Here is a 53,278-nt window from a genome sequence, read left to right as displayed (position 1 = left end):
GGACTCTCCAGCCTGCACAACTGACACGGTGGGAATCATGCTAATACGTAGATAACCTACTAACTGAGCCACTGTGACAGACTATAATGATATGACAATCTGATTAAAACACAGATCCTATTCCATTTCGTTTTTTTTATAGTTCAAAATTTCATTTGTCTGTACTACACTAGGATCTGGAAGAGTAGTTATATAACTGGCATTCTTGATTGAGTGAGGGATTAGCCAATAAAACCATCTGTTACGGCGACTTCTTGGCTTGCCATGCACTGAACTGTGGGTAAACCATTAGAAACGTCAACATTAATTGATTAATCAATGTCTGACGTGATGGGGTCAAAAGCCACTCGAACGAGCCCGGATGCAACCTTCCAGTACAACTGGTCCGATCTTCATGTAGTGTAGGCCATTGAAAGTATAAAAAAAACCCGAAATGAAATGAAATATAGATCTGTATTTTAAACAGAATGATGATATGATTGTTGTGAATTAATGATAAACATACTGTTAGTCCTGGTTGTTCTTTCTTGTCGGCCAACTGTATTCATGCCTTGATATCGTATAGAACCATCAACCAGTAAAACATACTCGACCAATTTACCATTTAGTTTAAATGAATTGGTCCAATCAATCTGAGCTTCTGTTGAAACCTTGGCCAGTATTGGCATGTTTACATATTCTGGTGCTAATTAATAAAATAAAAACATTAATTAAAGTCTCTGATTGTCATTTGAGGGATTGAGGAATCTGTTGCAAACTATAATATTGTGATGTTTGAATATCTACAAGGAATATCACTCTAAAAATGTTTCAACTTTGTTCAATATTTATAAAGATATGAAGATATTTATAAATATATGTGGTTTAACGTCCACATGACACAACCCGGTCATTTTGGGACTAACATATGGTTCAGTTTTATTTTAATAATTCGCTTGCGCATAGGGTCTTTAGCAGTAGGAGGAAACCAGAGGTTGAACAGGTGACCCTACTCCTTGTCAAGTACAACCAGGGAATTGAAACCATGCCAGTTGACTCAATGATAGACCTTATAATACAACGCGCAAGCACTAACCATTTTAAATTTGGCACACAAATCGTGTGCCAGAATGCTTTCGATCGCCATTTGTAATGAAGCAACTCGATGAATTGGGGCTAAAAATACAATAAAAGGAGAATACTACCGGTGTAGATTGGAATAACCAGATGTCAAAGACTGTCATTCTGTTTGGATTCTTTGCATATTTCGCTGAACATAACAACTGATTAGCAATTACAGTAAAAACAGAAAATATTGAATGTAAATCAGTTTATAAACATTCATATTACATTATTATATGCATTGCGACCCATTTGTGTCCATTTCTAGGTGCCAAAGAATAGCGATTTAGCTCCTTTAAATATGGCCTCCTCTGGAGCTTCATTCCATTGGCCCCCAGAGCAATGTAGCTAGCGGTTGCATCCCCTCTTCATGGGCCTGTTTACATTACCAAGGGCTAAAGTGTTAAAGAATGTCCTACTTTTCTAACTGAGCCACCGTGGCTCACCTGAATATAATGATAAAACTTGAGCTCACCTGCTGGTTTTGTTTCAACTCTGATCCATGTAGGAAAGTCATTACTACCTGCTTGATTTTCAGCCATTATTTGATATTCATACGCAGTGTAAGGTTGTAAAGAGGCTACAGTCATGGTAAACGATTTTCCTTCATAAACCTTTTTACTGTCCCCGATAGAACAATTCTGTGAAAAGATCTGCGATGTTTTTGGACAAGCTGTTCTTTCATACAGCATATATCTAAATATGGTAAAATGAAAAGAAAAAAATGAAATGTAATGGGGTTTAATGTCCTATTGTTCTGCTCCGACTGGGCTTATGAAGACGGGCATACGCCATACAGTGTGCTATGAGGGAAATTTTGCCCAAGCAGCGGCACTATGGCCTACTCTTATATCAAATTACAACTGCAAAAGGATCTTTTAAGTGCAAGCCCTTGTATACATGGGTCCTTGGTTTTTCATCCCATCTGAAGGACTAGACAGCTGTCCTTGTCAGGCCCTCCTTCCTGCACCACTGACAAGGAAAAATTCGTCGGAAAGTCCAATGAACTTTCTCAGTCAAATGAACTATTTATAATCTATATGTATCTCATGATGTTTAACTGAGACCACAACTTACCATTTAACATTACTAATTAACACAGCAACTGTTTTTTGGGGGATAAATGAAATGAAATGGGGTTAAACTTTAGCAGTGTGAGAAAACCCACAAGGTTGACCAGGCTACCCTACTCCTTGTCACGTACAAGCAGCGGGGAATCAATGACAGACCTTTATAAGGATTTAACTTTTCATGCCAGCTGTAAACCATTCGGAAAACCCATCGACCCTACCATGCTTGGGAGGGGGATTATAAATTTAATTAAAATATACCTGAGTATTTCGCCGTTGGGTTGTTGTGGTTGCTGCCAGGTGAGTTGTACGCTGGTACTGTTTATTACAGCAGCCGATACTTCCGCCAGACCATTCGGTTTAGCCGAACCAGTTTTAGCCATTATACCAGAACTGTCTGTACACCCACCACTGGTACAAGCTTGGACTTTAAGAACATACGACGTGAATGGTAATAGTTGACGTGTTGTACCCACCGTGTGTCTCAAGGCTGGTGATGACGAATACTGAAAAATAACATCAAATAATTATTATATAAATGAAAAGGAAATGAAATGGGTTTTAACGTCCTATGCCTGACCAGGCTAATGCAGACGCATATATGCCATATATAGTGTGCTATATAAGGGATTTTTTACATGCACGCCAATGTGTAAACGGGACCTCAGTTTATCGACTCATCCAAACAACTATACGTTGTCCATTGCCAGGTCCTCTGTTCTGCACCACTGACAAGGAGGTACCATGCCGGAAAATCTGGAATTATTATATAAAGCACATTTCAAGAAGAATGGGATTATGACGTCTTACTTATAAGCACTAACATCAGGTAACGATCGCAATATAAATTAGTGCTGGGTATTGCAACAACAGCCAAAATACGATTTGTATCTTGATTCATAACCAGGTCAATATTTACCAAGAAAACAACAGGATAAATGAATCCTTGATATTTTTATTCATGCGGATGTCGAAGAAATAAAACTGTTTTATATCATGATATTGATTTAATATAAGACTATTTGTGTACCTATGGATAATATGTTATGTGGATAATTAAGCAACAAAAAAAACATAAAAAAGAATCGTGATAAATCGATACAGCGTCTCACAATTCAATATGCGAATCGCGTCAAGGTTAATCATGATACATCGATTCAACGATACATCGTGGCAGCACAAATATATATTAATATCAGTGTATTCCAGTCTCGGAGCTTGGCAGAGAAATTTGCAATAACTACATATTTTTTTCAAATTCTGTCATTTCATTTAATAACGTTTCGTAACGCAACAATAAAAAGTCAATCTTACCAGTGTATCATTGGCTAATATATTATACATTCTGATAACACCGTTTGGTTGTGATGGTGGTGTCACTTCCACGTCTATAGTAAACGCTGTAGATCCCTGTAAAATAGCAACTCAAGTCTGTATTTTATGGAATTTTGTATGTATGAGATCATAATAAACAAATATAAAAGTAGGGGAGAGAGAGATATAAATGAGGTTTGACAGCCACTCGACTAAAACAAGGTTATTTTTCGGGACTAACATATTGCTTGCATGTAGACATCTTTAGCAGTTGGAAGAAACTGGAGTACCTGGAGAAAATCCACGAGGTTGGACAGGCCAGGCTTTCATGTACATGCTGGGTATCAAAACCCATGCCACTTGACTCAATGACAGACCTTTCGATCTAATGTGCATATCTAAGAACATTCGGCCACCCAAGCCCTCTTTGTAAAATTGGATAGAGAATCGAAGAAATGGGGTTTCAAATCTGTTTAACCTAAAAATGTAACTCTGATATATTTTAATTTCATTAAATCTCTGGAACTCAATCTATCCAACAGTGGGACAAAACACGTACATACAAGATCAATATGATCATCCTTGTATCCCCAGTGGTATCATTCCTCTAACCCCTGGGTCCATTCAAATTACTTGCCCTTGATAATTATGCTATTATTATCGACCAATCAAAACATCCCATCAAACCGAGTTAAATGATGAATGGAAAAACTATAGATGCCTGGATCTCCACCAACCCACATGCCACCTTAATATCCCAACGTGGAATAATAACTATTTGTTACTTACAATGACATTTGGAGGAAGTACAGAGCTAGGTGGTGCTTCTTTAGTCTTCACTAACTGCCAATCACTGATGGCTCTACCCATCTGGTTGTACGCAATAATCTGGTACTGATATTCTGTAAAGGGCAGTAACTCGGGTGTGTTATCTGTATACCGTAATTGGGTACCATTAAAGACCAATACTGGTTCTCCATATGACATACCTAGAGGAATAAATTTATTTTTAAAAAAATATAAAAATATTAAAAAAAATATGAAAATAAAATATAAAAAAAAATATCCCAAAAAATAATAATAAATATATATAATAAAATACAATGTTATAAGGAACCGCCTAAAATGTTCTAAAGAGAGAAATGTAATTTTACATCCACTTGACATTTTTAGGATTACATTTAGCATAAGGATCTTTAATTAGAAGTGGGAGGAAACTGGAACACCCAGAGAAAACGTCACAAGGAAAGTCATGCAATCCAAGCCCTTGTCACGTTACAAAACCCAAGACGGAACCTGAGATCAAATCCATAACCAACATAATACATGCATTAGACCTCTTGGCCACCGAAGCGACCTTATACAAATCAATTTTAATTGTATTTTTCTAGCGCCATCTCCCTGTTTACATTTTACCAGTAGCTTCTGAATTCCAAGTAAAATATAGCAGTAATTAGCATGCATGCAACCCAACCACTTGTGACATTACCAAACCCAAGACGGAACCCAAGATCAAACCCATAACCAACAAAATACATGCATTTGACCACTTGGCCACCCAAGCGACCTTATACAAATCAATTTTAATTGTATTTTTCTAGCGCCATCTCCCTGGTTACATTTTACCAGTAGCTTCTGAATTCCAAGTAAAATATAGCAGTAATTAGCATGCAACCCAACCCCTTGTGACATTACCAAACCCAAGACGGAACCCAAGATCAAACCCATAACCAACAAAATACATGCATTTGACCACTTGGCCACCCAAGCGACCTTATACAAATCAATTTTAATTGTATTTTTCTAGCGCCATCTCCCTGGTTACATTTTACCAGTAGCTTCTGAATTCCAAGTAAAATATATCAGTAATTAGCATGCTTATTCTTTCTAGAAGATCTGACACCACTTCCGAATTTTTAAAATTACTTGATTGAGGATTTACTTACCTGAGGTATCCCTGACAACCAATCGTCTATTAACATCATATTTAGTAATGGCACCATTTGGTCTTAGAGGGGGGTCCCAGGTAATCATTACACCAGTGTGAGCTCCATTTGCGTCTGCCATAGCCAACAGACTTGGTTTATTCTGTTCCTCGGGTCTAGCTTCTAGTGTTCTAACCGAAGCCGAACTGCTTAATTCACACCCTCGTAAAGTACAAGCCTGAATACGGAACGAGACTACAGTCCAAAACGCGAGGCCTGGAACAATGTACGACAGTTGATTCGGATCACCGGAATACACAACATCGTTTTCCTTAAACAAAGTGTAGTTCACCAAGGCTCCATTTGAGCGAACAGGAGGTTTCCATGCGGCTCGAACTGAGGATGAAGATAAGGCTACCAACGATGGTGGTTCCAAGCCATTAGGAGATGAGGCATAAGTTCTAGCTCTGGATGGTGGACTTGATACACTGCCTTTTCTATTTCTAGCTACGACTATATATGTATATTCTTCTCCAGGCTGTAACGAATAATCTGTATGTCGCGTTTTTAAAATACCAGTAGTGCTTAAACTTTCTGTGTAGATTAGCTGATCTCCTCGTCTTACGTCATATGATGAAATGATTCCATTTGGTTTTGATGGGGGCTGCCATGACACTTCTATGGATGTTGAACTCATCACACTCAGAATTGGAGCCAGCATGCTTTCTGGTCGAGCATCATCAGGTCTTCCTGAAACTTCCCCGCTCGACGCACAGCCGCCACTCGTACATGCTTGTAACGTAAATTTATATTCCTGATATGGCACCAGTCCTGACATCGTATATTCCATATTTAGTCCTTCGTAGATTTTATTTCCATCCATCATCAACATATATAGAGTTATCTGTCCATTAGTGATCTGAGGTTTAATCCAGGTGGCCTTGATAGCAGTAGAATTAACAGCGCTGACAGAAGGTGGGGTGACCTGTAATGGAGCACTTTCTTTCGTTCTGATTAATGTCGGGGAACTTGAAGTACATCCGCCTCCGGAACATGCTGTTAATGAATATTCGTACCATGTGAAAGCCTGGAGACCACTATCCTGAAATCTTCGTTGTTCGTCTGCCGGGAAACTGAATGGTACGCTAGTATTACGCTTGATTTGATAACTTTGCATCACCCCATTAGTTTGCGATGGAACGTCCCATTCCACGAGTAAAACATCTACCTTACCGTCAACATGAGAAACTCTAGGAGGTAAAACACCTTCTGGTGGAGCCTGATTAGTAGACACAGCCAACCAGGGACTTTCTGTAGAACCTTGGGAATTGACAGCTCTGATTTGGTACTCATAATTTGTGTGTGGTTTTAGGCCTGAGTCCATAAATTCAAATTCTGTTCCTTTAGTGTCAAGGGTTTTGAAGACAAGCGTAGGTTCCGTCACAGCACGCTTCCTTCTGTTCGTATTTTCTCTGCGTAAAACTTCGTAGGATGTAATTTCTCCATTGGGGTTAACTGGTGGAGTCCACTTCAGAAGAACATGCGTAGAGTTGACTAAACCCATCGTCGGTGCAGGTTGAACTGATGGAGCCACTTCTGCTGTCTTGAAAATTTGGTTTTTGCCTTTGGTGCAGCCGGCTTTTGTACAGACTTCTAAACGGACTGTGTATTGAGTATAAGGTTCTAATCTACGGAATTCAAACTCTCGACTTAATCCCTGATATACGGGATTAACAATTCCTTCTTCATAAACTTTGTATGTTTCTATGATGCCATTTGGTTTTAATGGTGGATTCCATCGCAAAATAACCGCTTGACCTGTATTGATTTTCTCGATATTAAAATCTAGAAGACCAGCAGGAGACGATTGCGCGGTTTCCACCTGCACAAAACCTGAAGAAACCACTCCTGCTCCATTAACAGCTTCTACACGTACGTCGTAATTTGTAAACGGTTTCAGACCACTCACAGAGGTGGTTGTTGCGTTGACCTCTATCTTGACTTCTAACCTTTGAACTGCAGGGTCAGGACTGACCTCCTTGTAATACAAATTATACAGAGTGATGACTCCGTTAGGTTTTTTAGGAGGAGACCACGAAATAATGAATCCATGAGCTCCTGTCGAGTTGATTACAGGATTGTCAAATAATTCTGGGATAGCTTCCAGAGTTCGCACAACTGTCCAAGCACTCGTAGCTTCACCTTTAGAATTCAACGCAACCACTCTATATTCGTACTGAGTGTATGGTAAAAGATCAGATCCAGCATGAGTGAAACTGAGGGACGAAGGTGGTGGTTGGTTGATTAATATTTCAATCGTTTCACCAAATATCCGTTTATAAATACGATACATTGTGATAATTCCGTTTGGTTTTGCTGGCAGCTTCCAGGAGATTAGGATTGTGTCTGCTGCTTTAGCTTCCAGAGTAGGTGGAGCCAAGTCTAATGGCGGTGCTTCAAAGGTTCTTACTTTAACTACTTCCCCCGTTCCACAGCCATTGATGACTCCCATCAAACAGACCCGTAGTCGGACTCCGTATTCCGTATAAGGGAGCAAATCTGGTATCGTTGTCGAAGTCATGACCCCAACACTTCTGTCCCGTTCCAATCTTACACCATTGGTCAGCAGAACTCTGTACTGATCCACAACACCAGAAACAGCGACGGGATCCCATTGAACATATATCTCTGTGGCACTTAAAACTGTCACATTTTTCGGAGCAGGTACAAAAGCAGGGGTACGTTTTGGCAGAGTTACTGTGACAAATGCACTACGGGTTGTCCCAGCGGAGTTCACAGCTTCCAGCGCATATTCGTAGGTTTGTTCCGGTGTTAAAGCACGGTCTCGAGTAGTGAGTTCCGTACCCCGGTAAATGATCTGCTCTGTTCCAAGTGTTTTTCTGATGATGTTATATTTTATGATCAGACCGTTCGGGTTCAAGGGTTCTTCCCAGAATAATTCAACCGTTGTCATGTCTATAGTAATCATCTCTGGTGGCTGAATGCCTAGAGAATATAAAATGCAAATTTCAGAAATGATGTGAAATGAGAGAGAGAGAAAAATGGGGTTTAAAATCCACTCAACACAAACTAGGTCATTTCGGGACTAACATATGGTTCAACTTCATTTCAATAAGTCACTTGCGCGTAGGGGTCTTTAGCAGTGGGAGGAAACCGGAGGACCCAGAGAAAACCCATGAAGTAGGACAGGCGAACTTACTCCTTGTCACGTACAACCTGGGAATCGAAACCACGCCAGTTGACTCAATGACAGACCTAATGATACAGTGCTAACCATTCGGCCATCCAACCCCTCGAAGTGAAATGAAGTAGGGTCTGGATGTATAAATGAAAACAGGCATACGGCATGTAGTGTGCTATGAGGTAAACTTTATCCAAAAATCAATGTTTCCACCCAATATTCATCCAATTCCGATTCCAAGTTTTTTTTACCTGCAAATCAATGTGTACACAGGTCTGTTTTTTATCATTTCATCCGAATGATTAGACAGTGTTCTTTGTAAGGCTACCCATACCATTCGTATCTAGCTAAAATACAAATCTTACCTTGAGGAAGAGCTTCGGATGTTTTAGCCGTGACGTTGGGACTTTTAGTACAACCAGCTACAGTGCATACTTCAAGATATACTTGATATTCCTTATATGGTACTAAACCTTTAAAAACAAAAATACTCTTTATATGGTACTAACCCTTGAATAACAAAAACACGGTACTAAACTTTAATAACAAATAAACTCCATATATGGTTCTAAACCTTTAATAACAAAATTATTCCTTATATGGTACTAAACCTTCAATAACAAATAAACTCTTTATATGGTACTAAACCTTTAATAACAATAACATTCCTTTTATAGTAGCAAACTTTCAATAACAAAAACACTCCTTATATGGTACTAAACCTTTAATAACAAAAAAACTCTTTATATGGTACTAAACCTTTAATAACAATAACATTCCTTTTATAGTAGTAAACTTTCAATAACAAAAACACTCCTTTATATGGTACTAAACCTTTAATAACAAAAACCCTCTGTATATGGTACCAATATGGTACTTATATGTTGTGTCTGAGGCCTGGGGAGGTAACAGAGTTCCTCTCAAACCCAATTCATTGACTACATAAACATTGAATACATTTTACCTGTAACTGTTAACTGTCTTGTTAAAGTGAGGTTCGTATAGTTTGTATCGTTAATCATTATAGTATAGGATATAATTAAACCGTTTGGTTTGCTGGGTGGCTGCCATGTTAATCTGACTGATGTTGAATTTAATGCCTCAGATGTCGGTGCCGATACACCCTCTGGTGCTGCCTGGGCTGTAGCTACTGTAACCTATAAGGAAACAAATGTCTGTGTTTAAAAAGGCTTATTTAAAAAAACATATAAATCATATAACTAATAACTTTATTTCTTTTCACATCTAATCAGATACGCATTAATTAATTAGTGAATGGTCGATCAATTCATGCTGGCCACACAAAAGCGGCACCAACTTCATAGCTATGGGTACTGTATACATCTGTTATGGATGTTGAGTGACCAGGAGCTCCAGGGTTCAAGCCCGGTGTCGGTTGAGAAAGTTCCCCTGGATTTTCCAGTGTAGTTTCCCTTTGTCAGTGGTGTAGGACGGAGGGCCTGACGAGGAACAGCGTCTAGTCATTCAAAAAACTGAGGCCTCATGTACTCATTGCAGTGACAGTTGGAATTCGAAATAAAGAGTAGTCTGTAGTGCAGCTGTCCAGGTAAAATTTCCCTTACAGCACACGAGCACATAATTAAAATTCCAAGGTTGTGATGAATAAATCTTTCGCTGAAAGTGGTAGAACGGTGGAAGAATCCCTGTAACAATACTAGTAAGTTTGGATCTCAGTGATACGGATGGGGAAGGGCAGGATAAATAATCAGAAAAAATTAATCCCCGATTAAAGCATTACACTTCCCACAGTCTTTTCAAGTTTGTTGCTTGAGGTTTAATCTTTTTGTGAATAATCTATAGAGAGAGATGGAGAGAATGGGGTTTAATGTCCACTCGACACGAACTAGGTAATTTCGGGACTAATCTATGGTTCAATAGATGTCTTTAGCAGTGGGAGGAAACCGGAGGACCCGGAGAAAACCCACGATATTGGACCGACGACCCTACTCCTTGTCACATACAAGCGGGGATATAATCTATAAGTTGATACGAACCTGTTTACTGTCGGTACAACCAGCTATAGTACAGACGGTTAGTTGATATGTGTAGGATTGATACGGCAGGATACTGTTATCATCCATGTACTTCATATTCATACCCCGATATAGTTCTATACCATCACGCTTCAATACATAACGTATTATTACACCTAAAAAAACAAAATATTAGTACATTAAACACACATTATGCAAGAGCTAAATCTGCATATTACAGGTCTTTCTTTAGGCCTGAAATGTTTTCTAAATTATCAATTAGACATTAATTAACTTATCCAAATCATAATCAACTCTCGATGTCATCACTAACCTGCGATATCTAGAGGACTGGAATACATTATGAAATGAAATGAAATGAAATGGGGTTGAACGTCCTACTGTTCTGTTCCTATACTGGGCTAATGAAGACGGGCATACGCCATACAGTGTGCTATGAGGGAAATTTTGCCCGGGCAGCGGCACTATCGCCTACTCTTATATCGAATTCCAACTGCCAGGGGATCTTTTACGTGCATTCCAATATATACACGGGACCTTGGTTTTTCGTCTCATCCGAAGGACTAGACAGCTGTCCTTGTCAGGACGAATACATTTTGAGAAAGATAATTATACATACATTATGCAAGAGCTAAATCTGCCTATTGCAGGTCTTTCTTAAGGCCTGAAATCTTATCTAAATTATTAATTTGACATTAATTAACTTATCCAAACCATAATCAACTCTCGCTAGCCTGCGATATTTAGCGAATGAGAATATAATTAAACGTAAAAATGAATAATCAAGATTTTGTTTTTTATCGAATCGACTTTAGTAATGATGATCGAGGCTAGCCTAAAATTCAAAAGCTAATATTTCGGTTCAGAGTGGAGCAATTTGACTGAAATTTTCAGCACATTCTCTTTACGTTATCTATTTTTTTTAACTATTATAGTGGAAACTGTCAACTCTTTATCTAATCTCCCATAATGATCCATTGAGCATAATTGGCTTATATAAGGTGTTGACCATTAATCAGCCATAATAATTAATCTTTATCTGGTTAACCAAGACTTACCATTTGGTTTACCAGGCATTTCCCAACTCAAATAGACAGCATACAGTTGTTCTGGATTAACTCTAACATTGGGAGGTCGAACTTCATCTGGTGGTGCTGATAGAGTCTGAATACCAACATAGTCGCTGCTAAGACTACCAGCATTGTTCGATACTGTTACAGAATATTCATACTGGGTAAACGGAGACAGGACATTATCTGAAAATATATTTTAATATCAATCTGATTATAACACAGATCCTATTTCATTTTGTTTTTTTATAGTTCAAAATTTCGTTTTACTTGTCTTTACCACACTAGGATCTGGAAGAGTTGTTATCTTTGATGTGTTCTGGATGGTGTGAGGTATTAACTAATGAAACGGTCTATTACGACGAGCTTTAGGTGTGTTTTGCACGGAGCTGTGGGTAATCCACTAGTAACATCAATGCTGATTGGTTAATCAAATGTCTGATGGCATAGGGTCAAAGGCCGCTCGTATGACCTCTGACGCGACCTATCGCTACAACCGGTCAGATCTTCATGTAGTGTAGTCCAACGAAAGTATAAAAAAAGAAATGAAATATAGATCTGTATTTTAATCAGACTGTTTTAATATTTACTTCAAGTCTCGGAGCATGATTTGAGCACTATTAGAATCCCAACTACCATATAGTAAAAGTTGAATCTCTAATAGGAATATCTGTCCAAAATGGTTTAATTCCCTTCCGTAATTTGAAAAATCTTACAGATGGGCCTGTTTTAATCTGATTGAGTCCAAGCCTTGATTTAGCCATGATATATTCCCAAAAATGCAGATGGCCCACAGAAACTTTAATATTAATTACAAATATATGTAATTAGTCAAATACACTTTTTTGCATTTTTAAAATCTCCCAATTAATATGCACATTTCTGTCTAAGCTGTAAATCTCTACGCCAATTAGAACTGTTCTAGGTATCATGTGTCCAAATGTTGTATCTTGATTTGTGGAAATTTTGAAATGCAAAAGGTTCTATTTCTTAATCTTTAGAAATTCTTAGATACACCCTTTTGACACTTCACCGACGATATGTCAATAGCCTTGACATTTAACCTGTATGTGTTATTAATACCCTTGAACCTTTACCTGTATATGTTATTAATACCCTTGAACCTTTACCTGTATATGTTATTAACCTAGATCCCTCACAGGTATAAGTTAATAGCCTTACCTTCATTTGTTATCACCCTTAACTGTACATGTTAATAGAGAGAGAGAGAGAGAGAGAAATGGGGTTTAACGTCCACTCGACACAAACTAGGTCATTTCGGGACTAACACATGGTTTAATTTTATTTCAATAATTAGCTTGCGCGTAGGGGATTCGAAACCACGCCAGTTGACTCAATGACAGACTTTATGGTACAGCGCGCACGTGCTAACCATTCAACCCCCCACATGTTAATAGTCTTACCTGTATATGTTAATAGGCTTACCTGTTATGTTAATAGTCTTACCTTTATATGTTAACATCCTTACCTGTATATGTTAATAGCCTTACTTGTATATGTTAACATCCTTACCTGTGTATGTTAGAAGTAGATCAGAGTAAATCATCTGTACATCTATTGTACACATATCTTGTGTAGGTGTTCCAGGTGTGGGTGTTTTAATATGATAGCCAGGTACAGCTCCACATGATGATGTCGCAGAGTTAAAATTACATCGGTTACAAACGGCACCGTTAGCTTCACTTATCGAACATACAGTTCCTGTTCCACATCCTGTTTCTACAATAAATATATAATCCTTGAGTGACATTTAATGATGGAGCACAATAAAAAAACACCACACAATTCATATGAAAAACAATCACTGGTTTCTACACAATCTGAATAAACACAGATCCTATTTCATTTCATTTTTTTATAGTTCAAAATTTGGTTTTACTAGTCTTTACTACACTAGGATCTGGAATAGTTGTTATATAAATAGTGTATTGGATGATGTGAGGAATAAACCAATGAAACGGTCTGTTATGGCTAGTTTTGGAGCGAGAAAGAGAAATGGGGTTTAACGTCCATGCGACACAAACTAGGTCATTTCGGGACTAACACATGTTTCAATTTTATTTCAATAATTGGCTTGTGTGTAAGGGTCTTTTTAGCAGTGGGAGGAAACCGGAGGACAGAAGAAAACCCACGAGGTTGGACAGGCGACCCAACTCCTTGTCACATACAACCGGGGAATCGAAACCCCGCCAGTTGACTCAATGACAGACCGTATGATACAGTGCGCGCGTGCTAACCATTCGGCCATCCAACCCCCCTGACTAGTTTTGGACGCAAGGTGCATGGAACTTTGGGTAATCCACTAGAAATGTCAACGCTGATTGATTGATCAACGTCTCACGTCATAAAGTCAAAAGACGCTCGTATGACACCTGACGTGACCTTCTACTACAACTGGTCAGATCTTCAGGCCATCGAAAGTATTTAATCAGATTGCTACACATACACACAAGTTCCTCATAACCATAGGAGAAGACATGTTGAAACGTTGTGCTATAAACCGTTGTGCTATAAACCGGTGATTGTTTTCCAGAGAGAGAGAGAGAGAGAGAAATGGGGTTTAACGTCCACTCGACACAAACTAGGTCATTTCGGGACTAACATATGGTTTAATTTTATTTCAATAATTCGCTTGCACGTAGAGGGTCTTGAGCAGTGGAAGGAAACCGGAGGACCCAGAGAAAACCCACAAGGTTGGACGGGCGACCCTACTCCTTGTGACGTACAACAAGGGATTCGAAACCACGCCAGTTGACTCAATGACAGGCCTTATGATACAGCGCGCACGGGCTAACCATTCGGCCATCCACCCCCCATTTTTAATATAAATTGTGTTGTGTTTTAATGGTAATAATGACTTTAGTTGTACATGACAAAATGTCAAGCACTAAATACTGATAACCCAAGTTCTTTGAAGAAAATCAGAGAAAAGTGAAGTATTTACTCCTATTTCCATCTAAGAAGTCCATATTTGTTGTTATTGCCGGTTTTCATCACTGGATTATCATTTAAGCACTGGATATTTATTGACATTCATGAAAATAATTTAAAAATCTTACCTTGAGAATTAGAGGATTTATCAGCACAGACTTGAGAAGCAGGATTATACCCAACATAATTACAACAGCTTAAACCATTGGTTATTTTCTCTGTACCACAACACTTCTCATTGGCTGATAGTTTAGCTGTGATACTCGTATAATAATGAGCCTGTATTATAAATAATTAATTAAATAGTACATGTGGTTCTAGAAAGCTGGTAAGCTCTAGCATGCGGTTGTGAATTCAATCCCTGGTTTCTTGCAAGTACATATCTTGGAGACAGGGATGCCTTCTCAACTTTTTCCTCCCCCATTAAAAACCACATTGCATGCTCTAAATATATTAAATATACTAAAAATAGTACAACTTTTGTGGAAGCAGACGTTAATAACTATCCTTGAAAACTATCAGCATTATGGTTTTTCAGACTGACACGTATTTGGGTGGGGGAGAGAGTAATCTGATTACAATACAGATCTATAATTCGTTTCATTTTTTTTTATACTTTCGATGGCCTACACTACATAAAGATCTGACCAGTTGTACTGGAAGGTCGCGTCAGGGGTCGTATGAGTGACTTTTGACCCTATGACATCAGTTATTGATTAATCAATCAATGTTGACGTTTCTAGTGGTTTACCCACAGTTCCGTGCATCGCACACCAAGAACTGGCCATAACAGACCGTTTCATTGGCTAATCCCTCACTTCAACCAGAATGCCGGTAAAATAACAACTCTTCCAGACCCTAGAGTAGTAAAGACAAGTAAAATGAAATTTTAAACTATAATAAACAAAACGAAATAGGAGCTGCGTTTTAATCAAGATTGGGGAGAGAGTAAAATGGGGGTCTAACGTAATTCAGATTTATCCAAAAAAATATTCTGTAGCAATGTTCTATTTTATGTGACAAAATATTGGGACTAACCTTTTCATGTCCAGTATCACTCGTACAACACAGCGTACTCTGTGTGTCAACGTATTTCTCACCGCAACATGACCGTTGCTGTTGTGGTAAATAAACCTCTCCTGTGGTACCATTACCACAGCATACAGCGCTATCACTGACAACCAGTCCTCCACAACACTGTTTGGTATATCTACCAAATAACTGATCTGTGGAAACAACGAAAAAATTGGTAAGTTGACATGGTCCATAACTTAATATTTAATTAAACTGTTTATTTAAACAACTGTTCTTGTAGCCTCCTTGTGATTAATAGTGACAGCTGCTGTGTACAAGGCAGCATATGTACAAAGAATTTTAAAAGTGAATGAAATAAAATGAAATGGGGTTTAACGTCCTACTGTTCTGATCGACGGGCATACGCCATACAGTGTCCTATGAGGGAAATTTTGCCCGGACAGTGGCCTACCCTTATATCGAATTTAAACTGTCAAGGATCTTTTTCGTGCACGCCAATGTGTACGCGGGACCTCGGTAAGAAAAACCGAGGTCCCGCGTACACATTGGCGTGCACGCGGGACCTCGGTTTTTTGTTCCAAACGAATGACTAGACAGCTGTCCTTGTCAGGCCCTCCATCCTGCATCACTGACAAGTAGGAGTGAGAAAAATGATGGAATGAAATTAAATGTGGTTTAATGGCCTACTTTTCTGTACTAAACAAGCTAATGAAGATGGGCATAGGCCATACAGTGTGCTATGAGGGAAAGTTTTCTGGAACAGCAGTTCTACTCGTATGGCCTTAACTTTTATTTCAAATTTCAACTGCCAAGGGATCTTTTATATGCACTAACAATTTCGGTTTCATCCAAATGGCTAGAGGCCTTGACGGTTCTCAGTGAAAACACCAGAATCGAACTCTGACTTATTCACTCAGCACACCAGAAATGAACCCTGGACCTAGTGGTTAGTGAGTCAGTGCATTACTCACTCAACACACCAGGTCAGTGCCTTACTCACTCAGCACACCAGGTCAGTGCCTTACTCACTCAGCACACCAGAAACAAACCCTGGACCGAGTGGTTATAGTGAATCAGTGCCTTACTCACTAAGACACTGAGACTGCCTTCAAAAGATGATGAAATCTTTACTTACTGGTACAGCAGATCTGGGATCCTGTACTGGAATAAGGCACCGATCCACAACAAGAATCACCGTAACCAATAGTGATACGATCTTCTACTGTATCAGCACAGCATGATGATCCTACAGGCACCATTACATATCTAATAATGTAGAAAAAGACAAGTTCAAATATATTTTCAATATCATTTCTTTAAAATATATTTAAGTCTATTATACTGGTTTACCTCTGATTGGTAAGTTAATGACCACAGTGTAGACATTAAATGAAATGAAATGGAGTTTAATGTCCTACTGTTCTGCTCCGAGAGAAATTTTGCACGGGCAGCGGCACTACGGTCTAATCTTATATCAAATTCTAACTGTAAAGGGATCTTTTACGTGCATGCCAATGAATACACAGGACCTTGGTTTTTCATCCCATCCAAATGACTAGACAGCTTTCCTTGTCCTGCCACAGTGAAGAAAGGAAAGAGAAGGGAATGAGGTTATGTGACTAACATAAGGTAAGTTTTATTTCTATGGTTATATGTGCAATGCAATAGTGGATTTTGCCCAGGCATTGGTATTCTTCTCACTTTTCTTCGAATTTTACAAGCCAAGGGTTCTCTTACATGCATGCAGGCTTATGTCCAATTCAAATGATGGCATGCTTTCCTTGTCAGTCCTTTGTCTTACCTAGCTCCACAACATTGGTAATTCGGTAACGGAGAGTAGAAAGCACCACCACAGCAGATAGCATCAGTCGATGGTTTCGGTACATAATTTGTATCACAGCATTCATATCCAAATATGGCATCGTGTAAAACACCATTACAACATCTCTGAAAATGTGTCAACAAATAAATGTGATTTAAGGCGTTTTTATCGACCACTGATTAGCCAAAGTGATTTGCATTTAATCAAATTTTCATCTTTAATGTCCATCTAATTTAAATTGGTTACCCTAATCAACGAATTCATCGACACCGATTTCCGAAGCGATTACACCAAAACGCCAAATCACTTCATGGTGCGATTTGACGATTTGATCGGGTGATCACATGTTTTTTTCAACTGTGTCCAGCCACAACAATTGTTTACAGCTAATCGGAACATTTAACGAACTCGCCAAAGTACTTTGAAATCGACTATACTGTCACATGACATCTCCACTAAATTCAAATCGATTTGGCAAGTCGATAAAAAAGCCTTATATATATAGTCCCTTAAGGTTGCCAAGCAACAAATCATACAACCACAGCAACTAAATTACCTGAGCAGTCCACAAAACTTGTTGCACTGTGAATCTTTAAGTGCATAAAAAGCAAAATATTTATACTGTATAATATCAATGGAATGTTCATGAGATTCTATGACAAAATCAAGGGCAATAACTCTATCAGTAATCTCTGTGTTCGCATATAAAAACAAAAGAAAATGTTTCTTAAGGCCACTCTCACTGACAAAGTGTTATCCAGTGATGTAGCAACAGTTCTCGGAAGCAACAATGCTTTACAGCCCCACCCAACACAGGTAGTCATAATTTCGGTCTATTTTACTAAATAAAATGAAATATAATTAACAATCGTACCCCAAAAATGTTCCAACGAGCATAAATTTTATGCTGTTAATTATAACTGAAACCCTGATTACCAACATTATTGGCCAGAGCTTAGTGGAACTCATTTGGTAAAAAACACCTCAAACTATAAATCTTATTGAGATTTAATTAAAGTCGAATTTCTGTCATTTGTCCAATATCTTGTCATGTAATAATCCACACAAAGCCCCCCAACCTTGTCATAATGTCCTTGACGAGTCTGATGGTGGGCCTACTCCTTGTCACACACAAGCTTAGGATCAAGACCTAAGTCCTTGACTCAATGACAGACCTTATAACAGTGATTCCCAACCAGTGTGACGTGAGATCTTCCTAATTGTGCTGCAAAATTTAGAACGGTACACTAAGAAAATGTGAAAAACCATGTGATTCCAATTGAATATTCACTGGTGTCGACTGATAAGTTCATAGCTGTGTTTTTCTTTATTTAGTTTGAGTCATTCTATGTGTCTATAACTATAGTCTCTGTCTACGGTTGTATGTCGCCTGACTTAAAATGTTTTTATTTTGCAAATTTCAGATATTTTTCATATATATTTAGCCAGGTGTGCCGCTATTTTTACATATATTCCAAGGTGTGCTGTTGGCAAAAAAAGGTTGAGAACAACTGCATTATAATCTAAAGAGCATGCATTACACCACTCTTCCACCTCACTCAGGAACATATGGGAAGTTTGAATTTGTGACGAGCAGATTGTGTATTTACTCACCTTTGTACCTGTATAACACGTTTGACCACACCTACTCTGTAATATACCACATTCTACATACGTACATTTCTCTTGTTCAGGATTCACAGCTGGTTGACTTCTGTAATATACAAACATATTTATTTATACAGATAGGCACCTTATTTTAATATAAAAGATATTGGTGTAACAAATAAAATGAAATGAAATGGGGTTTAACGTTCTACTCCAACTGGGCTAATGAAGACGGACATATGCCGTACTGTGTGCTATGAGAGAAATTTTGCCTGGGCAGCAGCACTATGGCCTACTCTTATATCAAATTCCAACTGCCAAGGAATCTTTAAGGTGCATGCCAATGTATACACGGGTCCTTGGCTTTTTGTCTCCTCCAAACGACTGGACAGCTGTCCTTGTCAGGCCCTCCATCCTGCACCACTGACAAGGGAAACCACGCCGGAAAATCATGATGAACTTTCTCGGCCAATGCAAGCTAGCGAGCCAGCATCTTACCCACTCAGCCACCATGGCTCCTTTTGGTGTAACTCCACAATTAATCATGTCACACCACACTACAATCAACCTATTCCTTATGGGCAGGCAACTAGGCGTGTTTTCATGTCACTAATGTCAGCAAGCGTTAAAATATAATAAAAACACTGGTTGTGGATATATTGCAAGGTCTTGTTGACAAGGAATATCAAGACGTGTACTGCTAGGCCATTTTGAAACAGATTTCCTATTATTATTGCCTCATCCATCACCTCATTTCTGCATCATGTTCTTCCTAAATCCCTTCAACACACTCAACAATGGCCAGGGAAATGGTTACTCTTGCAAATCATTCTGATTGCTTCACACTACTTACACATCAACACATTTCTTTAAAGTTTTTCTCCACAAATTATAACTTCTGATGATGCCATTTTCTCTGTTTGGTTTACTCCATGTCACCTGAACAGCCGTAGAATTCAAGGCCTGTAAGACAGGATTCGCTAGTCCCTGGGGTAGAGATTCAGACGTGGTACCGGCAGTTGTTGGACTCTGTGAACACTGGAACACTGTACATACTTCCACCTGTAGATAAATACAAGCACAATAATATATATATATATATATATATATATATATATATAAAAAGAGGGAGGGAAATGGGGTTTAACATCCACTCGACACTAACTAGGTCATTTCGGGACTAACATGGTTCAGTTTTATTTCAGAAAACCCACAAGCTTGGACACGCGACCCTACTCCTTGTCAAGTAACCCCGGGGAATCGAAACCACGCCACTTGACTCAATGACAGACCTTATGATTTCATACACACAGGTTAAACCGCTAGACCCCCCCACCCCCCGATACAATAATAGAAACGGGAATCCTAACACAATATTTTGGGCATTTTGAGACTAACATATGGTCGTTTCTTTTGTATGCCGTCGGTGCAGAAAAGTAGGATGTGAAACCCCATTTCATTTCGACCCGGAGGTCCTTGATTGATCTGGGTGTTAGTTGAAACAGTTCATCGTGATTTTGAAGCGTGATTTCTTTTTGTCAGTGGTGTAGGAATTTTGATGACATGAAAGTTTGTGAACTCAAGAGTTAGAGAAATAAAACTTTTTTTTTTCACAAATATTTTATTCTATGAAAGTGGGTACAATCATGAGCTCAAGACTTTCTATAACTGGCATCAACCAAACCTTTGTTTGGAGAAATAAAGCTTTTTTATACCCACCTCCCCCTCCCCCCCCCCCCCCCACCTACCACAACAACAAAAAATATTTGATGCCATGAAAGTTTGTACGCCCACGAGTTTCCATACATGGCACCAACAAACCATTTTGTTTGGATAAATAAAGCTTTTTTAATAGCCATCCCACCCCCACCCCACCACCACCCGAAATATTTGATGCCATAAGCCCATGAGTTTCCATACATGGCACCAACTATACCTTTTTGTTTGGAGAAATAAAGCTTTTTTTTAAAAACAAATATTTCCTACCTTTATTTGATAAACTGTAAATGGTTGTAGATCGTTGACTATAATAGAACTGGGAGTGGACATATTGGTGGATATAATCCTATCATCTATATAAATATTATAATTTATTATATCTCCGTTAGGTTGACTTGGTGCTGACCACGAAACACGTAACGCAGTCTCACTAATCACGGCTAAAGTTGGTGGTGAAATTCCTTGTGGAGCTGAAAATATCAACGAAATAAAAAAAAATCGGGTTCTGTCAAGTGCACACAAACATGTGCTATTTTAATGTATAGACAAAAATTGTAGGAAAACAGAACAATTATTATTACTTACTGGTCTAAGAGAGATAAAGATGGTCGTGTGCAACCAATGCAAACTTAAAATGACCGTAACCTTTATTCTGACATACTGGATCTTTAAACTCTATGTTTAAAGTAGCTAAGTCTCTTACTCAATATCATCCAAAATCTTCGACATTTAAAACACGATTTATTTGTTGGTTTAAATCAACATTCATGTTGTGATCTTACCGGGAAAAGATGGCCTTCTGATATCCAATATTTAAGACAAAATAAACATTTTACAATTGGTACATGATTCGTGTACCATAATGCGTTTCAGCACTATTTGTAATAAGGGACTCGAAAAACGAGGCTATGCATATTTCACAAGTCATGTCAAACGGTGACGCTATATTCTTATCTGGAGAGCATGCCCAATAAATACTATTGGCGCAGACTGGAATAACCAGACGCTAGAGATTAAAATTCGATTGAGAATACTGGAGTATTTCGCCGAACCTAACTGATTAGAAATTACAGTAAAAACAGAAACGATTGAATGTAAATCAATTTATATACATTCATATTACATTATTGTATGCGTTGCGACCCATTTGTGTCAATTTCTAGGTCCCAAATATTAGCGACTTAGCTCCCTTAAGCTTTATTCTGACATTGGATCTGTAAACTCTATATTATTTAACCTTTATTCTGGTATGTTGGGGCTTTCAATTTTTCCCTATTAAATCCGAGCAAAAATATAACTTACCTCCGTTCAGTGTGCGAGCCTTAACTGGATTACTGTTAATGGAAGCACCACCATATATGGTCACACCAACAACAACAGTATATTCTGTGTCAGGGTTTAAATTCTCCAGTATAAAACTGTTCGTCTCAGCACCTGTCGTATTTGTCAACAGCACAGAATTTGACCTTGTTTCAATGGTAAATTTGTCTACTTTCCCCTGAAGATCTACTGGATCTAAAGAAAAACAAATAAAAAAAATATCATACATGAAATTAAAATTCATTATTGTTAGATTTTGTGGGGGGTTTCAAGTTTGTTCAAATGTAAAAGTAAATTATATCTTTCTTAAACTGAACACTTACGTAACCATGGTCACCAGAAAGTTTAAGTTGTTTGTGATGACCTGGTGACATTCATTCACATTTGGTCACTTTGGTCATTTGGTCTCTAGTTTGACAGATGAAGGGGTGACAACACCACTGTTTGGTTGATTAAGGGGCGACCACACTAATGTTTGAGAGATTAAGGGGTTGACGACACTACTTTGTGACAGAACAAAGGTTGACTACATTAATGTTTGATAGATGAAGGGATGACAACACCACTGTTTGGTAAATTAAGGGGTGATCATACTACTGCTTCAGAGATTAAGGAGTTGACCACAGACCAAGGGAGCGAGAGAGAAATGGGGTTTAACTTCCACTTTACACAAACTAGGTCATTTCGGGACTAACATATGGTTTAATTTTATTTCAATAATTCGCTTGCGCGTAGGGGTCTTTAGCAGTGGGAGGAAACCCACGTACAACCAGAGATTCGAAACCACGGCAGTTGGATCAATGACAGGCCTTATGATACAGCACGCACATGCTAACCATTCAGCCATCCCCCCCCCCCCCCAGAGACCAAGGGCTGACCACATTAATGTTTGACAGATGAAGAGGGACACTACTGTTTGATTGATGGGGGGGGGGGGTTACCACACCACTTTATGACAGATTTTAAAAGGGGATGTTGTTGTTGTTGTTTATTAAAGATTCAACGTCCAATACATTAAATATGATATCATGGACAGGATGAATTAATTAAATTATTTACACTTAATGTGTTGAAAATAAAAGGGACTAGCACACAAATGTTTTTGACAGATGAAGGTTGACCATACAACTGTTTGACATATTATGGGGCTTCCACACCACTGTTTTCGACAGATTAAGGGGTAACAACACTATTCCTTGAAAGATTAAGGGGTGATCACACTACTATTTGACAGATTAAGAGATGGATTGCCTGATGTTCATGTTTACTACAATTGTAAAATATGACAGGACGAAACAGAAAAAAGGGTTAAATATCGGAAGACACCTAATTAACATACCTGGAGTCACCCAACTAACGAGTAACGACTGATGACTTGTAGGTGTGACAGTGACGTCTGGTGCTCGACGAGGCAGTCCTCCGAAACTTGTCACATTCTGAGATGGTTCACTTGTTTTCTGACCAATATTGTTGAACACTGTGACTCTATACACAAAGGTTGTAAACATGGGAAGTCCCCGATCTTCATAAAATAACGCTGATCCTCTATAAACACTCGCCCATACGCCAAGATCGGTTACAGTCGCTGTTTACATACAAAAAATAAAAATCAGTTGACATTTATGTGAACTCCCCAGATAATCTGATGAATTTATTTAACTTGTATGCTGAGAGTTCTAAACGTCAGCCATTTTACTTTAAATGAATGAAAGAAATGAAATGTGGTTTAATCGTCGCGTTTCTGGCAAACCAACGAATCTGATATATTTAAGAATTGAGAATTCTGCGTTTGCAATTTGCGTGGAAATATCCTTTGAAATATCATGGGAACTTTTTCGATCAACAAGCGGATCAAACTACGGACCTCCTGGTTAGCGAGAGAGAAATGGGGTTTAACGTCCACTTGACACAAACTAGGTCATTTCATGACTAACACATGGTTCAATTTTATTTCAATAATTCGCTTGCACCTAGGGGTCTTTAGCAGTGGGAGGAAACGGGAGGATCCGGAGAAAACCCACGAGGTTGGACAGACGTCCTTCTCCTTGTCACATACAACTGGGGAATCAAAACCTTGCCAGTTGACTCAATGAAAGATCTTATGATACAGCGCGCACATGCAAACCATTAGGCCATTCACCCCCCTCCCCCAACCCCTTCCCCGCCGGCGGGGAAACTTTGAGCATAGCAGAAACAGTACTGTTATAACATGAATAACTTACGATCTAAAGGTTGGTATATTTTCTTTCGAGATAACTCATAGCCTATAACAACACCATTAGGTTTCGACGGAGGCTGCCATACTAGAGATATTAGGGATTGGGACTCAGCTGTAGGTGTTGGTGGGGCCTGACCGTCTGGAATGGTGGCCATTGTTGTTATGACTACAGCTGAACTTTCACTACATCCACCAGCTGTAAATAAACAAGATGACAGTATAAATGCCAGTATATTAACATGCCCTTGGTAAATACGTTCTTCCACATTCACTTTTGACTAAACTGTTGACAGTGGAAATTGGCTATATCTCAACAGTGGCTTTATCGATAGACGTAAAATTGTAAATGAAGACAGATTGTCACCTCACAGAACAAATCAAGACATAAATTCCAATGATATCAACAATTATTTTTTTTACCAAATCAAAGATGTCTACATGAAGTAGTAATTTCGACCCAAAAGAGAGAGAGAAATCAAGTTTAACGTCCACTCAACAGAAGCTATGTGATTTTGGGACTAACATATGCATGAAGGGATCTTTATCAGAACCCGGAGGCAACTCACGAGGTTGTACAGACGACCTCACTCCTCGTGATCTAACGGGCAAACGTTAACCAATTTGGACACCCAACACCCCTAAAATTTTTAATTTTAACCAAAGAGAGAGAGAGAGAGAGAGAGAGAGAGAGAGGGAGAGAGGGTTCTTGTCCACACTACACAAACTAGGTCATGTTGGGATTAACACATGCGCATAGGGGTTTCAGCTGTGGGAGAAAAACGTAGGTCCCAGAGAAATCCCATATCCCATGAGGTTGGACAGGCGACCCTGCTCCTAGTAACGTTAATATGCACATGGGGGTTTTAGCTGTGGGAGAAAACCGTAGGTCCCAGAGAAATCCCATGAAGTTGAACAGGTGACCCTGCTCATAGTTACGTTAATATATGCACATAGGGGTTTTAGCTGTGGGAGGAAACCGTAGGTCCCAGAGAAATCCCATATCCCCTGAGGTTGGACAGGCGACCCTACTCCTAGTTACGTACAAGCAGGAAATCGAAACCACACCAAATGACTCAATGACAGACCTAACGATCTAATAGGCACATGTTAAACTATTCCCCCCCAAAAAAAACCCATTCTACTTACATGTACAAGCAGTAAGTGTAACAGAATATTGTGTATATGGTGTCAAGTTGTGTATCGTAGTCTCTAACACACTGGTATTACGTATCTCAACTCGAGGCTCAGGCAGACGTATAATATAATACTCTAACTGGCCATTCGATCTGATTGGTGGAACCCATTTTAAGTAGATAGATGTAGCGTTTCTAACTTCTACTAATGGTGCCGTTACACCTGCTGGCCCTGAAAACAAACGTAAAACATGTCAACATTCTTTCATTTTCAATAAAAGATATCAATCTGGGCCCTGTTTCACGAAATTTTAACTAAAGATAAAATCCAAATTTTAGTAGATACTTCAATTTTGATTGGCTTAGCACTAAAATCAATCTCATATTATCCAATCAAATTACTAAAATTTGGATTTTATCTTAGTTAAAATTGCGTGAAACAGGCCCCTGATTAAAACAAAGTTTCTATTTCATTTTGTTTTTATAGTTCAAAATTTCGTTTTACTTGTCTTTACTACACTAGGATCTGGAAGATTTGTTATCATTGACGTGTTCTGAATAATGTGAGCTATTAGCCAATGAAACGGTCTGTTAGGGCGAGCTTTAGGCGTGTTTTGCACGGAACCGTGGGTAATCCACTAGTAACATCAATGCTGATTGGTTAATCAAATGTCTGACATCATAGGGTCAAAAGCCGCTCGTATGACCTCTGACGCGACCTATTGCTCTAACTGGTCAGATCTTCATGTAGCGTAGGCCATCGAAAGTATAAAAAAACGAAACGAAATATAGATCTGTCTTTTAATCAGATTGAAAAGATATAAGGTTTAACATTCAAGTTTTCTTGACCAACCGTACAGACTTGGGATAAATGAAGAAGGACGGCCATATATACTATGCAATATGCTCTGAGAAAAATTGAATTCCAGCTGACAGAATCGAGTACCGTTACAAACGGGGACATCATTTTTTTTGTCCTATCCAAACTACTGGTACAAGGAGATGGGAAAAACAGGCTGGAAATCTTGAAGAACTTTCTTCACCAATACCTGATGTCTTCTGGTTAGTGATTGAGAGAGAGAGAGAAAGAGAGAGAGAGAGAGAGAAATGGGGTTTAATGTCCACTCGACACAAACTAGGTCATTTCTTGACTAACATATGGTTTTTTTTTTTTTTAAATTTTACTTCAATACTTCGCTTGCGCGTAGGGGTCTTTAGCAGTGGGAGGAAACCGGAGGACCCGGAGAAAACCCATGAGGTTGGACAGGCAACTCAATGACAGACTTTATGATACAGCGAGCGCACGCTAACCATTCAGCCATCCAACCCCCCGGTTAGTGATTGAGCCACACATGTTGAAGGACAGAAGCACAGAGAGCAGGAAACAGGATTTAACGTCCACTTGACACAAACTAGGTCATTTTGGGACTAACATATGATTCAATTTTATTGGAATAATTTGCTTGCACGTAGGGGTCTTTAGCAGTGGGAGCAAACCTGGAAAAAAACCATGAGGTCGGACAGGCGACCCTACTCTTTGTCACGTACAACCAGGGAAATTGAAACCACACCAGTTGACTCAATGACAGGCCTTATCATACAATGCCACATGCTAACCATTCAGCCATCCAACCCCCCAAAGTGAAAAGGACCACAGGTCAAGAGTGTGCCTATTTCAAATATGTGTTTATAATTTAATGGACTGATCAACCAAATAATGGACATTCTTGTACTTACTTGAGGGTCTGGTTACAACAGCTGTCCATGGACTGATACCTTCCCCTGCCGAATTCACCACCTTCAACCTGTAATCATAACTTGTATATGGAGAAAGATCAGCTGATTGGTCGATATAAGCCTTCTGGGTTGCAGGAACCCTTCCAACAAAAACGACTGCTTCTGTTCCTGTTAGTCGTCTCTCTATGGTATAACTACTTATAACACCATTCGGATGGGTTGGTTCCAGCCATTTTAACTCCACAGACGTCGGAGTCAACGCTGTTGCATTCGGTGCTACTGTCACATCCGGGGCTGAAATTTAAAAACACAAACACGATATTATATACCAGTAATTACCGGTATCTCCTGAACCAGCATCTAACTAGAGAGCCACCATGGTTCCACGATGTGCTAGATCAGTGGAAATGAAATAAAATGAAATGGGGTTTAACGTCCTACTGTTCTGCTCCAACTGGGCTAATGAAGACGGGCATATGCCATGCAGTGTCCTATGAGGGAAATTTTGCCTGGGCAGCGGCACTATGGCCCACTCTTATATCGAAATTCAAATGTATACCCAGGACCTCGTTTTTTTGTCCCATCTGAATGACTAGATGGCAGTCCTTGTCAGGCCCTCCGTCCTATACCACTGACAAGGGGAAACCATGTTGGAAAATCAAGATGAACTTTTAACGGCCAATCTCGATCAGTGGACATTGATGACTTCAATGATAAACTGTGGTTTCCGTTTCTCGTGTACTGAAGCCGTAATGGTTAGTGCGGTGCCTTACTTAGATTAAGAGAGGCCCTAGGCTATTCCATTTAAGAGGACCCTGCTAAACTCCCATCCTCACCACTAGAGAAAGATGAAAGTGTGTTTTAATAAGCCGAGGATGATGACAACAGCTGTTTAAGACTACAGTGTGAGTTAGAAAGGCTTACAACAGTGTCAAAAATAATATACACCTCTGTCAGAGGCCTCTAGATCTTGAGGCCCTTGGCTTCAGTCTGCCAAGCCTTAGGTCAATCTGGCACTGCTAGTTTTAGTTGTGTATGGCAGACATGGGTGGTTTAAGATATAACAAGCAGTTGCCATGCAAGATAGGTCCACATTTTGCAAGAGATGGACAGAGAACAAGCTAAAAGAAAAAAAATCGATTTTACATAAAATCAGGGCCCATAATCCAGGAAGTTACAATCCAATACCTCTAGAGGAACAACAAGCTAAAAGCACCATAAACATACATTTAAAGTTTCATCAAATTCGGATAAAATTTGCGACATGCTAAAAATGTGACTTTTCGTAAAATCAGGGGCCATAATCCATGAAGTTACAATGCAATACACGCCAATAATGAAAGGAATTGAGATCTTTTGGATATAAATCTATATTTTAAGTTTTGTCAAGATCGGATAAAAATTGTGACCTGTCCAAAAACAAATTGGGGAACAGATGGATATGGGCGACGACAATATACGTCCACATGAAATTGTGAGCATATAAAAACATGTTTTAATGGTATTGTACCTGCTTCTAGAGTTCGAACCTGGATTGATTCATCACTTTTGGAACATCCTCCTAAGGTACACGCCTCCACTTTAAATATGTAATACGTGTAGGGTACTAGATTATCTATTCTCTGTGATGTCACGTTACCTGCTAACTGTAATAAAAAATAATCAGACAGCTGACAATTTACAAATTAATATTCAATTAGCATTTTAAATTTATTTATTTAACTCTTGACAAGGGTAGCAACTTTGAATTTGGAAATTAAGTTGACATGGGTTGTGATTTTGAAATTTTAAATTGTGTTGACATGGGTAAAGATTTTGAAATTTTAAATTGAGTTGACACAGGTAGTCATTTTGAAATTGAGTTGACATGTATATAGTCATTTTGAAATTTGAGTTGACATGGGTAGTGATTTTGAATTTGGAAATTAAGTTGACACGGGTAGTCATTTTGAAATTTTAAATTGAGTTGACACGGGTAGTCATTTTGAAATTGAGTTGACATGTATATAGTCATTTTGAAATTTGAGTTGACTCAGGTAGTTGTTTTTAAGATTTGAAATTTAAAATTAAAGAGTTGACTATAATGGTTTTGAAATTTAAAATTGGGTTGACATGTATAGTGATTTTGAATTTGAGTTGACATGTGTAGTTATTTTTTAAAACTCAGTTAACAGGACAGTTATTTTGAAATCTAACTGAAATTGATTCAACCACTTTGAAGAAAGCAAAAATTTCAATTTAATTGGACAGTGCTGCGATGATGATGACAATGATGATGATGATGATGTTGATGATGATGAAGATGATGATGTTGTTGTTGGTGGTGGTGATGTTGGTGTTGGTGTTGATGATGATGATGATGGTAAATAGTAATAATCTTACTGTTAATCTTAATTCTGTATTTTGATATATCCTATAATCTCTAATAATACCATTGGGTGATAACGGTGGCGTCCACACCAGGTCAATATATCGTGTGTTGATACTTGTGATCTGAGGTGGCATTACACCAAGTGGTCCTGAAAATATACAATAATTACAGATTTACTCTTTTCCTGAAGATCTACAATCAATAACTTGTCTTCCAATTCAGATGTTTTTCGATTTGAGGGAGTAAGGTGCTGTCTCACCAACCAGGAGGTGCTGGATTTGATCATTGGGGGAGGGGGTGGTTAGCGTGTGCGTGTTGCATCATAAGGTCTGTCATTGAGTCAACTGGCATCGTTTCGAATTCCCGGTTGTATGTGACTAGGAGTAGGGTCGCCTGTCCAACCTCGTGGGTTTTATCATTTCCTCCCACTGCTAAAGACCCCTACGCGCAAGCGAATTATTGAAATAAAATTAAACCATATAATAGTGCCGAAATGACGTAGTTTGTGTTGAGTGGACGTTAAACCCCATTTCTATCTCTCCGATCATTGTGTTGGCCAAGAAAGTTTCCTCAGCATTTTGCATCATTAGCCCGGTTGATGCTTTTCAAATTAATGTTAAAGTGTCACCACAGTTTTGGTTTCAAAATTTTGCGCATCAGACAATTATAGATCACATTTAACAAAAATCAATCACAGAGTCGATCACACTTTAGAGTTAGTCACATTTGGCCAGAGTGAAAGTCACATTTGGTCCAGTGAAAGTCACATTTAGTCTGCCAAAGAAGGTCACATTTAGTCAGTCAATGTAGGTCACATTTAGCCAGCCAAAGTAGGCCACATTTATCCAGCAAGTGTGAAAGTCGCATTAATCCAGCAAGAGTGAAAGTCACATTTATCCAGCAAGAGTGAAAGTCACATTTAGTCAGCCAGGTGAAAGTAACATTTAGCCAGCCAAAGCAGGTCACATTTAGTCAAAGTAGGTCACATTTTGCCAGAGAGAGAGCATAAAAATTTTCAGTGGGTAAAATTTGTAAAGTAAAAGGAGATCAGAATACTCACTGTCTTGTCTAGTTATCTGTGTCGCCCAGTCGGAGAAAGAAGGTCCATGAGAATTGGATGCTACGATTCGGAACTCGTATGCTGTATAGGCAAGAAGATTTTCTTTCGTGTAGATCAGAGTTGACGTTGGTCCGAATATACTACAAAAATTAAAGTAACAAACATGTAAGAAAATATTTCATAATCCTGGTAAACTGCTTAAAGTAAACTAGAAAAAGCTAACGGTTGAGGGAGGGATTTGGGGGGAGACAGGGGTGCACTTTAGATCATAATTGAGTCAAGTTACATTAACAGCTTGTACGTGAAGGGGAGTTGTCTCTTCAACATCAAGGGTTTTCTCCTGGTCCTCAATCTACATGCAAGGAATTCAATGAAATAAAATTGAACCATATGCTAGTCCCAAATTGACATAGTTTGTGTTGAGTGGACATTTCTCTCTCTCTCTCTCTCTTGAATCCCACCTGCAGTTTTAATTTAGTGAACTATTCACAAATTCATATTTAAAGGGCTAATCCCGATATTTTTGGGAGAATAAAACTGCTTAATTTTGTGTTAAAATCCTTTAAAATCCTCTAGCTGAGGGCCGTGCAACTAACTCAATATTTGTGATAAGTTTTCAAACCACTTAAACCCGTCAGTCTTCGTCTGGAAATGGAGACCGGTGTCCCAAGCTGTATTATGCGGTGTCTGGATAAAACCAGACTTTTATTTTATAAAAATAATGTGTAGTTGAAATTTACCTTTCGTTATCAAGTACAGCACATGGGTCATTCACTACACAGACCTCTCAAGGAACGGAATCGATTATCAGGTCACCCAACGAAAAAACTGACCCGAAATCTTAAAAGGGTTACGTGTCCGGATAAGCAATTTTGACATTCACGTCCAAACGACTCAATATTTTGAGCTGGAAACTTTTGTTTTTGAGAATCTCTTGATATCGGGATAGTCCCTTTAATGAATAATTCTTACTTACTCCTGAACAATTGAATTTGCTCTTTTTTCTCGGAACTGTAATATATATGATGGCTCTTCATTACTGTTTACTCGTCCAACTGGCGGCCATTGGGCTTTTATAGAATTGGGTGTTTCCGAGACAAGAGAAGGTGGGCTAACTCCATCTGGTGCTGAAATTAAAAAATATAAACAAATGGTGATCAATTTTGATTTTGGTATTTTTGCATCTGGGGCTTGAAAAGTTATTTTTGTTTTTCTGTCTAACCACGATTCTGGTCACTCAATAAGCAATCTTTGAAAACCTAAAAATGAAAAATCATATATCTAGGGGATACTCGATTAATTGTTCCGGAATCAAATTTTCTCAATTCCAAAATTAGTGTCAACCCTGAGCAAACTGACAAACGACAGTCACAAATATATGAATATGGTTAGTGCTAAATGATAAGGCCAGCTCAATTTTTCGTCATAAACAGGGCTAGCAGCTAATCCCAACCCTAACCCTAACCCAATGCTTACCCTAACCCTGACCTACAATCTCACCAACAATCATGTGCCCTAACCTTATTTACATCTAGTCGACCTTGACGAAAATTGAGCTGGCCTTAACAAATAGATTTAGCATATAGATAAAGCATCAAGTATGGTTGTATACTTACTTCCTGCTGGCATATTGCGTGATACTATGTTGCTGAGTATAAAACCCTTTGTATTGGAGGCGTTAACTTGTATTTTATAGATGGTATAGGGTATCAAATTATCTATAACGGTCCATTTATACGAATCATTAGTTCTTAATAAACTCTTACGCAGTACATCGGTTCGATAATCTCGATTGGCTGAAAAATAACAAAATCTAAAATAACACACCTTGATTATTTGCTATGACAAATAAAATAAAATTCTAACTATAAGAAACAATGAATGAAAGGAAATGTCCAGAAATGAAATGAGGTTTAACATCCTATTCTTTTGTATCAACCTGGCCCCGAGTTCACAAAGCATTCTCAGACTTAAGTTGAGAATTTGCTCAACTTTAAATCACTGTTTATGACAAATATCTTTGATGCAGAAATACAAAACTTTGCACATAGTTTCTTATTGATGTATCTGATACATTCAAACAATAAAATTATTATAAAGGGCTATATTTTAGTTAAAATAAGGTGAACAAGTTTGAGTAAATTCTCAACTTAAGTCTGAGAATGCTTTGTGAACTCGGGGCCAGGGTTATAAAGAGACTCATTATAAGAGAGAGAGAGAGAGAGAGAGAGAGAGAGAGAGAGATTTCAGGACTAACATATGGTTCAATTTTATTTCAATAATTCGCTTGCACATAGTGAAAGGAAACCAGAGGACCCGTAGAAAACCCACACGTACAACCAGGGCATCAAAACCACACCAGTTGACTCAATGACAGACCTCATAATAAAACGTGTATAAGCTAACCATTCGGTCATCCAATGCAGTGTGCAATGAGTGAAATTTTGCCTGATAGCAGTACTACAACCAATTCCCTTATTCCGAATGTCAGAGGATCTTGAATGTGTTGTCAATGGTATACACAGTACCTCATTTTTTTTTTTGACCCAACATTTTAACCCTCCACCAATGAATAGGCTGCATCCTTAAAACATTTTAGTTTAAAATTTTCACGATTGAGAAAACAAAAGTTGAAGATTACAGTTGTTAAATATACATACCAGCATCCTTGTAGAATATTCCGTCAAAATAAACATCAAAATACAGATGTCCGTTCGGTTTCTCTGGGGCGGTCCATGTTGCGTTTACAGATCTCGGATCAAGACCCACAACTTCTAAAGTTACAATTCCTTCTGGTGCCGCCTCTTGAGTTCTAGTCTTGACTTCATTACTGTATCCACAGCCTATACTAGTACAGGCTTTAACTTGTATGATGTGTAAACTGTAGGGTTGAAGGTTGTCTACACGATATTCACGTGTCAAGCCACTGGTAACCATGATGCTATTATGGTATAGTTCATATCGTACTATTACACCTGTTATATAAGATAAAATATTACTAGCACACTTGGGTGTCGGCATGGAAACTAGGTAACACTCTGGGGATACAAGTCAGAACATCCAAAATTGAGTTCTCTCAATTCCATGAATAGTGATAATTCAGTGAAAAGGGGACAGAATAAGGGGATTTGAGCTACAGTACATGCACTGACTGAGTAACAGTGTTTGAATTCAGATTTTGGTGAAAATACATGGTTTGGAAGCGAAAGAATAACAAGAGTTAAGGAGAGAGAGAGAGAGAGAGAGAGAGAGAGAGAGAGAGAGAGAGAGAGAGAGTGAGTTTAACGTCCATTCAACACATACTAGGTCATTTCGAGACTAACATATGGTTTAATTTCAATAATTCGCTTGGGCGTAGGGGTCTTTAGCAGGAGGAAGCCAGGGGACCCAGAGAAAACCCACAAGGTTGGACAGGCGACCTTTTCACGTACAACCGGGGAATTGAAACCAAGCCAGTTGACTCAATGACAGCCCTTATGATACAGCACACATTCGCTGACCATTGGCCATCCACCCCCCCCAGAGTTAAGAGGTTGGTTAAGGGGATATGCATTGCGGATAGTTACAGTACATATTTAAAGTATGCTACTTTCAATTTGTGTATCCCAAATTCCATGGTAAACCTCAAACATGCTTTGTGGTAGAAATGGTTCAGCTCAACATAAATCATGCAAAATGTTAGAGCATGGAATAGAGATAAGAATTAACTATAACATTAAAGTCAACGAGAAGAGTTGGTGGTCTGCATCCATGAAAGGTTAAATTATCTCCCATGACACACTAAAGTGGGGATAACTCTTTGTACAGTGAACTTGTAATTTCAAACTGATAAAGATAAATAAAGCTGTTCTGCTGGTAAATATCTGAAATTTTGCAAATCAAAGGTCATTTCATCTCTAATTCAATTCATGCCAAAAGACTATGTTTGCAATTTCATACTAACCATTTGGTAGTTCAGGCTCACCCCACGTAACTTCTAACTCAGCCCAGGAAGGGGAGGTAACTATAGGATCTGGTAAGCCTTCTGGAGCACTTTCTTCTGTAGTAGCATTAACAACATCACTCATAGTACAACCTCCTCCAGTACATGCCTACAAATCAACCAAATAAAATAATAAAATGACAGCATATCATTATTATATGCTGTTATGGAGAGTGGAAAAGTTTGTAATTAATGTACAAAATTGAAGCAATTAAAGCCATGTATGACCCTATATGCTGTCCATATTCTAATGTCCCACTTACCGACAACCGTATAAAGTATTGTGTTCCTGCTGTAAGATTAGCTAAAGTTGTAAATAAGAATAATTCTGTATTGTTATAAATGTCTTCTCCTATGCTGCCATCTGTTGACAGATGTAGGACGTATCTCTCTAACGCTCCGTTAACTTGAGCTGGTGTCTCCCATCTGGCTTCTATCTTCTTTGTACCTGATAATAAATATCAATATATTATAAAACAGGATATTGTTGCTTTACTGGTGCCATGATGGCTAAGTGAGTAAGGCGCTGGTTCACTAACCAGGAGGTCCCAGGTTTGATCTTGGTTTTAGCCGAGAAATTTACTTTGGATTTTTCAGTGTGGTGCAGGACAGAGTGCCTGGCAAGGAACAGTGTCTAGTTGTTTGGGAGGGACAAAAAACCAAGGTCACATGTACATATGAAAGAAGCCTTCATATGGGATATGCTCCTGTCTTCATTAGCCCAGAAGAAAAGTACACGGGAATGCCACTGTCCTTGCAAAATGTGCCCTCTCAAAAACTTCATCACATATGTCACCACATACGCCACCATATATATCAAATACTTCACCACATACTTGCCAACAGATATACAACATCAATTGGCTCTTATTACTCCCATACTTTCCCACAGCTATATGCAAAACTGTCCCCTCACATACTTCACCACAGGTACACAACATTAATTTGCTTCTATTACTCACAGACAACCAATCTGATTAAAATACAGATCTATATTTCGTTTCAATGGCCTACACTACAAGAAGATCTGACAAGTTGTACTCGAAGGTCGTGTCAGGGGTCGTACTAGCTGCTTTTGACCCTATGACCTCAGACATTGATTAATCAATAAGCGTTGACATTTCTAATGGTTTACCCACATTTCCGTGCATGGCACGTCAAGAAGTCGCCGTAACAGACCGTTTCATTGGTTAATCCCTCACATCAGCCAGAACACGACAATGATAACCAGATCCTAGTGTAGTAAAGACAAGTAAAATGAAATTTTGAACTATAAAAAACTAAACTAAATAGGATCTGTGTTTTAACCAGATTGCTATAATATGGTCTTTACATAAATCCAACAATCTGAATTAATCTTACCTAGAACTTTAAGAACGGGAGGATTAACGGAGGTTGGTGGTAGTTGTGATGTTGTCAAGGTTACAATAGGTCCACTACTACAACCAGAACTAGTACAAGCTCGTATAAAAAACTGGTATGACGTATAAACCTGAAATCAACCACATCTATTTATTTAATATTTAAAACGGGGGTTTCATGTCTGGAATCAATCATTATATAAAGTCATTGCAGGATTTTCAATTCTTAGCAAACTACAATATTGTGAAAGTTGAATATATACTCTTCAAAAAAAGTAGGGGATATTCAGAAATAATACAAAACTGCAGAAATGCACTGCTGTTTTTATTAGAGGTAACCAGTGTATGTTAATAACAGGCCAATTGCCTACCCATGAACATAAACAGTTCATATGGGCGGCTTATCTGACGGCCCCATTTCACTCGCAAAGAGATACACACCGTCAACAGTGAAAATGGACGTTTTTGATTTTTGTCTTAATAATGAGCAATTCGTCGTAGTGTGCTCCTAATCAAGCATCCAATCACCCCCCCCCCCACCCGCACCAAGTGAGATTGGTCTCCCTTATGTCTATGCTGCGTACTGACCTGTAAATTGTTAAGTTGATAAAATCGTTCTCCGCCCTGATAGATCTGTACGTTATCTTGATATAGATAGTAACCTGATAACGGGCCGTTAGGTTTACCAGGCTCATTCCACGAAATCGCTAATGATGTCGTAGAAGGAATTGCAGTCAGACTTGGCACTTCTTCTGGAGCTGTAGAAAAAAAACAATATATATTCTCAACATGTGTCGTATTTATTTCAAAACATAAAAGTTTGGACCTAAAACCTTTTGAAAAAAGCAACTAAAGTATATCTATTTTTGTTTCTTAATTAAATTTTAATGTGAACAAAGACATGAAAAATTATTATTATTATTATTGTTCGATTTATATAGCGATTCATTACACATGAAATTTTCTAAAAAATGTAAACGACGCTCAGCCACTTTAAATGTATAAATTTTAATAATAGAAAATATTTTACCTTCAGAAAGTGTCATAACTGGAACACCATCTTCACTCTCCGTACAACCACCTGCTGTACAAGCTGATAGTTTTATAATATAACTAGTATACGGAACAGCATTCGTTAAATTTCCTGAAATATTCAAATAAAATGAAATTGGTCGCACTGTTCAGCCGCGACTTGGCCATCTTCAATAGAAGGCTTGATCTCGCTTTAACTACATACATCTTATCAAGGCCTTCACGTAATACCCTGCATATTGCGGCACTAATTTCGATTGGGTACAAGCACAACTTGTGAGCCTATCAGATTCCTCGATCATCGCGAATACCAAGTCTCACGCCTTCAAGCTAAAATGTGTACCTGTGATAATCGAGTTGCAAAGTTGGTTCATTCAATGTCAAGGTTTCCGTGGAGGTCGCGATGTCACAACCTTTGTCACGTGTCTGCAGATAACATAGCTATAAGTTCGGAAATTGTGAAGTAAACAAGCAATGGACAGATGTTGTGAAACTAGCAGTCGTTGCTTCAGGAACATGCAACTGGGCTAATGAAGAGGGGCATACGGCAAACAGTGTGCTATGAGGGAAATTTTGGTCTGCTCATATATTGAACCCCAACTGCCAAGGGATCTTTTAAGTGCATGCCAATGTATACACAGGACCTTTTTTTTCATACCATCCAAACGACTAGACAGCTGACAATGGGAATACACGTGGGAAAATCCTGATGAACTTTCTCGGTCGAACATGCGACCTACGGCCTAGTGAGCCAGCGTCTTACCCACTTAGCAACTGTGGCTCCTCCTGAAGTATCACAAAATTAAAACAAATGGAATCGGTACCAACCAACGATTGCATTCCAGATAAATCATGTTGTGTTTATTTAAATGAAGACTGAACAAGTCTTGAAAATAGATAGATCATTCATGGCCACAAGCAATGAAATGAAATGAGATTTAACAATGAGATTTAACTACAGATCTTGAGATAACTTTGTTTTAGTATATTTTAAGAGACATGAAAACTAGTGTACATCGACTTGGCCCCGTTACTTTTTTTTACCTTGTATAAGTATTTACTACTCTATATGATCCAAGGGTTGTAACTCTGTCAGTAATTATTGAACAGGTACAAAATTAAAAGAATTCTTCATGAACATAAAACATGATGTATATATTGATCAAGGGCAAACTACTGGGTTTAGCGTCCTACTTTTCTGCACCAACTGGCCTAATGCAGTGAGCGGGCTGACCACAGTTTTTCGTCCCATCCGAATAAATAAAGGAAAGGAGTGTAATGAGTTCAACAATTGGTCCCTTTGCGCCATTTGAATTTTCTTTCTACCTAGTTTTGGTTGATTGGAGGTTAAACCTCATTTCTCTCTCTGTATGTTTACGAAACAGTTGATTTAATCGGCCAGCATATAGAAAACCAAATTACTGACAGGTTATAGGAAACTAGAACACAATTACTGACAGAATATAGGGAACTAGAACACAATTACTGACAGAATAACGGAAACTAGAGTTCAATTACTGACAAGTGGAATCCAATTAATGACAGGATATAGAAAAGTGGAATCCAATTACTGACAGAATAACAGAAACTAAACCCAATTACTGACAGGATATAAGAAATTAGAACCCAATAATTGATAGGATATAGAGAACTGGAACCCAATTACTGACAGGATATAGGAAACTAGAGCCCAATTACTGACAGGATATAGGAAACTAGAGCCCAATTACTGACAGGATATAGGAAACTAGAGTCCAATTACTGACAGGATGCAGAACATGATCTAACCTGCTCTAGAATCTGTATCCAGGAACTCTGTCTGTATCGGAGCAATTGTGTCGTTCTCGTTGACGTAACCAACTAAAATAAACTTGGATAATAATCCTGAAGTGCTGGCGGGTTTGTTCCATTCAGCTTGTATCATATAACCTGACAGGGCCTCAACGTTGAATGGTTCCTTCACACCAGTAGGAGCTGGATAAATACAATAGAAAGTTATCAACATTATGTATGTGAGGTTGTGTATATGTGTATCGCAGGATACCAGCTTGATTAAATGGAACTTTCTAAATTGTTAATATATTACTGCTTGTATGGCCATAACACTAGAATCATAAATTGTCAATTCCATCAATAAATACTACAATAAATACAAATTAAATACATGTAACACAATTAACTTTCTTGTAAATACTGGCTATTACATGAAATCATTTTAAAATTTATAAGTTCCTATAGCGAAAAATAAAATAAATGTTATCTTTTATAGACTTGCTGAGCTAGACTACATGGGATATTTTCTATTCTTCTAACATTATATACATAGTTACCTCCTTCTTTAGTTCGACCATATGCCCACGGTCCGCTACCCAATCCAACGGAATTCGAAGCTGTTACTCGATATATATAATCTGGAGACAAAAATAAATGTAATAAAAACATGTAGTACAAATCGATGAGGTTTAACGTCCACTTAACACAAACTAGGTTATTTCGAGAACAAAATATGTTTCAATTTTATTTGAATAATTTGATTATGCGAAGGGGTCTTTAGCAGGGTGAGAAAGACCCAGAGAAAACCCATGTGGTTGGAAACACAACCCTACCGTAGTCACGTACAAGTGGAGGATCGAAACCAAGCCACTTGACTCAATGACAGACTTTATGATAGACGCACAATCCGTTAACTATCCAGCCTCCCAACCCCCCTTATGTCGATTGTACATGAATTGTGTCTGGGGCTTTTTCTTTGAAGAGCATCACCCCCAAGAATAGCAAGATGAGTAACGCTTGGGTGCACACAGTTCCTGGTTCCTGATTCTCTGGGAGTATTTAAGTCAGGGATCCTGTTTCAATCATATTTACCAGACTTGATGCCGGACTGACAGTGAAATAGACCAGCTGGAGATCTGACATGTTAGTCAATTTACATGCCATAGAAATCAAATTAAAATGAATTCAACCACAAAACACAATAAATACAGTTAAATGAAATGAAATGGGGTTTAACGTCCTACTCTTCTGCTCCGACTGGGCTAATGAAGACAGGGTTAAATTAAAATTTGCTATGTCTAAAACAATAAAAATACATAATACATCTTGGATAATGCTAAGAAATTGTCATATTCTTCGGAAAATATCTCTTGCTAATCTAGACTAAAACAAAATACCTCAAAAACGTGGTCACATGGGTGAATTTTCCCCAAAGGACCCATACAAAATCCTCGATGTTAGGGATGGACACCCTACCATTTATCACATACAAATTAAGAATCCTCGATGTTAGGGAGGCCCACCTTCCATTTATCACATACAAGAATCCACGATGTTAGGGAGGCCACCCTACTATTTATCACAAACAAGTGTGGGATTGAAACCACACCACTTGACTCAATGACAGACCGTATGATCTAAAATGTACTCCCCATCCCATCAAGGAGAGAGAGAGAGAAATGTGTAGGAGTCTTTAGCAGTGGGAAGAAACCAGAGGACCCGGAGAAAACCCATGAGGTTGGACAGGCATCCCATCAAGGAAGAAGAATAGAATAATACCTGTATATGGTTGTAATCCTGTATCAAACGTCTGTGTATCGTATCCATTATATACTTCCGTTATTAATCTATCTTGACACGTATTATTGGGCACCTGAAACGGGGCGCAGCCGTCCATATTAACATTCACCACCTGTGTAGCATCTTTACCAAAATCATATCTATTTCCGTCCACAGCAAACAACGCTATACATCCACCAAAACCTATAAATATAGCATAAAATATGTCATTATAACATTATAAGATAATCATTTTATTCTATTTACTTGATTGTGAACCAGGGAGCCACAGTGGATAAGTGGGTAAGACGGTTGTTCACTAGCCTGGAGGTCGCGTGTGTGCGATCCCTGTATTGTCCAAGAAAGAGAGAGAGAGAGAAATGGGGTTTAATTAACGTCCACTCGAAACAAACTATGTCATTTCAGGACTAACACATGGTTTAATTTTATTTCAATAATTCGCTTGCGCGTAGGGGTCTTTAGCAGTGGGAGGAAACCGGATTGGCCGAGGAAGTTCAATGGGATTTTCCAATGTGGTTTAACCTTGTCAGTGGTGCAGGACGGAGGTCCTGACAAGGAAAACTGTCTATTCGTTCGGATTAGACAAAAAAAAAACTTAGGTCCCATCATGCACGTGTAAGATCCCTTGGCAGTTGGAATTCAATATATAAGTAGGCCATAGTTCCACTGCCCGGGGAAAAATTTCCCTCTTAGTATGGCGTATGCCCATCTTTATTAGCTCAGTCAGAGCAGAATAGTGGGACGTTAAACCCCATTTCATTTCATTTCTAATTGTGAACCTGGGGGAATTTACATGATTGTCAATTACAGCTCTTCAAAGGGTTGTAAATGCTCAATTATTTTCAAGGAAATCACCACCTTGTCTTGGGTAACTTGGATAGATGTAATGCTCTAACTTACTTTCTCTTGGTAAATTTGGGGCGCTATTTTCCATGAACAGTAATACTTCAGATTTCTTCGGAATTCCTCCCACAAAAATTTCAGAAGCTGTTGGAACAGTGAAGACGGTGTCAGGATCTCCATTTAAAACAGTTCCAACACCCTCAATGGTCAGGTTGGCCTGTAGACCCTTCTTACGCAGATAAACCGACCGCCAGTTACCATCACAAAACACAGAATCTGGGTTATTGTAGGTTGCACTGCCTTTCGAGACTCCATTGCTGAACTCGAAGTACAGGGTGCCGTTAACAACACCTGCATACATGTATATACCGGTTCCTCCGTAGGTGAAGAATAACATCCCTGTGTGCAAAGCTGTACGGAATTGAAACGAGACTTCTACATCATCTCCACCAATCAGTGATCTAGCATCATAAGGAAGTTTAGCGTAACCTGCAATAACGTGGCATGTAAAAATAATAATAAACTATATGGAGAACAATTTGGGCTTTTCACGGCCACATGTTAATAATCGTTTCAAGGCATTTAGTAACTGGATGGTCTGATAAACTATAACACATACATTTTGGAAGAACAATGACTAATTACCGTACTGAGAATTATCAATATGGAGATGTGGCAGCGAAAAGTCCAAATAAATTAGTAATTGTTCTGGGAGTTTTTCAGTTGAACCCTATGCTTCAATAAGTATGTGTTATAGTTTATTGTTCTTCTATAAGTATGTGTTATAGTTTATTATTCAACCATAAGTATGTGTTATGGTTTATTGTTCTTCCATAAGTATGTGTTATAGTTTATTCCAGTTACTAAATGCCCATCAACCTGTTCGCACTTAGACCGTTGAAAACTAGGACGCCTTAGACTACCTTGTCATGTACACAGCAGTGGCGCTCCCCACAAACTAATAAATGGTCCTGTATTTAATACAGAAAGCTATTCATATATCTTGGATAGTTTATGGCAGTCTTAGGAACAACATGGGGAGTTTGCAGAAGGAAATGCAAATAATGGAAACCAGGGGTAAACCCGATCTGGTTTTTAACAATAAAACATCCAGACTTATTTGTGAGTTATTTTACCTTGACCTAAGAAATGAATTCCTTTGTCTAAGTTAACGGGACAACCTTCCCAATTAAGAAAAGCCAGTTCATTGGCTACGGCATCTGTCCATTCAAGTTTCTTCCACACTTCAAACGGTGATTCTTGTTGTAATATTTCAATATCTCGGATACAACCTTGAAATCCTGTCTTTGAAATCTAAAATAAAGTTAAATGATGACAATCTTATCCATGGAGAGACAGACAAACATATCGTATGATTTTATTTCAATAGTACGCTTGTAAGTGCACGTCTTTAGCAGTGGGAGCAAAACAGACGACCCAGAGAAAACCCATGAAGTTAAGGGTGGGATCAAAACCATGTCATTTGATTCAATGGCAGACCTTATGATCTAAAGTGTAAGGGTTAGACCACCCAATGCCCACTGAAAGCTTGTAATGTCTGTCCAATGTTTTATTGTTCTGATGTCTCATCAACAAAACACTATGGTCATTTTGAGACTAATTTAAAATGCTAAGAAGGATATTTTAGCCTGAGCAGCGGCATAATCTTCAAATTACAGGTGTCAGTTCCTTAACAATAGAAATGAAATGAAATGAAATGAAATGGGGTTTAACGTCCTACTGTTCTGCTCCTAAACTGGGCTAATGAAGACGGGCATACGCCATACAGTGTGCTATGAGGGAAATTTTGCCCGGGTAGCGGCGCTACGGCCTATTCTTATATCAAATTCCAACTGCCAAGGGATCTTTTACGTGCACTCTAATATGTACATGGGACCTCGGTTTCTCGTAGCATCCGAATGACTAGACAGCTGTCCTTGTCAGGTCCTCCATCCTGCATCACTGACAAGGGGAAACCACTCCCCTTAACAATGGACTCCAGTGTTTAAACATGTTGAATGTGGGTATCGTTTTTTGTCCCATCCAAATGACTAGGCCACACTTTTCCTGTACCCCCCTGCAGCTGCTACCCTTTATAAGTCGGAAGGATTCGAAATTGGGACATTCTTGTCTAGAGTCCAGTACCTATCGCGAACAAGATTATCTTACACGATTTTGAATTAGGTTTGCTCGACATTGTGGGGGATGCAGTTACTAATGAACCTGACATATGTTTTTAAACTAAAAAAAAAAGATTAAATATTACGTTAAATAGAATTAGAGAAGATAAAATAATTTCCTGTCTAGAAATCATCTCCATAAAGAAATGAATCCAAGGAGTTGGTGAAATCTTTTAAAACTATAATATACAGGCAAAAACTTTTAATTCAAGTCACTGATCCTCATTTACATTTTTCAGATGATATTTAATTTTTCACTAATTGTATTCCAAAGATGAGACCATTATCTCTCATAGATTTTGAGAGTTTGATTTTCTAAGACCTGATATGGGTGAAAAATTGAATACGGAAAAAAGCAAGTTAAAAGTTTGATTTACCTATATAAATGACTAAATTTCAGCACTATATAATATGAAGGCTGGACACGACTTGAAAAATCAGCAAATTTTGACTATATTGGGCAATTTTAGCTGATATCAAAATTTGACAGATCATCAGTCTATACAGAGTGTTTTATAACTAAAGTAGTGTCCTGCCTTACATATACTCAAATTGAATATTTAAAATTTAATTAAGAAAATTAAATCGAAATATCTATTGTACCGGTAGATAATCTTCAAGCTTGAATTTAATCAAATTAAAAAAAAAGGCCTATCCAAAAGTTGGTACTGGATTTTTTTTGACGATATGCTAAATATCATATAGTCTGCAAGTGGATGCCAAATGTTGATAAATTTTCAATTCATCATCTAGGTACTGAACCAAATTTTTAAAATGGTATTTCATTTCGAGTTTCAATATTCACAGTTTTGAAGCTAGTGAGGGATACAATGTCCCCAAATAACGATCAGAGACTTATCACATCATTTAAACATACATTATGAGAGATTAGATAAAGAGTTGACTGTTCTCGCTATAATAGTAAAAAACTAGATATTTTAAATAGAATATGTTGAAAATTTCAGTCAAATTGATCTAATCTGAACCGAGATATTAGTCTTTGAATTTTAAGCCTAACCTCGATCATCATTACTAAAGTCGGTACGATATAAAACATTAGCCTCGATTATCAATTTTTGGATTTAATCATCAATGAGCGTTGAGCAGCAGATCAGATTCAACTCCAGTGAAATTCCAACACTTTAGATGATTTCGAGAGTTGATTATGGTTTGAATAAGTTAATTAATGTCTAATTAATAGTTTATATAACATTTCAGGCCTAAAGGAAGACCTGCAATAGACAGATTTAGCTCTTGCATGTTTAATAAGATTTCCTATTTTGATTTTAAAATTCTTGTGATTCCTAACCAAGTCTACTCAGCAATGACTATCAATTGAAAATGAAATGATTATTAACAAAATTACTTTTCACATCATTTAATAAGATTTTCTATTTTCATTCGGAAGTTATTGTGATTCCAACCAAGTCTATTCAGTACTGACTCCCAATCGTAAATGAAAATAGGTTTTAATGGCTTACTTGTCCCAACAAACGTAATAAAACCAATGTGATACAAGGAATATTTTGTCCTCGCTACATCCTACTCTTATTTCAATTTTCAGATGTCAGTGGATTAAAATCTAGTTACTAATGATATGCAAGGAACTACAGACTTTTCATTCCATCCGAAACTTGGTGCGGAATATCCTAAAGACCTTAATTTATTTTAATTTATTGTATTATTTAAATTTTGTCTAGAATGCAATAATATTCTCTTAATAAACCTCTTAGCAACATCCCCCCAACCCTACCAACCTCTGTCCAAAAAAGACCCTCTTTATTTAATTCATTTCTTAAATTTTTGTAGAATAGATCATATTCTTTGAAAATACCTCTTCGCACTCCACCTCCGAAACCAAGTGTCAGAACATCATAAGGACTCTCTTTATTTACTGTATTGTATTTCTTAAATTTTACCTAGAATGGGATTAAATTCTTTAAAAGTATTTCTTCGCACACCCCACCCACCTGTCTAAACTCATTCAACTAAAATCTAAAATGCTTCTGTTGATTTAAACCAGAAATCTGAGTACGATCGTGTGTTTATAAAGCCTGTATAGAATAGTTCTAAAAATCGTAAAAATCCTGAATTAATTACACTAGCTCTTTGGTCATTTCTCTTGATAACGAAATCCGGGGGTAATCCTCCGATGTATACTCCCGTTGTTGGTCCTATGATACTTGTAGCCTGGCAAGCTGTATCCTTGATAGAACTTGAACCTGTGAAAACAAACAACTCAGATTATTTTGTGAGCTTCGAAATTTATAATATAAAACTCAACACACAATTTGTTATCCTCACAATATATTATGTTATTATTTTTATTATGGATCATTTTCTATTAAGTTACAATGATAATAACTTATACCCTCTTTTAAACTATATTAATTTGTAAACTGTTCCGAAAAATAACTTATACCCTCTATGGTAAATTTCGAACTGTTTCCCAAAATAACTTACACCCATTTTTAACCTATGACAAATTCTAACCTATACCAACATTTAAACTATGGTAAATTCTAAACTGTTTCAAAAAATAATTTATACCCACTTTTAAATTATGGTAAATTCTAAACTATTTCAAAAAATAACTTATACCCACTTTTAAAGTAAAGTCATACCATAATTTATTCAACAAAAACCTTTTCTTTTAAAAAAATTAAGTAATCTAAATTATAATAGTTTAATAATAGTACCTAATAATAGTCTCTAATAAGCATGCATAATCTGATGCCAAAAGTCATGAAATGTTCTCTTCAAATTATAACTGATTTTCAATTTCCAAAATCCAAAGCTTATAAATTGTATCTATTTCTATCATTGAGAGCAACTTTTTATCAATGGATTGTTTTAGATATCGGTACATGAACTCTATCCAAATGCCCAAAAAGCGATATAAGGTGTGCTAGAAAGATTTAGCCAGAGAGAGAGATAAAAATTGTGTTTAACGACCACTCAACACAGACTAGGTAATTTCTGAACTAACATACGGTTCAATTTGATTTCAATAATTCACTTGCACAGAGGTGTCTCTTAACAGTGGGAAAAAACTGGAGGACCTGGAGAAAACCCACAAGGTTGGACTCAATGACAGACCGTATGATACAGCACGCGCGTGCTAACCATTCGGCCATCCACCCCCCCCTTATAATCTAAAGAACATGCATTAAACCATTTGGCCACCCAATGCTCCTGAAAGAGTAAGAATACTCTACTCCAATCAGAGAGATCATTTCAATTTGAGACATTCCAAACATTTCCTTCAGGTGAAGAAAATGAAACGGGATTTAATGTTCTATTTTTCTGCACCAACTGGGATAATGAAGACATTTTGCCCAGATGGTGGCATTTCTGTCTACTCAGTTAGCGAATTCCTATTCGTACCACCTGAATGACTAGACATCACTCCTCGCCAGGTCCTTCATCCTGCACCACTGACAAGAGAAAACCACGCTGAAAAATCTTAAGGAGCTTTTCGGTCAACACAGGGATTTAACCTGAGACTTTTTAATTATTGACCCTTCGCCATAATTTCTACTGACTTTTCTCAACATTTTTCATGGATAGAGAGAGATAGAGAAATGGGGATTAACAGCCACTTGACACAAACTAGGTCATTTCAGGACTAACATGGTTCAATTTTATTTCAAAAATTCACTTGCGCGTAGGGGTCTTTACTAGTGGCAGGAAATCGGAGGATTCGAAGAAAACCCACAAGGTTGGACAGGCTACCCTACTCCTTGTCATATACAATCAGGGAATCAAAACCATGCTAGTTGGCTCAATGACAGAAGTTATAATACAACGTGCATGCGCTAACCAATCGACCATCCAGCCCCCCCCCCCCATTTTTCATGGAACTGGGGTAGCTAATATTTACATGTCCCAGGTGCCCACTGGAGCAAAATTTTGGATTATTTCATGACCTTTGAACCAAATGAGGAAATACTTTAAATTATTTCATGACCTTTGTACCCAATGAAGCAAAAGTTTGGATTATTTCATGACCTTTGAACCCAGAATTAATCAACTATCAATACAATAATAAAAGAGTAAATATCACCTTTCCACTTGTTATCTATTACCATGCTTCCGTAAATCCCTGAACGTCGAACCTCTAAAACATGCCAGTCCCCTTGAGCGTATCGTAACCCCTCATCGTTGGTCGTAGTAATATAAGCTATGCTGCTACACCCTGCAGAAACCACCACAAAATGCGACTACGCTAATCTATTGAAATAGTGTGATTGACTGAGAGACCACATCCCCAGATAGAAAATAATATTAAATATTCAAAAGGAGATATGTCTCAGCCGTAAAGATAAAATCTAATATGTGTCAGAGTTTTATTTTTACTGGATTTTATATAGAACCTATTCACGAAAACTCTAATCAAAATATTTTAAGGATGCATGGTTTTCATTTTTTTATGGCAAATTCGACCTCGTAGCCAATGAAAAGCTGCTTTCTAAAAATATTTTAGTTTAAGTTTTCAAATATGGCTTCTGGATTACAGGTAAATCGACTTTCAGGTAAATCCAATAAAAATATCAAAGGGAGGCAACACAGAATAAAATATTGAATATTTTTGAGAGATGTCTCCCTTGTAACCATGACAGATATTACGAAGAAATATTTTTTCATGATAAATAACGTTACTGCTTATCTTGACGTAATTATAAAATTTGTACTTATTAAAAATTCATTATCACTAAAAAATGTCAACCGAGGCATACTCATGATATATAAGCAAAAAGATATATTGCGGAATCTACATTGGGTATATAACTTTACAAATAATATGGAATTTATCAATATTATCATTCAAACTTTACTAAGTCAAGATGAGAATAACGTCTATGGAAATGGATGAAATATCATGAAAATGTGGAGATAAAATGAAAACAAATTACAAAACATAAAATCTCTGAAAAGCAATATATAAAGCACTTAAAGCTCTGACTATACATTAAGGGTGATGGACTAGACATCCGAAGGGGCTCAACACATAACTACTATGGACATTAAGCCCCTGTGGAGTTATTAATTCTAATCTATAACACACAGGGTTTCAGTACACCAACACATAAAGCATCTACTGTCCGTGTCACATGGATTACAAAACATAATTTTTCTAGTGTCAAATGATTATCACCATTATGGAACACGAATTATGAAACACGACTTTTGACAAAAAAAGTTTATGCAATCACAATCCACAATAAGTGTCAATTACAAGCACACGTCAAATTTTATTTTGTAATCCATGTGGCACAGACACCAACACCAATAACTAACTAATTTTACAAAAAGCTAGAGAAAGTGACGGATTATGCATATACAATCCACCAAACTATCTATTGTCTACGTAAACAACGAGCTAATTCTCCAACTAGTTATCTCAGACCTTTCTCAAAGCCATCTATCGTAAGTTTTCCATCTGATCCGGTGCGTTGGAATATCACGTAATGCCATTCTCCGTCACTGGTCGTTGTTAGGTTGCCAAGTGTGCCATTAAGCGTAATGACTTGTAAGCAATCTGTGTTTAAAAATAGAGCTCAGTTTAAAAAACTCAATTTTAAAATGAAAACAAATAGAGCTCAGTTTCAAAATAAAAAAAAAAAAGCTCAGTTTCAAAAAAATAGCTTAGTTTCAAAAGTTTCACAAATACAGCTTAGTTTCAAAAGTTTCACAAATACAGCTTAGTTTCAAAAGTTTCACAAATATAGCTAAGTTTCAAAAATATAGCTTAGTTTCAAAAAAATATAGCTTAGTTTCAAAAATATAGCTTAGTTTCAAAAATATAGCTTAGTTTCAAAAATATATCACAGGTCAAAAATATATCTCAATTCTAAATTAAAAAATATTTCTCTTTTATGAAAAACATATATAGAGAGCGTTTTTCAATATCATGTTTTTTAATTTATAACTTCAATTTAAACTATTCCTGTCTTGAGTCGTATTAGTGCTAGGGTTATCGTTAATAAGGGTTAACTCATGTGACTGTCCTTGACCCAATTAAAACCGATCGACATTTCAATAACATGTTGTTTTGTGGCTTTTTATTATGTGCTAAAAATAGAACCTCTTTCACCATATGAAAAATGACCGTCAAGGAAAATTTTGAAGAGGAAGCCCCGAATCATACATTCTCAATATTATTTCAATTTCAATTTAAAGACGCTGATCGCCATTTGCGAGATTTTGAATCCCTTGTTAAGTAAAATATTGAGGGATTTTGAATCCCTTGTAAAGTAAAATATTGAAAAAGTTAGATCTCTATGGGATTATCAGTCCAAAAATGGTTGAAATTCCATTCAGTATTTACAAAAGATATGATGGATTAAAAATTTTGCAATATTTGGCTTTGTCTGTAGATGCTAAAGACATGCCAGTGCCATCGGTAACTTGGGTAAAATCTTTTGATTGGCAAATTTTAAAACTGATTGAATCGAAGCCAGGAGATCATCTGTCATTGATATTAGATTTTGTTTTCTTAATTAAATGTTATTTGATCAACTTGAATACATATTAGCGTGGATCAAGCTGTGAAAAATTAATTATTGGCCACACCACGTGGGTTGTGTCAGGGTTGAAAGGGATTTGGTTGAAAGGGGTTACATTGAACAGGATTACGTTGAAAGGGGTTATTGTTATTGTGCAATGACAGGGTTCATTCTTGAGAACTGCTACAGAGTGTGAGAGGTTAGCTTATGGAACTACATATTAATATATATAGGTTATGGTTAATGGTACATTCACAATGCAGCCAAGATATATTTTTTTTGTACACTGTCGTACGGGTTTGAAAGGGGTTATTGTGCAGTAATAGGGTTCACTGAGTGCGAGTGGTTAATATGGAACTGCATATAAATATATAGTATGGTACATTCACAAATGGTTTTGTGATAATCTAAGGTTACATGACAAACATCTACCAATACTATTGGGTCTGTATTCTCCACACTGACACAGATCTTTCTTTATAGGGAGTTAAACTCTGTTGAGATCTTTATAGAGAGTTAAACTCTGTTGAGATCTTTATAGAGAGTTAAACTCTGTTGAGATCTTTATAGAGAGTTAAACTCTGTTGAGATCTTTATAGAGAGTTAAACTCTGTTGAGATCTTTATAGGGAGTTAAACTCTGTTGAGATCTTTATAGGGAGTTAAATTCTGTTAGAGATCTTTATAGGGCATTAAATTCTGTTGATATCTTTATAGAAGTTAAACTCTGTTGAGATCTTGTCAGTGTTTGAGAATACAGACAGTTCGCTGTACATGTATAAGGTTAGTTTGGAATGAATGAATGAATGAATTAATGGATGAACATTAAAAATTCTTCTTTCTGGAATTCTAAATGATAATTAATAATAATTTCAAATCAATGATCAGCTTATAGTATCTAAATATTTACCTTGAGTGTCAAACAAGAATTTTGGACGGCCATCGTCAAATTGTAGAGCAATAAATTCTTGTTGGGATGTGGACGCTGAGAAAAACAGCAATCCATTTTGGCTGGACATTCGAAACGCAAATCGAATACCTAAATTTAGCAGAAAAAGAAATTACAAGACTATCTAAATGTAGTGAAATATAACATTTTTACTTTAAAAAATAACCAGGGGCCTTATTCATGAAAACTTTTGATTGGATAAAATCCTAGAACAAATTTCTTAGCCAATGAAAAGACTGCTTTCTTAAAATATAAGGATTTAAATTAAGAAATTTCCATGAATTATATCCAGATATACAAAAGTTAAAGATACATTATGTAAGATTTAGATAAAAGAGCTAGCCATTCTTGCTATAATAGTTCGAAAATAGATAATATACAATGAATAATTTGAAAATTTCATTCAAATTACTCTGTGGCGAGTGAAGATATTAGCCTTTGAACGTTTGACAATAAGTGTGCAATAATTTCAACCACCGTACTGGTTGTTCGAAGCCAAGTCTCGCTCCTCCATTTTTAGCTTAAATCAAAATATGGCTGAATTGTTCTAATCTATTTAATATCGGAGAAATCCGATGCCATCGAGAGTTGATTATGGCCTGGATAAGTTAATTAATGTCTAATTAATAATTTAGAAAACATTTCAGGCCTAAAGAAATACCTGCAATAGGCAAATTTAGCTCTTGCATAATGTATGTTTAATAATACTGAAATAGACCTACCAGTAAAAGCAACATTCTGTGGTATGGCAGCAGGTGGAAATATATAATATCCTCCGCCAGGAAATCGTGTTCCTTTATCCACTTGGGGCGGATAACTCAGAGCAATCTCCGTCTTCTCGACAACGTAATTAGGTGGGGGACCGTTAGGAAAGAGAGGTTCTGTCCAATTTATCAACATGACCGTGGAGTTAAAGCCATCAACACTCGGTTTCACTACTCCCTCTGGTGCTGTTTTCCAAAATAAAAATATAGAAATAGATTTATATTGACATCTACTGATGTTCTATAGTGCATCTGGCCACTTTTTGTGAGAGAGAGAGGGAGAGAAATGGGGTTTAACCTCCACTTGACACAAACAAGATTATTTCGGGACTAACACAAGGTTCAATTTTATTTCAATAATTCGTTTGCGCATAGGGGTCTTTAGCAGTGGGAGGAAACGGTAGGACCCAGAGAAAACCCACGAGGTTGGACAGGTGACCCTACTCCTTGTGACGTACAAGGGAATCGAATGACTCAATGACAGAACTTATGATACGAGTATTCATATGCCATATTGTGGTCTGTAACCATTTGAACTACCTAAAGGGTCGTCTCCCTTTGATGTGTCAAGGGAGATAATCTTTCATTTTTGTTGATATTTAAATCTTCTAAATGTGTCATAAGTTTATTATTCTGCGGACGTTAAGCCTCAGGAACGAGGAAATGAACAAATGACCAGACTCAATGCAACATTATTGTGGAAAGTTAGTCTATGATATCATCCTACCTTGAAGCCAATGTTAAGCTCCACGAACAAACAAATGATTTACACGTTGAGGGAAAAACTAAAGATAATACAGTATGAACGAATCGTACCTGCGGGTAATAATCTACCACTCGCTGACGTACTGTTGACACAATCAATACTGTTACACGCTCCAATCATAAAGTTATGTTCGGAATACGGCGTCAAACCTCGTACTAGGATACTAAACTGTGTTCCTGGTACAGTCTGGACAAGCTGAAACAGAAAGAAATATAGACCATGGAGTATATCCTAAAGTCACTGGTCATCATTTTTTGATTTATTCAGAGGCAGCAGACCGGGTTCTAATCCAGTAAATATCACAGGCTAGTGATGCCATAGAAAGTTAATTATGGTCTGGATAAAATTAATGTCTAATTAGTCTTGATTATCCATTTTTGGATTTAATCATCAATGACCGTTGAGCAGCAGATCGGATTCAAATCCAGTGAAAATCTGACCCATATGATGACATCGAGAGTTGATTATGGCCTGGATAGGTTAATTAATGTCTAATTAATAATTTAGATAACATTTCAGGCCTAAAGAAAGACCTGCAATTGGCAGATTTAGCTCTTGCATAATGCATGTTTAAATAATCGATTTGACTACATTTTAGCTTGGATTAAGCTGTGAATTACAACAACAATTGTGAAAAGGGGGCTCTGA

The 53,278-nt window shown here is 37.6% G+C and overlaps 3 protein-coding genes across 3 annotated transcripts; all 3 read right to left on the bottom strand.

Moving 5' to 3' along the window:
- Window positions 1–670: 670 nt before the first annotated feature.
- Window positions 671–29,091, bottom strand: LOC126821358 (usherin). The gene is made up of 14 exons (XM_056101045.1): window positions 29,080–29,091; window positions 28,752–28,887; window positions 27,242–27,535; window positions 25,518–25,736; window positions 24,376–24,567; window positions 23,493–23,738; window positions 22,136–22,348; window positions 21,101–21,303; window positions 19,968–20,176; window positions 19,121–19,220; window positions 17,486–17,631; window positions 16,820–16,950; window positions 15,616–15,875; window positions 671–685 (listed from the first exon to the last, which is right to left on the bottom strand). Exons 1-14 carry the CDS (start codon window positions 29,089–29,091, stop codon window positions 671–673), a joined length of 2,376 nt encoding a protein of 791 aa, XP_055957020.1.
- A 2,553-nt stretch (window positions 29,092–31,644) lies between these two features.
- LOC130012912 (usherin-like) lies at window positions 31,645–34,739 on the bottom strand. Its single transcript, XM_056101044.1, has 4 exons — window positions 34,616–34,739; window positions 33,333–33,647; window positions 32,289–32,468; window positions 31,645–31,799 (listed from the first exon to the last, which is right to left on the bottom strand). Exons 1-4 carry the CDS (start codon window positions 34,737–34,739, stop codon window positions 31,645–31,647), a joined length of 774 nt encoding a protein of 257 aa, XP_055957019.1.
- A 1,495-nt stretch (window positions 34,740–36,234) lies between these two features.
- LOC130012911 (usherin-like) lies at window positions 36,235–41,886 on the bottom strand. The gene is made up of 7 exons (XM_056101042.1): window positions 41,521–41,886; window positions 40,600–40,803; window positions 39,378–39,458; window positions 38,836–39,021; window positions 37,046–37,159; window positions 36,604–36,773; window positions 36,235–36,249 (listed from the first exon to the last, which is right to left on the bottom strand). Exons 1-7 carry the CDS (start codon window positions 41,858–41,860, stop codon window positions 36,235–36,237), a joined length of 1,110 nt encoding a protein of 369 aa, XP_055957017.1. The 5' UTR covers window positions 41,861–41,886.
- Between the last annotated feature and the right edge of the window lie 11,392 nt (window positions 41,887–53,278).

This window comes from Patella vulgata, chromosome 5 (genome assembly GCF_932274485.2).
Source record: "Patella vulgata chromosome 5, xgPatVulg1.2, whole genome shotgun sequence".
Classification (NCBI taxonomy): Eukaryota; Metazoa; Mollusca; class Gastropoda; family Patellidae; genus Patella; species Patella vulgata.
This window is presented reverse-complemented; position numbering and strand designations above follow the sequence as displayed.

Excerpts from the sequence above, each read along its gene's own strand:
- LOC130012912 (XM_056101044.1), bottom strand. The coding sequence starts at position 34,739 with ATGAGTGATGTTGTTAATGCTACTACAGAAGAAAGTGCTCCAGAAGGC. Across the intron at positions 33,648-34,615 it reads TGAGCCTGAACTACCAAATG|GTGTAATAGTACGATATGAA; the intron begins GTTAGTATGAAA and ends CTTATATAACAG. Across the intron at positions 32,469-33,332 it reads AATATTCTACAAGGATGCTG|CCAATCGAGATTATCGAACC; the intron begins GTATGTATATTT and ends GTTATTTTTCAG.
- LOC130012911 (XM_056101042.1), bottom strand. The coding sequence starts at position 41,860 with ATGTTATTCTTCACCTACGGAGGAACCGGTATATACATGTATGCAGGT. Across the intron at positions 40,804-41,520 it reads CCCAAATTTACCAAGAGAAA|GTTTTGGTGGATGTATAGCG; the intron begins GTAAGTTAGAGC and ends CTATATTTATAG. Across the intron at positions 39,022-39,377 it reads TGGTCGAACTAAAGAAGGAG|CTCCTACTGGTGTGAAGGAA; the intron begins GTAACTATGTAT and ends GTATTTATCCAG.
- LOC126821358 (XM_056101045.1), bottom strand. Across the intron at positions 27,536-28,751 it reads GGTTCGAACTCTAGAAGCAG|CCCCGGATGTGACAGTAGCA; the intron begins GTACAATACCAT and ends TTTAAATTTCAG. Across the intron at positions 17,632-19,120 it reads CGTGTTATACAGGTACAAAG|AGATGTTGTAATGGTGTTTT; the intron begins GTGAGTAAATAC and ends ACACATTTTCAG.